The sequence below is a fragment of the Cibotium barometz genome, chromosome 20 (genome assembly GCF_041138505.1).
Source record: "Cibotium barometz isolate CiBa-2024 chromosome 20, ASM4113850v1, whole genome shotgun sequence".
In the NCBI taxonomy this organism is placed as follows: Eukaryota; Viridiplantae; Streptophyta; class Polypodiopsida; order Cyatheales; family Cibotiaceae; genus Cibotium; species Cibotium barometz.
Window position 1 is genome coordinate 14,126,361 of NC_141065.1, and position 60,948 is coordinate 14,187,308.

Below are 60,948 nucleotides of genomic sequence, written 5' to 3' on the forward strand. Positions count from 1 at the left end.
GTATGTATACAAGTTTGAATGTTGAATTTTAAAAACCCCTATGTGAATTTAAAGAAATTAACTATATCAAATGTGTATTTTTAAAACCCCCTCTTGCATGTAAGCATTATATATTAAAAAAATACACCTCCATTAACTTAGGTGCTATGTTACATGTTTATGACCCCCTCCCCCCCCTCCCCCCCGCCCCCCCATTAACTTAGGTGCTATGTTACATGTTTATGATTGATGACCCCCCTCCCCCCCGCCCCCCTTTGGCACAAGGTTTTTCCACATGTATTGTCTATTTAACTTGTTGCGAGGGTCCCCCTAGTTTTCAATATCATGCTTTAATTATTTCATATGTGTATTGTCGCAGAGGTTATCACCACCTTTATTCATCTTACACACCCTCCCTCCTGCATGTATATGCTTTTTAGACTAAGCTACAAAGATTGAAAAGACAACAAAATCAATAAAAATAGTAACGTCAAACAAAGAAGAGGAGAGGTTATCCAGCTCATGTATCTCTATTTGTTCTTTCCTCATCCGTATCGGACCCTTGCTCTCCTTAACCACCCACTTGCTAAGCATAAGATTGATTAAGACTCTCCTAAGTTGAGAATTTCCTTACATATCAAGACTTGGACTTTTGTGGATAAGAAGGTTACCTACTATGTCCCATGGGAAATATTCACACTCATTTGGTTCATGCTCACTCGAAGGTGGGCTTGAACCTGCCACCAACGTGTGCAGTAGTGGTGCCTCTTAAGGGGAGGAAATGAAGTCGATGCCAATCACCTTAGAGAAAATGTTGTGAATCTAACTATGATGACCCATGGAAGGCTGACTTCCCACTGCATCTAGCAATGCGGCACAACTCTTTCACTACATCTAGCAATGCGGCGTGGCCTAGGCGAATTGGTTATAGAGGAAAAGACTCCATAACTGACTCTTTTTATGGCATCTTAAGGTAACACAAAAAGGACCTAGCTAAATCCTTCTATGGTTACAAGTATGGGATTGTTAGACTCAAAAAAGAGGAGTATGCCAAGATGCAGTTTTTAGTTTCAATATGGCATTCCTAACCTCTTGAATATTTTATCTAGCCAATGTTCTAGAAGAAACAATTTGAGAGATTCTTTTTTTTTTTCATTTCTAGAAGGCATATTATGCTCCACTGGGACTATTGATGCATGTGTCAAGGTACATTCTTTCATTATTGTGAACATGGTTTTATAGTGGATTCATGGGGTTTCAGGACTCTACTAAGCCTCGCATAGCCATCCTCATTCAGGGGGCCCGAGGTGACAGATTTCCCCTTTCCCACTCGGTTCTTGGCAGGGCTATCCATTGGCACCTTACCTCTTTCTTTTTGTCGCTGAGGCTATGAGCAATTTTATCTCTGCCCAGGAGACCGGGCTCCAGGGATTGTGTCTTCCCCTCCATATGCAGCAGGAGTTGCTTAATTCAGAGTTTGCAGAGATGACACAACAGCCTTCATTTTACGAGATATTGGGAATCTCCAAAGATTCGCGGAGGCGATTGAAATTTTCTGTCACGCATCAGGAGCATAGATCAACTGGCACAAGTTGTGTGGTTTTTGGGTAGGTTTAGCACCCGCCCCAACTTGGCAACCAGTTGAGGCTTTCTAGTGGATCCTGAGGGGCACTCCAGTTTGCTATCTCGGTTGCCAGGTTAGCATTGATATCTCTCCCGAGCAGCAGCTCACTCTGCTTCTTTTGAGTATTTGAAAGAAGCTTTTATGTTGGAGCTCGACGAGGCTCTCCCTAGTAGTCTGAGTGGTGGTAGAGAACCAGGTACTTCTAGCCACCATGTGGTACATCACTTCATGCTAGGCCTTTTCTCGAGCATGCATGGGCCAGGTACAACGACGATTGATCCGGAACGTCTTATGGGCCGAAAGTGATGGGAGGCCAGCCAGGGCCATGGTGGCATGGTGAGAGTGATCATTTAGCCACATAGCAAAGGGGGGCTTGGCCTCATTGATCCTACTATTCAGAGCTGTTTTCCCTATTGGGCAAGTTGATTGTCAGAGGACTCCTTCTCGTCGCTGGTGAGCCCTGGAAGGATTTCTTATTGGCCCAGATTTTAGCCTGCACTCCACCATCCCTTCCTCTTTCGTTATGAAATTGTCTACTTTTGGGAATGAAGGTTTTCCCTTATGTTTTTAATTCTTGCTTACTTTGACCTTAAGAAAAGCTTTACTCATTCCCGGAATATCAAATACACACTAAACAAAATGTGAATATACTCATGCTATTTTGTTCATGATAGAATAGAGAAGTAAAAGCACGAGATGACAGAGTCCCATACAAAGCAACATGTTGAGCCTTCTAGAAGACTTCTGCCTCGGATGAGCTTGAAAGACCACATAAAAAAGGACAAAAACAATAGACCATACCACAGGTGCATGGACAACGGCAAATGCACGATCGTGCCAAAAGGTACTGAAAGTAGAAAGGCACGAGCAATCGACAAAAGCGCCATGTGAACGCACATCACAGGGCACCTTCGAGAAGAGGGACGACGACCAACACCGCATAGTGTAAAAACCACGAGCGCTACATAACAACACCATGCGAACAAACATCGCGAGGCATCTATGAGAAGAGCAACAAATGACTAGCATTGCAGAGTGCCAAAACAAGGAGCACTACGCAAAACCAAGCAAAAGTATCGCCACAGACAACCGCGAGAACACCGGCCACATCATGACAATGAAAACGAACATCAGCATGCACCTTCGAGAAGAGCGACAACGAGCACCGACCAAGGCACACGACAATAGGGGCCTGAAAACGAACATAACCATGCACCTTTGAGAAGAGCGACAAAGAGCTCTAGGACACGACAACAAGGCCATGAAAATGAACATCACCGTGCACCTCCAAGAAAAGAGAGGATGGCCGAGGAAAAAAAAAAACATGCATTTGCTACGTCCATATGATTCACATGTGAACGAACCTGAATGTCCAAAAATTGTAATTTTAACTTTTCTTTCAATGATTTCAGAGTAAAAGACACGTCGCCTGGATGTAGAGTGGTTGGAGTCTTGGATGTGAGATGATGGGCACCAAGCGTGGAGCAGCAGAGATGGAGGGTGAGGAAGAGGAAGAAGAAGAAGAAGAGGAGGGGGAGGGAGAGGAGGAGGTGGGAGAGGAGGGCGAAGGCAGAGAGCGGCGGCAGCAGCGTGAGCAGGAGCAGGAGGAGGGAGAGGAGGACTTAGAGGAGGAGGATGAGGACATAGAGGAGGAGGGAGATCAGCAGCAGCAAGGGCAAGGGCTTGAGCTCTCTGCTAACACACCCAAGGTGGCCAAGGCCAAACAGGGGTCTTCCAGGAAGAAGGGGATCGGCAGTGACGATGAAGACGACAAAGCTGCACCCATTGCAGGAGGACGAGCTGGGAAAGCCAAGGAAGAAGAAGATGACGAGGAAGAGAATCTCGAAATCGAGCTCGGAAAGTCCCAAACAGTCGACCCAGAGAGAATGCAGTAAGTACTCTTCGCCTTTTTATCTCATAGATAGCCCTCCCAACTGTCAACAACATGCCCATCATCAAAAGGGGTTGGCAGCTTGGAATTGGCTATTGACCATCAATTCTCAGTACTTTGGACTCATAACCCATTTCTCATGGGCGGGCAGGGCAATTTTGGCTCAGTTTACCACCGAGCAAATGAGTCGTTATGAGTGCTATCGAAGATCAGGCTTCCAAAAAGCAAATATGAGACGGGTGTGTGAGGCCTTCCTTATGGTGGTTCATGTGTGGATACATAATGTGTTGCATTCTTTCTTTGTAAATATGTGTGAAGGAACAATTTCTTATACACTAATTATATTGCTTGCTCTATCAAAATAACGCATACATGATAATCAGTATTGCATTGCATCAACCTTTTGGTTTTGGAAACAAGGACCCTCATTCTTTTCCATGTGGAAAACCGGCTGTTATTTTGAAGTCCTTGAGGGTTTGGTGCATGGATCTTTAGATAGCACCCCGTGTAGTGAGGTGTCGGTCACTTATAAGTGAGTGTAGACCTGCACCCATAATTATTAGTATGTGAAATCATAAAGCTGTAAATTGGGTTTTTAGGGACGCTTATCACCTGCAAAACACATGTAGACCACCTGTTAGTCCCAAATAGGTGTGCACATATATGTCCACAGGGTGCCCAAGGGCCCGGGGCCCCGGCCCCATGGACAACAAAGGCAGTAATCTCAAGCATTGTCCAGGCAAACAAGACAAGTCATCCAAATATAAAAACAAAGTCATGCATATGAGTATAGCTAGACTGTAAGAAACACCCATCTACATAGTTGTATCAGATAAAGTGTAGACCTGCACCCATAATTATTAGTATGTGAAATCATAAAGCTATAAATTGGGTTTTTAGGGATGCTTATCACCTGCAAAACACATGTAGACCACATGTCAGTCCCAAATAGGTGTGCACATATATGTCCACCACAGGGTGCCCAAGAGTCCCGGGCCCCGTCCCCATGGACAACACAGGCAGTAATCTCAGGCAGTGTCCAGGCAAACAAGACATGTCATCCAAATATAAAATCAAAGTCATGCACACACGAGTACAGCTAGATTGGAAGAAACACCCATCTGCGTAGTTGTATCAGATAAAGTGTTCAGGGCTTCATGATTCCTTTGAAATCTTTTGAGAACATAAATACAGAAGATCACTAGGATAGCTAGTCTCCAGAAATCAAATAATGTCAGGCTCCATGAGCTTTACATGTACACCGTGTCAGGCTCTACAAGCCATACATGTATTATCATGTTAGGCTCCATGAGCCATACATGTACTATCATGTCAGGCTCCATATGCCATACAAACACACCGTGTCAGGCTCCACAAGCCATACATGTATGTCATGTCAAGCTCCATATGCCACACATGAACAGTAGAAAACAGAAGCAATGATGAATTTTGTGACACTCGTTGGCTTCTAAGCAGTTGACCACAAGTTGCAACTGAAAAGCTTCCAGATAGGCCTTCAGAAGTTTCGGATAATCTCGAAAATAATCCTTGTCCATCCATTTTGCATCCATAGCCTAATAGTTTTTAAATTTTACAAGATACCTATTGCGACCTGCATGCTTACGCTCCTTATGAAAAACTATATGCTCAGGTCGCAATACCTCCTCAAGCTCATCCACCTCAGGTGGATCTTCCAAAATTGGTTCCATAGGAGGTCCCACATAAGGCCTCCGCAAGCTGACATGAAATGTATTATGTATTTTTCAGTGATCGGGCAATACCAATCTATAAGTGACTTTATTTATCTTCTGCAAGATCTGGAATGGTCCATAATACATGTTCAAAAGCTTAGGATACCGGCTTTCTTTACCTGGCCGCTTCCAGAGACGTGCTTTCTTGAACTTAAGTAACATCCAATTACCTTCCTTGAAAATAACCTCTTGCTTGTGTTTGTCAGGTGTCTTTTTATGCTTGTGCAAAAGGATTATTGCTTTATAAAGGTTTTAAGCAAAGTTCGTTGCTTTGTGCAAGTTTGCCAACTCATCAATTTGCTTGTGCAAAAGGATTATTGCTTTAAAAAGGTCTTAAGTAAAGTTCGTTGCTTTTTGAATCGAAGTAGATATATCTTTGAGATTTTTGCTTTTGGAATGTTTAAGATTGTAAGTAATAAGTTCACAAAAATGGGACTTAAAAGCCCATTTTTTGTTTAGATTATTTTAGCTCTTAGTTGTTATTTATCATTGCTTCTAGTCTTACTTAATCATTGCTTTAATAGGGAAGTGATTTATTTTTGTTGGTCTAGTTGTAATTGCTAGCCTTCATCATGGCTAAGTCTACAGTTCACCTCTGGAGAAGTGATAGAAACTCAGCTCGTTGGTCTCTGTATAAAAATTGTGTCCTCTTGGATGGGACAAATTTTTTTATATGTAAACCTGCATCTGCTCTGGGGCGTTGATGACGTGAGTAGGGATGTCGTAGCACCTAGTCCATGCTATGCATGATGAAGTTGATGATCTTATACTTCATGATTGGACAATCTTTGAGCTAAAGTTCGCACTTTTTATATTCTTGTCTTTACTTGTTTTGTTTTAGTGAATCAGTCATTTAAAGTTTGTTTTTGCTAATTAGTTATTAAAAATTTATTTAGCTTGTTTGTTAGAAATTCTTTGTTGTGATTCAATAAAGAATTTGTTTGTCTGTATGTGGGCGTGTTATGTATTTGTCTATTTTTGCAAGTTATTATTACTATATTATTATTTTTTCTCGGGTGTCTCTATTAAGCTTTTTTTAATTTATTTTTTTAAAATCTTGTTTGTTTTTGGTGATTCTCTTCTTTCTTTTAAAATTATTTTTAAGTTCAGATTCATTTGGCCTTATGACGGTATATGCCTTTTTATGCTTAGCTTGAGATCTTTCTATGGCCGTCCGAATCGGTGCAAAAGCAGTATCCAAATCTTGGACATACTCATCTGCTGCAAAGATTTCATCTTTTGTTCGTAAGATAGGTGGTCGGTAGCACCACCTTACCATAAACTATCTCAAACGAAGCCTTTTTAGTTGAAGAATGCACAATATTATTTTATACCAAGGGCAAATACTCTTCCCAATCTGTCTTCTGCCCAGATACATAACACTTGAGCAAATCAAGTACGGTTGAATTTGCAATCTCACTCTGACCATCTGTTTGAGAATGATAAGCTGATGAAAAATTCAGCTTTGATATTATCAAACAATAAACTAGTGGTCCGAGGATCTCTATTCCCCACAATAGATTTGGGCATGTCATGATGTTTGAAAATCTGAGCCAAGAACAACTTTGCTATGTATTCTGGCTTGAATGTTTTCCTCATAGGAATAAAGTATACCTGTTTGCTATAGCGATCAATTTTGTCTGTCACCATTTGGTCTCTTTACGCGTCTTGACCAGTGTTTCACACACTGAGCGGAACCAAGATGTGAACGGGGATTTTCCACGGAAGAAAGCTGGAGCATTAACTAGCAAAGTTTGGCCTCGTGAAAGATGGCTATGAAGCATGAGCACCGTGGGATTTTTATCAATAAAGTGACTTATAATATTTATAAGTCGGTGTGTTCACACATCATTAATGAAGGCCTGGACATATTATTATTTTGGGCATGTATATGTGGACAGAAAGAGTGGCCTAGAGCAAACTTGGGCTACAAGCTTGGGAAAAGCACAAAAGTTGCTATTTTGGGGCTGAAAACTTGGGCATCAAGCCAAGAAAAGCATAAAGTTGATATTTTTGGCAAGTTTTCCTATTTCGGGCAAAAAGAGAAAAGTGCTGTAAATATAGCTACTCGACTCTATTAAAGCAAGGTAGAGGGCTGTTTTCAGCAGGTCGACTTCCTCCATAGCTCCTACAGGGCTGGTCGACTTCCTCCATAGCTCCTACATGGCTGGTCGATTTCTTCCCGAGTAGCCACATGGCTGGTCGCTTTCTCCCCGAGCCTGACAAGACTGGTCGACTCTCTTCTGGGTCTGTTTTGGATAAATTTGGGACAGTTTTGAGAGCTCTACTGGGGCTGATTTGAGGCTCAGTTTTGGGGCTGTTTTGGCGTGGAGTTCGGGGTTGTTTTTGGCTATGTCTGGCTGATTTATGGATTGTTTGTGAACTGATTCATGGGACTGTTTTGAGACAGTTTTTGGATGGCTTTTGGTGCCGTGTTTCTATCTTGGCACCAAATAGATATCTGGGCAAGAGATTTGCTGATGCTTTGTGGAAAATCCGGTGTTGTAAAAGCTTCTCTCTCAATAAAGTTGTTTCTAGGGGAGAGCCGCCGTTTCGGCTCAGTGCGGTGTTTTTATATTGTTTATGGATCTTCTTGTTGTGATTTGATGCTCTGTGTTTGGTATTTGAAGTATTGTAGTTCTTGGTGTCTCCCATCGATGACATTGGTATTAGAGCATCATTACTATGTACCGATCTCGGCAAATGCATAATGAAATCCATGGCAATGCTTTCCCATGGTTCTTGTGGAATGGATAAGTGTTGAAGCAAACGGGGTATCTTGTGCCTATCAAACTTGACTTTCTGACACACTAGGCACTTACGAACATAAGTTTCAATATCCCTGTGTAAAGCTGGCTAAAAGAAATATCTTTCCAAAGCCTGTGAAGTAGCCAGAATACCACGATGACCTGCATATGGAGAAGCATGATACTCTTTCATAACCTTTTGGTGCAATTCTTGGACCACACAAATGTGGTTTTGCATCATCAAGAAAACCATCTCTTATTGAATAAGATGGGACAACAGTATCACCATTCAAATCACCCCAAATAAGCTGAAAATCTATGTCCAAAGAATACATATCCCGTATCCCTGATAAGTCCTGATGATAGGCGGTAGTCACTGCGTGCGCTTAAGACCTCCGTGACAAAGCTTTCGCTACCAAATTCTTCTTGCCTAGAGTATGCAAAATCTAAAAATGAAACATGGACAAGAAATTTACCCACCTTGGATGCCTTTCTGAGAGTTTAGTTTGTGCAAGAAAATGCCGTAAACTCTGATGATGTGTTTTAACCATAAATAGAGCCCCCAAAAGATAATGTTTCCATGTTTATAGGAAATGAATAACGGCTAGTAACTTTTTGAGTCATACACAAGGACTTGTAACATTCGAGTTAGGATTATTAGTGTGTGCTTGTGTTTGATTGTCTTTTGCTGCACATCAGTAGTTCAAAAGTTGGTATTAGAGCCTAGCCATGCTTCAGCTAGAATCGAGTAGAAGTGGTTCCAGAATGCAAGCAGGGTATACCATAAACGACGTGCTCACGGCCAAGCTTAACCGGTGGGATACATGGATGTTCTACAGTTGGAAACCATTGCTAGTTTGGTTTTAGAGGCTAAGATACGTACAAAAATCTGCTTTTCCAGCATCCCTTGTTTGGTGCTTGCCTTTTTAGGGTTTGGGATCATATGTTTTGGGTATCTTTGCTTGATCAAGAGAACATTAGGGTTTGGGAAAGTTAGTTTTGGGTATCTTGAATCTTCATTGATCCACAATTCTAAGCTGTGTTCATTAGGGACACAAAAATGTTGATGGTTGCTTTTGATTACCTACTAGATGAGCGGATGGAGCTCATGGAAACCCACATGGACATGTTTTGGTAGGAATTCATGATGACTCAACAAGGGCGACCTCTTGGAGCTCTAGATTCTATTTCCATGGCTGTTCATGACATTTGCAGCAGGTGGATGATGACATTGAGCAAGAGGTGGAGCAGCCATCTATCTCCAAGTAGCAATTGGGGCGCCTTTTCATCCATGAGAAGGCTTTGACCATGAGGTGAGCTGTCACGAGAGCTGCCATTTGGTTGAGTAGCACTGGTCCTTTGCGGGAGCCCCCTTCCTTATCCTTGGTTCGGGTGTAGTACAAGGATCCCATTGTCCTCTCACTTGGCTTGCGAAGAGCATAATCAACTTTTGAAGATGCTTAAACCTCCAAGTTTAGTGGGAAGCTAGATGGCCATGTGGTTACCTCTTGGACATGAGGGATGTCTGCCACTTTGGCTGTAGTAGGAGGATTCGATGCCTTCCAACTTCATCTTGTTTGCGCGGCTTTGCGGGGTGCCACTCTTTTTTGGTGGGAAGATTACCTCAAGTGCCATTTTGTGAACACTCGGGATGAATGCCCTTGGACAATTTTGAAGGATTTTACAATCATCGATTACCAAAGGGAGTTTCAAGCAAAGCAGTGGCTAGTCATTGTTATTAGTGTGACTTCACGGACTACATTGCAAAAGATTGTTTGGGAAACACAAAGGAGTAGTCCAAGGAGGAGGCTTCTATAGACATCTATGTCATGGGTAGTTGTAAGCCCAGCAGGGCACGTAGTGACAGACTCAACCATGTGTCCAAGAGATAAAGATATATAGAGAGAGAGGGGAGAGAATCAGTGATAGAAGGGAATAGGGATCTTGCACGGTACTCCACATTGAGTGGGGAACAGGCCTGACCCCCTTTCAAGAATTTATTCAAGAACAATCCATGGGCATGCTGGCCAGGATCAATACAATCAATGAATACAAAACAAACAAATTTGCCAATGTAGGATATCCAGGTCGATGTCGATGTCAAGGCACGAGATCTCTGATGTCGAGTACACCACAGGGATGACCCACAAGTACCTCTCACCGGGCTAGTACCAAATCTAATATCCAAATCCAAATCCAATGAATCCAAATCCAAGTCCATGTCCAGATCCAAGTCTGAGTCCGGATCCAAGTCCAAGTGCAAGTCCAAGTCCAGATCCAAGTCCAAGTCCAAGTCCAAGTCTAGATCGTCCAAATCCAAGTCCAAGTCCAAGTCCAAGTCCAAATCCAAGTCCAACGTCTAAGTTCCACGTGTTCATGTTTCATGCCCAAGCTTCATGTCCAAGCTATATATCCAAGTTCCATGCTTCATGTCCAAGCTTTATGCCCAAGCTATATACCCAAGTTCCATGTTCATGTCCAAGCTTCATGCCCAAGTTCAAGCTTCCAAAGCTGGGCGGCGGCTGGGCGGAGCTGGGTAGAGATGGGCAGCGACGGTGGCTCTGGAGTGGTTGAGCTAGGTGGCGGCGGCTTTGAGGTGGCTGAGCTTGGCGGCGGCCAGGTTGAGCTGAGCGGCGGCGGTGGTGGCGGGTGGATGAAGATGAGGGTCTCCTTGCTTTCCACAAGCTCGATGCCCAAAACAAGAGGGCTCTAGCTTCTTTTATACTTGGGGAGGGCCTTGCTTTTTGCCAAAAAGCCATCATGCTTTTGCTTTGCCCTTTTATGCTTTGCTTTTCTCTTTTTCCCTTTGCTTTTGCTCTTTTACTTTTATTAGTAAAATATTACTCAACTTTTGATGCTTTGCTTTTCTAACTTTAAGGCCTTGCCTTCTGGCCTTAGAAATGCTTTTTGAGAAAGCGCCTTTTAGCTTTTTGGTCCGGCTCAGTCTCCTCTTTCCAAAGGTGCCCTTGGCTCGCGGTCAACCTTGTTTGACTTTTTGCTTTTTCTTGCTTTTTGACAAGGAATGGTGCTTTTTCTTAATGAAACCTTAGGGATCCTGTCCCATGTCTTCTTTCACCTGTCTGGTGTTCGGGCATGGGTTTCATCATGTGAAATAGAGCTAGGAGGGCCAAACAGTTACATTCCCTCTCTCTTATATCGTAGTTGTCCTCAACTGCGGACTGCAAGTGTTCCAAGCACATCCATATGTTCCTATTACATCCATATGTTTCAAGGTACATCAAGTATATCCATATGTTTCAAGGTACATCAAGTACATCCATATGTTTCAAGGTACTAGTCCCATTTGGTGAGCTTGTGCATCTGGTCTTTCCCCATATCCGTGGTGTCATCTGCTCATCTAGCAACATCTCAATGTCTTTTCTTTGACCGCTGTCCTTGTTCTTGATGGTACATCTTTATGGCTTGTCATATGTGTTAGATATAATAAATGCATACTTATCTCCTGTAAAAACTAGACACAAGCTAGTCAACAAACAAGTATGCATCATTCGCGTCTACTGGGTATGGCCAGGTAGTTTGGAGCCCAGTGGACTATCACATGCCATAAATCCGAGCAATGTCCATACATCAAAAACAGTACACAAAATCAAAGAAACTCAAACATACATCAGTATGCAATGCACAAGTAATGATCCTGCTGTTCATGGATTGTCCTGTCAGGTTTCATCGAAACCGTGCTGAGCCATGTGGCCACTAGGACCGCTTAGACTATCCTCAAGGCCATTTGGTCACTAGGACCACTCGAGAGTTCATCAATAGTCATCTGGGTCATCTTGGCCGTCTGGTCACATTGACTGCCTGATTATGAAATCCAATATAGTCATTTGGGCCATCTGGTTGCAATGATCACCCGACTGCGAAATCCAATATAGTAATCTTGGCCATCTGGTCGCAATGATCGTCCGATTGCGAAGTCCAAAATATCTGGCATCGTTGCCGTCCAATGGGTCATCTGGCATCGTTGCCTCCCATATACAAATCTTGCTCCTTGGGCTACCCGGCATCATTGCCACCCACTAGAGCATGTCTAAGTAACCATTATAAGCAGAATAATGGTCATTTTTAATCCTATATATATATAACCCACTAGAGCATGTCTAAGTAACCATTATAAGCAGAATAATGGTCATTTCTAATCCTACACACACACACACACACACACACACACACACACAATAAAGAGAGCTAGAGGTACAATCCCTCCCTCTTGAATTTGTCTTGACTGCAAGACGTCCATATCTATACTTCAAATTCTATATGTCAAATATATCTGGACCAACCATTTCTTCATAAGCTCAAAGTATATCTGGATAGTCCTAGAAGTACTTCTTTGGTATCCATTTCGCATTCAATAACGAATAATTCTTGAATTCCAAGAGGAACTTTCTGACCATTGTCTTTCCTCTTTTTCTCATAGAATGAAACACAATCTCTTTTGGCTCTTCCACCCTTGGTGGATCCTCCAAAACAGGCTCCTCTGAGGGTAACCTATACATGGTTTCAATAAACGGTCATGGAAGGCATTATGTGTCCCCCAATGATCTAAAAGGTCCAACCAATTAAATAAAAACATGGTTGATCTTCTTGGTATCCTGAGAAAGCTCCATATACCATTATTCCCTAACTTTGGCAATCCAAAGATAAAATCCATAGCAATCTTCTCCCATAGAACATTCAATGGGTGCAATAATCCTGCTGGTGTTTGTCGATCAAACTTGACCTTCTGACAAACCAAATATTCTCGAATCATAAAGTTCAATGTCCTTCCTCATAGTAGGCCAATAGAAATAGTTCTCCAAAGCTTTAACTGTAGTCAAGGTGTCTCTTGTCAAAGTTGGTGCAGCGGAATACACACACACGTAGAGAGAAGTTGACGCAGAGAGAGAGAGAGAGGTTGGCGAACAGCTTTGATATGTATTAGCAATGAATAGGTTGGATTTTACAATGGTTGGGCATGGGTATATATACCCTCTAAATGGAAATGGCCGACTCACTTAGATACGACTGAATCCACATGAGATACTATATTTTAACACCCTCTCTGTAGCTCATAGTGGACATAGAAAAGAAACCAAGTCGATGTAGATGCAACCATGGACACCTCAGTACTGGCCGGATACTGAATACACCTCGGAAAATGCACCAAACAACCTGTCTCCTCAAGGAATGCCATCTTGAGCTTCAGCTGTCACATAGAATAATGAATTGCAGACAACTCCACATTCATAATCCCCCATTCGTTGAACTGCGAACACATCACGTTCAAAAAATCCTCTGAACCTTGAACTGTCGTCACATGACGCCCAAAATTCTCTGACAATGAACTAGGAACTCATCCCATCCATAGTCTACTACCAATGAACTACGAACTCATCACGTCCATAGATTTGTCAAGCTGTTCCATGCCTGCATGTGCCTTGAACTCCGACACACGGGTCCAAATCACCAAAAAACGGGAGCAGAGACTGCCCCTCTCTGCCACTCACATGCCTCTCTCTGGCTGAAGCACGTGATAGCATCCATCCACCAAGCTAGAATGCTGGAGCATGTGCCAGTGAAGTCCTCGCCACACCGGCAGACGCCGTAGCATCCCTCTTAGAATCACTGTCACTGTCATCCTCGTCAGCTTTGCCTTTGCCTTTGTCATTCGTCGAGCCTTGAGCTTTAGCTTTGGATTTGCAATCCCGAGCCAAATGCCCTCGCTTTCCGCACTTATAACAACGGCTCCTAGACTTCTTATTGGAATCCGATGCAGCATGTGCCGATTCTACATCCTTCGGAACTCGAATCTTGCCTTGGGAGATGAGCACTGCTTCCTCCTCAATGAGAAAAGAGCTGAGATCATCAAATTCCAGCTTTTCCTTCGTGACCTGTAAGCGTAATGCCCTCGAGACCATCTCATACTCCTCAGGCAACTTCGTAAGAACCAAGGCAGCTAACTGGGTACTAGTTAATGCACTATTCATAGCCGATAACTGATCATGGATAACCTTTGCCTTCATTAGAAGTGACTGCATAGAGGTCCCGGTTTCAAACTTGATGGAAAACAACTGGCCGAGAAGGGTTACTGCTCGCATTGTTGAGTCTCGATCAAACATTCCTGCAAGCTTTGACCACATTTCCTTGGCAGTCTTTAAAGTCTGAATGGCAGGGGAAATTTCCTTGGTGAGAGATTCTGCAATCGCCGACATCGCCTTCGCATTGTGAGCTTCCCAATCCACAAGAGATTTGAGAAACTCCTCCTCCTGAAGACGTGTGAACCGATTGCTATCCCTTCGGGGACGTTCCTCCGAGCCATCAACAATGTCCCATAAGCCTTTTCTGCTAAACCATAGCCTCATGATCAAATTCCAATGCGCATAGTTGTCGCCATTCAGTTTGTCGTCCTTGCTTGAACACGGGAGACCCATCTCATAAACTCCGTCCAAGATCTTCTTAGTCGAACCAAACCTCCTCTCCGTAGCCGACGCACTTCTCGTTCCTCCTCTTGTAACAGTCAACACAGTTGAAATCTCGTCCCGAGTCCTCGAGCACTTTGACCTGCAAGTCTTGGCCGCGTTCTGGATTCCACTCCCGAGGCTCCACCCTTGCGTCACCGGTGCCCTCCTAGCCTGCTATGATGCTGTCCAAAGCAAAAACAGCCTCCAAAGTGCTCTAAAAAATTGGCCGACCAGCAACAGGGCAGGAAAACGCAAGCCCACAGCCAACCAGGAGAAAACGCAGCACTGAAGCTCTTGCTCGCTGCAGCCGCTTGTGGTGTGCAACCTTGCGCCACCAAGCGCTACTGGAACAAAAAACGCAAGGCGCCGCCCCAGTCCCTCCTCACCTTGTCTGCAGCAACGCCGAAGTACAACACAGCCCCTCGCCTGATAGCGAAGCCGAAGTACAGCAGCACTACACCACCTTTCACGATCGCCGCCAATACAGCACGCAAGCCAAAAAAAAACGCAACTCTTGTTCTCAACTGCTCCTACCTGCGCTTGAGGATCATTGAGCCAGAAGCTCTGATACCATGTCAAAGTTGGTGCAGCGGAATACACACACACGTAGAGAGAAGTTGACGCAGAGAGAGAGAGAGAGGTTGGCGAACAGCTTTGATATGTATTAGCAATGAATAGGTTGGATTTTACAATGGTTGGGCATGGGTATATATACCCTCTAAATGGAAATGGCCGACTCACTTAGATACGACTGAATCCACATGAGATACTATATTTTAACATCTCTATGCCCCATGTAAGAAGGAGCATGGCACTCTTCCATTACCTTGGTATCAATTCCTTGTGTCACACATAAGTTGTGTTTGCATCATAAGAAAACCCTACTTGATGACATAAAAAGTCACCAAATCTCGATTCTGCAATCTGTTCCAAAACATCTTTGAAATCCTCTTTGGTACCATAAGGATCCTTCATCAAAGTGAAATCCATATGGTAACCCATAGAAACCTCATGGCTCAAGGGTCTTCGAGATAGAGCATCTGCTACTTTGTTGTCTTTGTTAGAATTGTGCATCTCAGTGTTCTGGGGCTTTTACTATTTATCTGGCATTTTATTGTATTTCTCCTATTTATTTGTCCTGTGAGCAGTCGGCTAGCCCTAGAGGTAGTCGGCCAGCTCACTCATGCACTACATAAGGAGTTCCCCATTATTCATTCCTTCATCCAATTCCCTTGCACATAGTTCAACATCCAGTTGCTGGCCATTGCCATTGTAAAGCTTTATTGCTGTTATAAAAGGTGATCTTGTCCAACTCCCTCATTCTACTTTGCTCTCATATGTTTACTGTTTATGCTTCCGCCTGCTAGTCCTTCATGTTAGAATTGTGCATCTCAATGTTCTGGGGCTTTTACCATTTATTTGGCATTTTATTGTATTTCTCCTATTTATTTGTCCTGTGAGCAGTCGGCCAGCCCTAGAGGTAGTTGGCTAGCTTACTCATGCACTGTATAAGGAGTTCCCCATTATTCACTCCTTCATCCAATTCCCTTGCACATAGTTCAACATCCGGTTCTTGGCCATTTCCATTGTAAAGCTTTACTGCTGTTATAAAAGGTGATCTTGTTCAACTCTCTCATTTTACTTTGCACTCTCTCATATGTTTACTGTTTATGCTTCCGCTTGTGCTATCTCCTTCAGTCTTTACCATAGGTATGCATAATCTAAAAATGAAATTGGGCCAAATAACTAGCCCATCTTATATGCTTTTTTGATATCTTAGGTTGAGACATAAAATACCTAAGACTTTGATGATCCGTCTTGATAACAAACACAACACCCATAAGATAGTGCTTCCAAATCTTTAAAGCATGAATGATAGCCATCAATTCTTTCTCGTAAGTGGGTGCGGTCTTTTCAGACCCTTGAAGTCTTCAACTCTCATAGGCCACGGCATGGCCTTCTTGGTTCAAGATTGCTCCAATGCAATCTCCTAAGGCATCACACTCTACCATAAATGGTTTTGATAAATCTGGAATAATCAATACTGGTCCTTTGCTAGCATAAAACTTTAGTGCTTCAAAGGATTCTTTTTCAGCTTGGGCCACCGAAATCCCATGGCTTTCTTTGTCAAATCATATAGTGGACTTGCTACCATGGCAAATCACTTGATGAACTTCCTGTAATAAGAGCATAAGCCAAGGAAACTTCGAACTGTATGCACACTAGTCAACTCTGGCCATTTCATAATAGCCTTGACCTTGTCTGGATCCATCCTATCCCCTTCCTTGGACACATTGTGGCCCAAGTAGTGAATTTCTGCCAAAAATAACTCACTCTTCTTGCCGTTCACATTCAACTTGTGCTTCTGTAATTCTTGAAATACCATGTCCAAGTGCTTTTGTTGCTCTTCTTCATTCTTTGAATGCACAATAATGTCATCAAAGAAAGTAGATCCAAACTTTCTATGTGCTCGAAATATTCTTTCCATCATTTGGTTGAAAGTAGCTGGGGCATTGGTAAGACCAAAAGGGCATCACCAAATACTCATAGAGTCCAAAGGTAGTCTTGAATGCGGTATTGTAAATGTCCTTTGGAACAATCTTGACTTGATGGTAATCACTCTTCAAGCCGATCTTGCTAAAGATAGTGGCTCCATCCAATCTATCTATGATATCATCAATCCTAGAAATAGGAAACATGTTCTTCACAGTGATCCTCTTAAGAGCCTTGTAATCAATACCCATACGCCAAGAACCATCCTTTTTTTGAACCAGCAAGACTGGGAAGCAAAAAAGATAATGAGCTAGGTCTAATCAAACCCTTTTCCAATAGCTTGGTCATTTGGTTCATAATCTTCTCTTGTTGAGTTTCTTGGCATGATGTCAATCTGATGATCTTCTAATCTCTTTGGGTTCTTACTTTGGCTTGTCGGGACAATTTGCAGATGTCCCTTCTTTCCCTTACCTATGCCGAAGAAGCCGCATCTGAGATAGCAAACCTATGAGTAGCCCCTTTGTCTCCTCCATGAGAAATAGACCAAGTAGCTCTAGATCCTTCTAAGATAAGCTTTAGCAGCTTCAACTCATTCAGCTTCGGTGGCTCGATCGTTGATGAAATCTTCAAACATTTGAGCCCTTCTTTGGTCCCGTTCCCTCGGTTCTCCAAGCAAGGAATTCTTTGTCTTTGAGAAATTGTCTGAACTGTTGAAAGTCATGGTACTCTTCTAATGACATGGCTGCGGTTTCATGATTAACGACCTTGGTTCTTATCCTGAAGTCGTGGTCGGCGTGAGTTATTCCCTTCATTAGACCCTTGGTTCCCCTCTTCTCTTGACATGGCTCTGTCACCCCAGGAAAGTTTCTTTAAGAGAAATCCTCCTCTGATACCACTGTAAGCCCAGTGGGGCGTGCAGTGACAGACTCAACCATGTGTCCAAGAGATAAAGATATAGAGAGGGAAGAGATAGAAGGGAATAGGGATCTTGCACAGTACACCACATTGAGTGGAGAACAGGCCCCGCCCGCTTTCATGAATTTATTTAGGAACAATCCACGGGTATGTTGGCCAGGATCAATACAATCTCTGATGCCGAGCACACCACGGGGATGATCCACAAGTATCTCTTATCGGGCTAGTACCAAATCTAATATCCAAATCCAAATCCAATGAATCCAAATCCAAATCCAAGTCTAAGTCCAAGAAGTCCAAGTCCAAGTCCAAATATAAGTCCAAGTCTAAGTCCAGATCCAAGTCCAAGTCTAGATCCAAGTCCATCCAAGTCCAAGTCCAAGTCCAAGTCCAAGTCCAGATCCAAGTCCAAGTCCAAGTCCAAGTCCAAGTCCAAGTCCAACGTCTAAGTTCCATGTTTCATGCCCAAGCTATATATCCAAGTTCCATGTGTAAGTTCCATGCTTGATGTCCAAGCTCATACCCAAGTTCCATGTGTAAGTTCTATGCGTCATGTCCAAGCTTTATGCCCAAGTTCCATGCTTCATGCCCAAGCTATATACCCAAGTTCCATGTTCATGTCCAAGCTTCATTCCCAAGTTCAACCTTCCAAATCGACGGCCAGCGGCGGCGGCTTTGGAGTGGCTGAGCTAGGTGGCGGCGGCGGTGGCGGGAGGTGGATGAAGATGAGGGTCTCCTTGCTCTCCACAAGCTTGATGCCCAAAACAAGAGGGCTCTAGCTTCTTTTATTTTTAGGGAGGGCCTTGCTTTTTGCAAAAAGCCATCATGCTTTTGCTTTGCTTTTCATTTTTTGCCTTTGCTTTTGCTCTTTTACTTTTATTAGTAAAATATTACTTAACTTTTGGTGCTTTGCTTTTCTAGCCTTAAGGCCTTGCTTCTTAGAGTTGCTTTTTGAGAAAGCGCCTTTTAGGCTTTTGGTCTGACTTAGTCTCCTCTTTCCAATAGTGTCCTTGGCTTGCGGTCAACCTTGTTTGACTTTTTACTTTTTTCTTGCTTTTTGACAAAGAATAGTGCTTTTTCTTAATCAAACCTTATGGATTCTGTCCCCATGTCTTCTTCCACCTATCTGGTGTCCGGGCATGGGTTTCATCGTGTGAAATAGAGCTAGGAGGGCCAAACAGTTACAGTAGTGGTGTGTGAAACACTCTAGGACCAGTTTGTGCACTCTTTCTCTCAGTAGGAGGTTTTTTACCTCGTGCACAAGAACACCCTCTTATTTCACTTATGGTGTGTTCTTATATTTGCACTCGTTTTTGGATACACTCACTCCAAGCAAATCTAAATGAGCTGTTCGCCATCTCTCCCTCACGACTGCTTGACTCTGTGTGTGTGTGTGTGGTGTATTGGTGTTGCTAACCCTAATATAGGTCCAACGTTTGGTATTAGAGTAGGCTTCCTGAAACCGATCCCGTAAGTGGGGGTAGATTCCGTTGGACACCCACACGCGTAATAGCACAACTTAAATATCACAATATGCAATAACAACTGAAAAACTGAAATGAAATGATGATCAATGGACACGAGCAGGTGGCCGGGACACGTACAGCTGGCTGACTCACCCTTTGGATGGGGGCGGCCAGTTTGAAGGCTTCCAAGGGGGGAAGTGGGTTAGGTGACCATGCACCCACCACCACACACGGTTAAGGGAGGGCTTCTCTCCCCACCATGGTCCAAGTGTGGGTGCCCACCCTAGAAAAGGGCACCATGAGGTATTGGGGAGGCCGCCCACTAAAATAAACAAATGGAATACACTTACCACCTGTTCACACGCAACAAAACTCGTCAGAAGATAGAGCAAACTTCACGACTCACTGGAAGGCGTCCCTGCTCAGTAAGTGGCACGTCAAACAAGCAAACACAAGAATACAAGTCACGCGAAAACAGTTCCAGGCATGCAAAACATGAATGCATGTGCAAACAGTATCATGGACATATCTCCCGTTCATGGAACAAGTACTAGACATTCCTGTTGGGCACAATGATGGCATGACAGAAAGTATAAATCCCGGTCTTTCTATGGAGTGACAATCCCATAGGTAAGACACAGATCCAGGCACGAGCCTCCCTATGGAGTGACAGTCCCATAGGCAAGACAAGGCACAAATATTGGCTCTTCCATGGCGTGACAATCCCATGGATAGAACACAGTCCAAGTCATACACGGGTGGCACCAGTCTGGCTCCCGTCCATACGACACCATCCTGCTAACACACGGGTGGCACCAGTCTGGCTCCCGTCCATGTTATGCAAAATACTGGCCCCTTCACATGAGACACCGGCAAGTGAACAAGATACAAATATGGAGATGGACCAAATGGTCGGCCAATTGGTGACACTTCCACCATCCCATAGTCCTCTAGTGAACAAGATACAAATATGGAGACGGACCAAATGGTCAGCCAATTGGTGACACTTCCACCATCCCATAGTCCTCTAGTCTGTAGCATTCGTTAGAGCCTCTGTCCTTGCAATCATTCTCGAACTGGCTGCTTCTGTTTTGCTGTCGACCTAGTCTCTGTGTACTTTGAGTTCTCTTGCTTTTGTCTAGCTTCTTCCTCACACATCTTTGTGCTGCCTGGACCATCAGCACTGACCTGTCCAGCTCGCTGCCATCTTTGTCAGCCGTCTAGTCGCCTGTCGTTTTGTGCTTGCTGCAGTGTGTTGCATACCTTGGGCCGCCCACCAGCTGTTCATCGTAGCCGTTTGCTCCACCTGCTCAACAAAGCCCCACACAAATCAGCATGCCCAAGGCCCAATTAGAGATCCCCGAAATCATTTTTTTTATTTGGCCATCTCTGCCACGTTTTTGAACTGTTTTTACACCATTGCATTCCTCATCATCTTTCGAGTCTCCTCATGTCGCTTTTGCATAAAATCCCCATGATTTGACCCCTCAAAAGTCCTCTCCAAATTTTTAGGTGGTTGAAAAACAGATCTTAAACAACATCGGGGATGTATCCGGAGTCTTAGGGCTACTCATCCGTGGTATTGGCGTCCACGTTCGGCATCCGGACACCTCTCAATGCTGACTTCTTTGTTAGCAAGCCTCTATTGAGATAACTTTTCTATACATTTGCAAGTTGCTGGTAGTGATGTATTCAATTGGTTGGGAGCAGAGGACAAGTTGGATGGCTCCAACTACCCTCTCTGGTCATACATGATGTGTCATGTATTTGAAGAAGCATCTTGACTTGTCGAGTGTGGATGAGGGTGACTCAATGGATGGGTATTTGACGAAGGTGAAAGACCTTCGAGAGCAACTTGCCAACATTGGTGAGATCATTCCAGACAGCTCTCTAGTCACTACCATTCTTAATGCGTTACCTGACACGCATTAGGGTTTTGCCACTACACTCAAGTTATTGATGAAGGGAAATCGCAACACATTCTCATTTGATGAGTTGGTGTCTTTACTCTTGCAAGGGCAGCAATGCAGGGTGAATAGGTCTGGCATAAAGCATGGGGATCAAGCCTTTGTTGCCCAAGGAAAGGGCAAAGGCAAAGCATGTGTTACCAATGGCAAGAAGCCTAAGGGTGGTTCGGTTGCCTCTTCTAGTAAAGATGTTGACAAGGGTGATAGTGAGAAGCCCAAGAAGAAGGGAAAATGTTACTACTGTTGGAAGCAAGGTCACTACATTAATGAATGTAGGAAGAGGCTTGCAAAAGAGAAAGTGTCATGTGCATTTCGCACTTGGATGCCACATGGACACATTTGAACAACAGGTGCAGAATCTGGAGTGGAAACTAGTCCCCTGTGAGCCCCAATCCGGGGTGAGTCAAGGAGGGTTCCACTCGAAGCGTACAAGGTCAGGTGTACAAGTCCCGTACATGGTCTTGGTCAGGTGTGCATTGTCTTGCACATGAAGCAGTGCCAGTCCGTACCGAGTCTCCCTCTAGAATGATGTTAGGTGTCCTAAGTGTTTGGTTTGCAACCAAATGCCAGGCATCTGTTTAGAAGCATGTAGTTGCATGTAGAAGGGGGGCAGCCCTTAGGGCTACCCCAGAAAAGGTGTGGTATCCCTTGAACATGGGCACGGGGTAGGCCTTAGGCCACCCAAGGGGGCCAAGATGGCCCATGGCCTTTGCCCACTAGCCAGGAATGCTAGGGCATGTTGTTGGCCAGCCTTAGGAGGCTTGGGCATCATGGCAGCCAGGCAAGGAGGCTGTGTGTGGCCCAATTGGCTAGCCCAAAGAAGGGCTTTGGCAGGCTGTCTGCCAGCCCAGCCAGGCGGCCAGGGCATATGGGCTTCCCAGTAGCCAGCGCAAGTCTAGGCATGGCCTGGACACAGCAGAACAGAAGCTGCCAGCAGGATTGTGTGAAAGCGTTGGTTTAAAAGGACTTTTCCAAGTCGTGTAGAAAGAATAAACAAACCGACTCATGCATGAGCCAGCCGACCAGCATCATTAGGGCTATAAATAGCCAAGCATAGAATTCATTCAAGCATCTCATAATTCACAAAGGGTTGCTGTATTCCAAGGGCCAGGACAGCCAAGGGGAGTGCTATGGCCTAGGTGAAGAGTGTAGGTCAAGAATAGATCATCAGATCTATAGATTTGTGTTATGGTACATCATTCTAATAAAGCAAATACACCATTCGTGGTGGGGGCCTTACAGAGGGTATTCGGGACCCAATACTGTGTCCGACTCCCTCTCTCTCTCTCTCTCTCTCTCTCTCTCTATATATATATATATATATATATATTTCTGCACATCTCTCTCTATGTTGTGCATATTGTCGTTGCGAAAGATTGCTGAATTCTGAACATCGAAGTTAATGATTCTATCCACCAAGCTTCCACATGTTACAAAAAGAGAAGAAAGACTCGGCAGATGCATCACCACCTAGTGCTGAAAAGAAGGAATCTGCTAACTATGTTGAGGATGAATGGGCATTCTAGCTATGATCCTTCTCTTTACGATGCATGCATGTCGGTGGAAAATACACATCAATGGTATTTTGATAGTGGTGCGAGCAAGCATATTACGCCACAATGCCACTTGTTTACTTCATTAGGAGATGCAGCCAAGGGAAGTATTGTTACATGTGCCAACAACTCCTCTTATCCAGTCAAAGAAATTGGGAAGATTGTGCTCACTCGTGCCAATGGTGGGACAATCACGCTCTCCAATGCATTGTATGTGCTAGGAATTTAAAAAAATCTCCTGTCAGTTTCAGCCATTGTTGGGTCCGGCCTGGTTGTCCGCTTTGTTGACAATAGATGCATTGTACATGATTGTAGTGATGGAGATCTTATTGTTGCCTCGGTACTCCAAAACGCGCAAGGGGTTGATATCCATCATTGTGACAACGGAAACTAACGTCCATGTGTGCTTACATAAAAAGCATGCTCGATTTGGACATTTGAACTTTGGTAGTCTGCGTTGCCTTCAAAGGCATGATATGGTTTCTGCTTTGCCTCCACTTGCAACACTTGTCAAATATTTATGTGAGGGTTACATATCTAGTAAAATGCATCAGACACCATTCCCCAAAGATGGTTCAATGAGGGTGTGACACACCTACGAGTATGCAGGGCACAATCAGGCATAAGATAGCAATCAACAAGCAGAGTCAGACATCACAGAGGACATGTGGCACTACCACGCAGTGGCGAAGGTGTGGCAATTGGGTACAAGTGGCCGACATCAGTAATACTGGCCGACTAGGAGCATTGGTGCATATATATACCTGGGTAGCCAAATCATCATATTCATCTGCTTTCCTCAGCGTTGTACTCCATAGAGCGTTTCTTTGTAGGAGAAGTGCTAGCTGGGAGTGAACAGTCTCACAGGGCTCTGATTTGACGTCTTCATTCTCAGCCACATCTTGTACTTGAATTTTAGTTGTATTACTTCTTGTACATAATACAAAGCAACACTTTAGGACTCTTGTGTGTGTTGCATGTGTGATTCCATTGCTCTCTTCTTTCTATCCTTGGAAAACTGTAGCACATAGACGCAAGTGTTCTATAGTTGGTATTAGAGCCTAGGGAACCTGCAAATTCTTTTCTTTTCACCTGCAAGTTTCTTTTCTTTTCTAACACCCGTGTGCGTTCGAGGTTGGGAAAACTGAATATTTGTGTTCTCTTCATTGTACGTGGGTTATTTGGGGTGTATTGTGCTTCCCTACCCCACCAAACCCTTATCTCATTGCGTAGGGTTGAAATCCCTCACCTGGTCCTTGATCACCAGATATTTGTCATGGATTCACAACTCACTGATTTACTTCTTAGCATGGAGGCATCCATGGATGCGCATGCAGCTAAAATGAAGGCTATATCTGCCCATCTTGACAAGATGGAGTCGGCACCTCGAGCCCCTAGTATTCCGGATCTGGACTCTACAAGGGCCTGTGCTTCGGAGCAAGTGTTGGACGATTCTGATGTGACGAAGTGGCAAAACTTTCTGGAGGAGGATTTTTCGCTCCTTTGGATGCGGGCAAGGATGTACTGGATGAGCTTTGAGCCTTGTCCGGCAATCATCATTCTACACCTATGCATAGTCGGTAGGAGAGATGCCATTCACATCATCAACGGTCTCCTTTGCGGAGGCCCTCCCCATCGAATTCTTCAGACAGTTCCCGCTCACCTTCACTGGCTTGACGTCAGGGGACTACCAGTTTGTCGAGTTCTTCCTCCATGCCTCGTGAGGAATGAGCTCAATTAATGAAGCTTCTGAAGCCTCCCTTCAACGGGAAGATGGACGGAGAAGTTGTAACCAACTGGACCCCCGAGATGGCTGCCATGTTGGTAGCAACACATGATTCAGATACCAACCGGACTGGCGAGAGGGTTGCCATGTTGGCAGTAGCTGGTGGTTCATATATTTTTAAGCTCCATTTGGTGTGTGTAGCTTTGACGGGGTGCCGCTCTCTTGTGGCGGGAAGACCACCTTAGGTACCACTCGGTGACTGGTGACTTGCTGGGATGACCGTCTCGCAGGGCGGTCTTGAAGTAGTTTATTCCCGTTGATTACTAGCGTGAATTGAAGAAACAGTGGGAGCATTTTATATAGAAACATGGCGAATCGATAACCGACCATCTCACTAGTTGGAAGCTTTTGCTCATGCTTATTAGAAATGCGGAGCGCCGCCCGGGAGCACCACCAGTAGTGCGGAAGAGGACGGACGGAAGGCCTAGCCTAGCCGAATGGTCTCCCCAACCCCCAAATCTCGTTCATCCACGTATAAGTGGGGGATGAGGGAGACCATGGGGCGGAATGCCCCTTATAGAAGGGCTGTGAAGACCAGAACCCACCATGTGGGATATAGGCTGCCCATGTAGTAACGCAGGAGAGGAAGGCGATGAATTTCAAAGCCAACATCCCCCCCCCCCCCCCCCCCCCCCCAAGAATGAGACGCCCGAATGAAGCCGAGGAACAGTGCCCGAATGATGCCGAGCAGGAGCCCAACAGCCGAACAGGCTCTAATACCATATCAGAAATGCGGAGAGCTGCGCAGGAGCAGCAACAACAGCGTGGAAGACGACAGATGGAAGGCCTAGTCTGGCCGAATGGTCTTCCCACCCCCAAATCTCGTTTATCCACTATAAGTGGGGGTGAGGGAGACCACGGGGTTGAATGCCCCTTGTGGAAGGGTTGTGAAGACCAGAACCTACCATGTGGGAGCGTAGGAGAGGAAGGTGACGAATTCCAACGCCAACAATGCTTCCAAGAACCATCCAACGGTCGGAGCAGGTTGAGCGATTTGTGGATGGTTTGAAACCATCTTTACGTGTAGATGTTCGTGCACATTGGCCCCGTGATCTTTCAGATGCGTTTCGTCTTGCTACAACCATCTAGACACAGGAGAGTTCCAAGTCTGGGATTCAATAATAGGGTAGCAGAAAGGCAAAGACAAGGGTAGCCAGTCCAAGGCCAAGGATGATAAGGACAAGGCAAGTGCGGGAGCCTTGGTGACTCGCCTCACCCTTGAAGAGCGTCGCGCCCAGATGGCTGCTTGACAGTGATTTTTTTAATTATGACTCCACCAGGCATATTGGAAAGGATTGTCTGAAGAACACGAGGAAGCAGAATGGTAAGAGCAAGGAGAAGTCCAAGGAGAAAGGCCACTTTGTTTGTCGCCATGGCGGTATCTATGACACTGGCACCATCTAGCCCCCCCTTCCACTCCCACCAGTACCACAACTGCTCTTCACTGCACCCAGTCTGGGAGGATCTCAGAGGTCCTCGGTCGGCATGATACGGTGATGTGCTGAGGGATGCTTCATGGACATTCGGTGTCCATACTCTTTGATGGAGGAGCCTCGGAGGACATCATCGGAGGACGACAGTGGACACTAGTGGTGTAGTCCTAGCCATTGCCATGAGAGGCAAGTGGAAGAAATTGAACTAGTTTCGGGTTGTAGAGACCTTGGAGGACGCCCCTTTTGCTTTTGTGGAGTTTTCTGAGTGTCGTACGTTCAAGGTGGCACTTTGGATTAGGTGGATATTATTCTAGGCCACAATCGTTTTATGATCATGCGGGTGTGGTCTACCACAAGGAACACAGGTTGAATTTTTAGGATACTTTCGGACGCTCCTTAGAAGTGATTGGGGAGTCATTACCATCTCACCCAGGCCTTGTTGCAGTTATATCAGCCCTTGAGTTGAAACGGGTGGTACGCAAGGGCAGGCATACATGTATGGTATATGCTCGGGCTATTCAGCTTGACGACTTTGAGGATTTTGCGGCATATAGACAACACATTTTAGATGAGTATGGACACTTGTTCAGTGCCGATTTGTGCGAGGACCTTTTTTTTGGAAGAAGATCCTTTTATTAGTTAATGAAAAAACAGCCACAAAAGGCTAGATAGTTGCTCTGTGAGGAGAAGGCTATCTGGCTATCTCATAAAAGGGGGGGGGAACAACCACACAGGTGGTATGTAATGCCAAATGGGGTCACCCCCTCTATTTGTGAGGAAAGGGCCAGGCCTCCAAAGCCTCAAGAAAGCTTCCCCCCCCACTGACCGCGGAGGGTGTGAATGATATTGAGCCATATGCTCTTGATGGTCTCAGCCGGCAGAGTGTGGGTACCCTCGATGGCCTTGTTGCATCTAGCACACCAATGTGCCAGGCTGTTATGCTACTGCAAATCTCCCGTCTTTGGCATGAGCCTGGCTGCTAGTCGCCTGTAGGTGGGGCTGTGACTGGTGCTACTGCAATACGATGGTGAGAGACCTGAAGGCCTAGCCCTCCCCCATCCTCCTCATAAGCCCTGACCACTCCAACCTCTGTGGTCCAACCGACAATGCTCCATGTAATGATCCGGGTCGATGCCTTGTCCATAGTGAAGATGCTGGCAAATCAGCTGGGCCTTCTAGCAACCCCAAAGGCAATGTCTCTAAGACTTCTGAGGGTGGCCGCACCACGGGCAAGCTGCTGGCCGACCTCCAACAGCCAGCCAAGTACTGACCACCAAATTTGTGTGTGCCATCAACCAAAGAAAGAGGGTGATCTTTGTAGGCCGAAAGCTGTCCGAGAGCCTCTTCCAAAAATCTGATAGGAAGCGCTATGATAGGTCCTAAGATTGCCAATGTGCTACTGTTGTCGGTGTGCCATCTATCTCAACGATCGTAGCCGAGGCCCTCTTCCAGACGATAACTTTCATACATAGGCTATGGAGCCTCTCTAGGCACAGATACTCTAGACTCGCACTAGAGTCGTCCAGACAGCTTGCATATGGACCACCTTTCACCTTTATAGTTCAGCCTGGACTCCCCCTTCCTGGAGTTGAGCCTGAGTGAGCTCAACAAGAACAGCAGGCCATTCTTAGAACTGAATGCCCTTGTAGGAAGGCTTTCTTCTCTTCGTTTGTGGTGGAATCTTTAGTACATGTGGTCACTGCAAATTGCTCCATTCTTTCTTCTCATTCTCTCAAAGAGCTTTTTTCTAAAGGCACTAAATTTAGACTTTCTTCTTTAGTCGACTCTTGTCTTCTTAAGGCAATAGAAACGGGCATATCTAGTTTTGTAGTCAAGCTAGAATAATCTTTACGTGTTCAAGGCATTTTTTCTCATTGGAAAGCTACTATTTTGAGAAAGGCCTCTGAGGAACTCACGAAATTCTGTTCAAAGAGTACTCCCTTTGTTAGCAATTCTTTATCTTCTAGCAATTTAGCTGTTCTCAAGAAATTTCTTTGAGATTTTGTTATTTCCTACGTAAAAAAAGGTTCTAACAATTTTGTTTTTACTTGTAAAAAGTTTTACTTAGAATGTTTGTTAAGTGAAGTGAATTCTTCCTCTCAGACGACTTATTCTAGCTGTTTACTTTCTTCTCAAGACGTTATTGTGAAACACCAAGATGTTTATAAATCGTTTGGTTTCAACTGCAACCCTACTTTGCCTTTTTTGTATACAGTTAGGAAGTTTCATAAGAATCCTATAAAGCCCAGGTTCATAGCCGCTTCTCGCAATACATCTCTGACAGATGTTTCTAAATGGCTTAGTCATTGCTTTAAAGCCATTTTACCTAGTGTCCATGACCTTCGGAAAAATCTTCTTAAAGATGCTGACGTGCCTACAGACATGAGTTGGGTCTTAAAAGACTATGTAGGAGTAGTTCCCGTCTTGAAATTCTTAAACTCTTCTCGGAGCCTGGCTGAAAAGTCGCCTCCTTTATGCCTACAAACCTTCAACTTCACGACCTTACACACCAAACTAGACTTAGAAGACTTACATGTAAGGATTAGATCCCTTATGACGAAAGTTTTTGCCTATAGATTAGAAAAGGATAGATGCAGGGCTTTATTAGTAGAAAAGTCAATTTTGCATTTTGATTTTTCTTGGTTAAAAAGTAAAAATCAAGATGTAGATAAGAGAAAGAAAAGATTCACCAAAATTGTAGACAAAGATGACATTTGTACTTGGTTAGATTTTCTCCTAGATAACCTTTATATATCCTTAGGTGACTCTTTATTTAAGCAAGCAATTGGTATTCCCATGGGTACCAATTGTGCCGTCTTTCTTGCTAATTTTTATCTTTCTACTTATGAGTTTGATTTTATGGAACACCTTATTTCTGCTAATAGTTGTCCAGTCTTTCTTCACAAACTTTGTAGATGACCTCTTCGTTCCCGACATTCCTTCCTTTCAAGAGTTTTTGTATATCAGTCCAAATTCTTGGGTGAAGGGATCTATCCCAAGGAATTTTGCGAAATTAACTGCACCTCGAATAGCGATAGTTGTGCTTTTTTAGACCTTAAGATCATTGAATCATCTTTAGGCTTCATAGTAGATATTTATGACAAACGCTTACAACCGCAATATGCTAACTTGAAGATCATTCGGATGCCACACTTTTCTTCTAATATTTTTGATACAGCTAAGTATGGTGTTATCTGCTCTCAACTTTTTAGATTCTCTCATCTTTGCTCTACTAAATTTGCCTTTATCTCTCAATCATGCCATCTTATTTTGCTGCTTATTGAAAAAGGTTATAGTTTCAATAAGATTTTGAAAAAGGTTCGTTCTTTCATGAATCGTTGTAAGTTTATTTTTGGTATTTCAGCTTTTGGAATGTTTAAAATGATAAGGAGTAAGTTTTATAGAAGTGGGGAGCTGAAAAGCCCACTTAATTCATAATTCAATACTCTTTTTTGTAAAAGTGGCTTGTTCTAGCTTAGAGTAGGGTTTGTTGTTTTAACTTAGAGTAGGCCTTGTTTAGTCTTTTCTTTCTTGCTCTAGCTGAATATAGATGTAGTTTGGTTCTTTCCTATGTTTTGTGATTCTTTGTTGTTATACCTTAGAGCAGACTTTGAGTGCTAGTCTCTATCATGGCTGAGTATACCCATCATCTCCAAAGAGTGATAGAAACTCAGTTTGTTGGTTTTATAAAGCATGTTCTTTTGGACTAAACTTATACAAACCTGCACCTACTCTTGGGCACTGACGATGTGAGTAGGGATGTCATAGCTTATTATCCACGCTATGCATGATAGAGTTGATGAACCTACACTTCATGTTCGGACAGACATTGGAGTTAATGGTTGCACTTTTGAGTCAAAGTCTTTTAAAGTTTAGCTTAATGTTTGGTTCTGGCTCTTAAAGTGCTTTAGGTCTAGAGTTTATAGTTCTCTGTTTTGCTATTTTATGTTGTTGTTTAGTATCTCAGCTCAAAAGATTTAAGTTCTTATTAAGAAGAAGTGTGTGTATGCTTTTGTGTATGTGTGTGTGTGTTTTTTTTTTAAAATTTTTTAATTTATTTTATTTTATAAAATAAAGTTTCTTTCATTCATGTAATTGTCTTGTTTTGTTTTCTTGTTTCTTGTTTTTGTTTTTGTTTTTTGTTTTTTTTGTTTTTGTTAATGTCTTAATTAAAAATCTTCGTTTGATATTATCTTTTGATTTCCTCTCCTTAGTAGCTATGTTTGTTAGTTTATTTATTTTTTATCTTTCAAATGCTTTGTTTTTGTCTTTGTCCTTTTTCACTATTATTTCTTTCTCAAATCTCTCAATTCGTAAGTTCAGATTTTTCTGACCTTATGAAGGTATATATATACACATAGCACGCACATGGATCACACCGGCCGAGCCACTAGGGACGAAGATGGCTTTCTACCGAGAGCATCTTCTCCACTTATCCCTTGATGGTTTTGTTGTCTGCCCGAGATACATGGACATTCATCTCTCTCATGGATTCAGATGTGCTATTGGCCAGATCCGCACGTCTTCACATCAACTGAGGATAGAGACCGATCGATATGGAGCCGTCTCCCTTGCCCTTGAGGATCGGATTTGCCAGCTCTGTCAGTTGGAGCCAGAGACTGAGGAGCACTACATATGTCGGTGCCCAGTGTACTATAATTTGGGGCGCTTTCATTGCCTCTTCCGAGATGGATTTGGGCCATTGTCCAGAGTGATGGACTACTCAGACTAGCATTGCCTTGGGCTTTTTCTCCTCGAGCTACGCAGACACCGAGACCACATCCTACGCTCTAGACAGGGGGGACATGTCCAAGACATAGGCTAGCGCACCCTTACCGACTTCTTCATAGCAGCAGCGACCCCGAGCACCGTTGACCACGAGTCGACTAGGTGCACACAACCACCTCGAGGAGTCACCTTGGACAAAGATGGAGAGCTCTGTAGAGCACGGCGTCCACGACCTGTTGGGCCGCGGCCCCATCCGAGACATTATCAGAGGATACAGGCGATATTGGCACGACCTCGACGCTTCAGCTTGTGCGAGACATTATGGGATGAGTCTTATCTGAGCTGCTTCCCATAGCCTACCATTTTTCCAGTTGCACACTTTTATCAAATATGCCTTTTTCTGGCAGTTGTATCAGGCCACTAGCTCCTCTTTGGCCACATGTTATAGCTAGTTGTTTTTCAGTTTATGCTTTTCATTTTCTACTTGGGACATTTAGTTTCCTTGAGTTTTGGATGTATTGGTACTTTTGTCTCATAGGCTACTTTGGCCTCTTGTAGACGTTAATATATCTTTATTTCTTTTTCTTTCTTTCTCAGGCATTTGGATCATGCGGCCTAGTTGCGTTGTATATGCAAAAAAGGGGGCATCGAGAGTCTCCTCCCGATCCGCGTGATCATGCTAAGTCCACTCTCCCAGGTCCCACTGAAGGCATGTGAGAGGTCGGCACTCCCGTACCCATAGCCACCATAATCTCTCCATGGCCACCTTGGCCGGTGCCGGGTCTATGTGCCATTCCCGTGCTCGAAAACCATTCACCCTCACCCTCTGCAAGGTGCAGCAATTGAAATCCTCCAAGGGTCGTGGCATCCAATAGAAAAAGTGTGCAAGCACTATCCTCATCTGCTCCGTGCCTAGCCACACTGGGGGGGTCGATCTGGGATAGGAGTCAACCACTCCTGAGGGGTAGCTAAGTCAATGGCGATGCTGAGCCTATCTCTACTCTGGATCCCTGTCAGGCCTCTCTCTTGCACCTTTGGGGCTAACTTCTTGTGTACGATCCAATCTCCAAGAGACCTTGCTAGTTCCATGCTCAAGGTGCCCCAAGATACATGCGGTTGGGCCCCTAACATGTGGCCACTGGGTAAACAGATTAGGGGGTTCCAGACCAAAGGTTGCCGAAGCTGCTTCTCTGAGGCAACTGGGGCAATCTGTTTGAGGGCTGGCTTGATATGATCCTAAGCACGAAGTAAACTGGTTGCAAATTTGTCCTCAAAAGTTCCTATTGCCTCACATTGATGACTTGTTGGATTAGCTCGCAAGGGCATAGCTAGTTGGATCTGATATCTAGATACCATTAGGTTCGCATACATCCGGATGATATTCAAAAGATAGCTGGTTTTATAAAGCATGTTCTTTTGGACTAACCTTATACAAACCTGCACCTACTCTTGGGCACTGATGACGTGAGTAGGGATGTCATAGCTTATTGTCCACGCTATGCATGATAGAGTTGATGAACCTACACTTCATGTTCGGACAGACATTGGAGTTAATGGTTGCACTTTTGAGTTGAAGTCTTTTTTAAAGTTTAGCTTAATGTTTGGTTCTAGTTCTTAGTGCTTTAGGTCTAGAGTTTATAGTTCTCTGTTTTGCTATTTGTTTTTTGTTTTTTGTTTTTTTTTTTTGGTTTGTTTGTTTTTGTTTTTTGTTTTTTGGTTAATGTCTTAATTAAAAGTCTTCGTTTGATATTATCTTTTGATTTCCTCTCCTAAGTAGCTAGGTTTGTTAGTTTATTTATTTTTGATCTTTCAAATGCTTTGTTTTTGTCTTTGTCCTTCTTCACTATTATTTCTTTCTCAAATCTCTCAATTCGTAAGTTCAGATTTTTTTGACCTTATGAAGGTATATATATGATATTCAAAAGACAGCTTTCCAGACTTTGTTAGTACTATGGACCGTTTCAGGTGACGAAAAAGATGAATACAGTCTCTTTTTCGTTTTCGGTTGTCCGATTATTGGAGGATCCATAATGCACTTCATGTCAGTCTCTTGAAGAATTACATGGGACTTGAACTAGTGGAATGAGTCATGGAGGATCTACCAGAGGTGGATGAGATTGAAAAGCTTTCGCAACCAGAGCAGATTGTATTTCAAAAAGAGAGGAGCTATGTAGGTCATTCTCCAAAGGCATAGAGAGTCTGCATGTGTTAGTCCTCTTACCCACTGGGAGAATTCATCAGATAGGGCATGTAGAAGTCAAAACCTTAGCAGTAGATTTGCAATAGTTGCATGGTAGAGAGGCCTATGGGCTAGCCAAAGGCCAGTCCACAAGGGCATCATCAAAGGCCATTTGAGGCAAAGGCAGCCATGCGGCAGTCTACACCTGCCCCATACATGCAGTCGGCTAACAGTAGATGCCAAAGGGCATCAGTCGGTCATCATCAAAACCACTAGCATCACGTTGGCCAGCATGCTGTCAATCGGCCAGGCCACTCGGTCAGCAAATGAACTTTGCGCAGCATTTAATGCTGCAGAACCAGCATTTTGTCCAATGTCTACTGGCCGACAGCCCTTGTTTGGACCGACAGCATCCATACACCATATATAATTAGTGCTTTACATTCAGCAATAATCACCCATCAAACAAATCAGTTTACAGCAGTTCCCAACAGTTCAAGTGTGTCTACAGCCACCGGCTCCCTTGTGCATACTCTCAGCAGCATCCCCAAGACTTCAGCGAAGAGTATCTTCAGCATTCAACCAGCATATGTGCATCCCTCAGTTTTGGGATTGCATTGTGGTCATTGAAGAGCAATTCAAAGGAGCTTGGACATCATTTGGATCAGCCTGTGTTCGGTCTACTTCGTCCTTGCATTTGGCAGTCCTGACTCCTCAGTTGTCATTCATATTCATTGTAAAAGTTCTCGAAAGAAATATAAGCAAATACTCTTACTTGCAGAGGGAGGGGGGGGGGGGGGGGGGGCTTTCAATGGGTAACTTTGGACCCAATACTGCGTCTACTCTCTCTCTCTCTCTCTCTCTCTCTCTCTCTCTCTCTCTCTCTCTCTCTCTCTATACTCAGTGATTGGATGCTAAAGATCTCACCAAAGTAAAGGTTTAAAGAAGGCTTGTTGTGCATTGCCACGATCAACCTCATTGCATGCTACATTGGTATCAGAGCTGCAGGTTGTAACACAACTTGGCTACCCTAAAGTGTGAGAGTTACAACGAAGATATTTGTAACATGCCTGTTCCAATTGATATCTGGCTGGAACTTGTGAAACTGCTGAATTCCCAAAATTATGTTTGCTTCTACAAGAGCGGCAAAACCATAAAATCGCGCACAAACTCCATGCCCTGAATGACTAACTTAGCACTCTGAGCTTCAAACTTGATGTTCGTTGTCATGCAAGTGCTAAAACCCTAAACTCTCTTGTCCTCTGAAGTCGGGACGAAATGGGCTCGCCGAGCGGCCTGTTCTGTGGCCACATCCTCCTTGCTGTTGCTGTCAAACAAGACGACGACTCTCTGGCCATCTATGTAGCCAAAGGTCTTGAGCGATTCATTGCGCTCATACTCCTAGTCTTGGGTGCCCTTCTGCTTATCTTCGAGCTCCCAGCTAACGATTACACCAACCGAAGCATTGGGATCCGAGGAACTAGGGTTAACCACTGGGGTCTGTGTGGGAGCGGGGCTCACCATAGAAGCCATGGGGGTTGGGATGGTTGTCTGTGGAGTGGTAGTCTTCTTGGGGCATTCCCTAGAAGTGTCCATTTGTATGACAAAAGAAACACCTACCCTCCTTGTACTAAGCTATCTCCTTAGCACTCAATTTGCCACTGGTCTTGCCTACTTGAGCTTTCTGGTCTAGAGTAAGCTTGGGCGCATTGGTCGAGTTCTTGGAGCCAGAGGCTCCCGTGCTCTGTCTTGGGGAAGGCCTCGTTTGGTTCTAGTCTTTTTCCCCCGTGAGGCAGTTGCCTTGGAAGTGGCAGGCTGGGAAGTCTTGGGTTTTCTGCTGTTGTGCTTCATTTCAGCACTTTGCGCAAGCGAGAGTGCGTCTTTGAAAGTGGCTGGCCTAAACATACGCACCTTCCACTGGATATGCGTGTCAAGGCCATAAAGAAATTTTTCTTTCTTGTCCTTGTTAGATAAGCCGAATTGCAAACATAAGTTTGAAATTTTTATTGGCAAACTGAAGGATTGGTTTGCGCGTTCATCTTCAAGTCGCTCAAGGTGATGGCATGGTAGAATCCGCTACTTAAGGTCAAGGACAAACTCGTCCCAAACATAAGCCGCCATACCTAATCGCGTGTGGGCATGAGCCCAGTGGACCCACCAAAGAACGGCCTCACCTTCCTAGTACCAACTAGCCAACATCACTCTGTGAGTATCACTTTTTCTAATTGCGGCAAAATAAGCTTCAATCTGATGCAATCAGAAATAAAGAGTTGTGGGGTCGAGTTTACCATTATACTTACTGAAGTTCATTGTCTCGAAAAAAATGACTCAAGTAAGCCACTAGTGTCATTCTTGCGTCCAAAGCCGCAAGGTGTCTTTCGTGTTCCACGCATCGCCTGGCATCTGCTTGTGCAACAGCATGGGATGCTGCCGCACGGTCTTCCATCTGTCGAATCTCCATCGCTCGTATCTACAACTCGAGTATTGAACTCGGCTGCGGACGTAACCCTTCAGAAGGGTCATTTTGTAGAGGATTTGGGATCTGGGAAACGGAAGGAGAGGGAGGAGGAGGAGATGGAGAGAGAGGGATGGAAAGCGGGTGCGCTCCTCTAGGGCCAAGGTTGTGGTTCTCTCTCTTCGTCATGTCTCACCATAGCAAGAAAATGCATCTCCTTTCCAGAGGGCAATCTGACCATCCACTATGCGTGTGGGAGACTTCCGGAGGCTGAAAACCAACCGTCCTTCTAGGGACAAGATGCACATAGAAAGGGGTGGTCCACCCGAGTCTAGAAACCAACCACACAAGCGAGAAAAAAATTTCCTTTTTTTTTGCTGGTTTTTTCTGGCTGAATCTTCACACTTGAAGAAGGCTCTGATACCAATGTAACATGCAGAAGCTCCGTGGTTGAATCAGTAACATCAATTCTCAGATTTCAGCAATCATTCACAAACGAAAATAACGCACAACGCTGAAGTAGATGTACAGAAAATAGAGAGAGAGAGAGAGAGAGAGAGAGAGAGAGAGAGAGAGAGAGAGAGAGAGAGAGAGGGAGGGAGGGAGGGAGAAGAGGACATAGTATTGGGTCCCAAATACCTTTTGTAGGGCCCCCACCATGAATGGTGTATTTGCTTTATTAGAATGATGCAAATCAGAAAATAAAGACTGAATCTTGACCGAGATGCCGAAACTGAATTATGGCTGGGCTTTATATACCCCCTCAGGCTCCTAGTCGGCCAGCTTACAGAAGTCGGGCTGTTGTGAAAACCTCACGACTAGGTACAAATAGCATTAAATGCTATTAAATCCATCGTTTTCACACCTTAAAGAAGGCTGGCTGTTATGCGCTTTTGTCTGGGCTGCTGGGCAGCCAGCGCATGAAGTATGGGATTGCCCCGCACTCAGCCGACTGGCTGGGCAGGGCCGTGGGCCCTGTCGGCTGCCTGGCCAGGGCCCCTAGGGTTGGCCGACAGCCCTCCCAGCCCAAGCCAAGGTTGGTGGGCATGACATGGGGTCCTCCTGGCCCCTTGGGGTTGGGTCTACACCTCCCCCATGCTCACAGCAAGAGCCTTAGGCTCTGCTCTGGGGTAAGTGGGCCAGACAGCCGCTCATCTGGAGCCCAGCGGTTCGCACAGAGCAGGGTCATATGTTGGGTTCTCGGCCTCGTCTAGCTTGGGGACCATTGGCGGCAGGCCCAGCACGTAGTTTTGGAGACTGGTAGGCCTTCTGTAGTCTCCGAGAGGAGATCCAGGTGGAGAGACTGAGTCACTTCAGAGGGGGGCTGATTATGAGGGATGACATTCAGGAGGCACTCACAGAGGAGTGGTTCACGCCTCTCGAGCCAGTGGCCCACGGTGGATGGGAGCCTTTACACAGTTGGAGATCCTGATTGCTGTCAGAGCTTGCACTGAGGATGGTAGATGCCTCTACTATGAGATCCAGGATGAGGGCAGACTTCAGAGAGTGGAGGTGGAGTCGCCTTTGGTTGCCGAGTGCATCTTTCAGAGGATACGGGTAGTGGCCCGCCACTTCTCGGAAGTGGCATATTGACCCAGACCCTGCAGATGTGGACTCTGATTGGCGCATATGGACATATGCAGCGCGCCCCTTGGCCCGGCTCCAGTGGGACCCTGGCGAGTACGAGTGGCATGATGCTTATGCATCCCCCGAGGCCACAGAGATCACCTTTTTCCAGAACATTGTTCGGTTGGGGAGACATATTTTGACGGCGAGGAGGATGGTCTCTCCAGCTGCATCGGAGCATTGGCGGCTACAGGGACTCTCACAGGAGTTCCTGGAGGATTTTTGGACCAGGCTCTGGGCTAGTCGATAGGCACGCAGAATCTCGACTTTCTAGTGGCTAGTCGCCCACAGGGGCTCTGCAGTTGGCACCTGGCTTGTCTGCAGCGGTCTTCCGGCGGCCTGCGTCCGATGCGACCACCCTTTGGAGAGACAGAGACATTGCCTATGGGACTGATCTCAGGCACAACAGATTTGGCTGCGGCGGATGCTGCGCATTCTGGCCCCCCTCTCTCCAGAGGGCATGTATACGTGGGGTGCCGCTGCTTGGTCGACTTCGTCAGGGCCTACTATGGGCTATGAGACGGAGCAGGACAGCCAGGCCATCAGATTCATTAGGGCCAGCCTCGCCTTGTTCCTTCACCGGATTTCTTGTCCGCCGGCTGGACATAGGAGAGGGATCTACGTTGGGAGCTCCTCAGCAGCCTCACCTTCTGGTTCACCTGGAGAGCCCGGTGTTTCAGGGCCTTTGAGGGGAGACTGGAGCCACCAGCAGAGACTGTTCGTGGGATTTGGCAGGAGTTGATCCACACCCTACGAGGACAGTATGACCGCATCCGGGGCGACTCGGATGAGGCGATCTTGCAGCGCCAGGCCTTTCACACCACTTGGCGCAGCGGCCCCTTCTATACGCTACACGCGGGTTCCCCCCGCTGGCACTACAGGCCACCTGTTTGGCTTTTCCCCCCTCCTATTGTATGATATAGCCCCTCAGTTCTTTGTACTGATATTTGTACTTTTCTGCACCTAGGGAGAGTCTCCCTAGCTGCCTTGCTTGGATCTATGCTCGGTTTTCTTATGAGCAGGAGAGGATCTTTTGTAGCCCTACAGGCGTTTTTATATAACTAATGAAAGGATCTTTTCTCGGGAAAAAAAAAATTCTGTAGTCGCGGTGTTTCTATGCTGCCAGAGGTGTGTAAGATGCCCCTTGATTGGTGGGAGACACATGGATACCATCAACCTCAACTAAAAGCCCTTGCACTTTGGCTATTATCCCAGGTAATAATACAAAATACATATTGATTATTGTCAATTAATAAATTATTCGGCTTTGGAGTCACGAGTGTAGGGTGCATGACCCAAGCTTTAAGATTTATTATAACTAAGACTCGAATCTTCGTGGATTTAAGGATTGTTCCTCTGGAGCCTGTGAGAGGAACTGGAGTTTCTACTCTCTTATTCACACGAAGATCCGAAACTGCTTGAGCACAGCACAACTAGAGAGGTTGGTGTTTTGCAAAGCCAACCTTTGACTAATTCGGAATCTTCGAAAAAATGGATAGACCAAAACAGGTAAAAACATTTATGACATACTGATGCACTTCAAAGTTCATAGTAAGCTTAAAGTGATTAGTCACTAATAACTAGCTTAAAAGTAGTTATTTTTGGCAGCTATGGCCACTTTTGGTAAAAGGGGAAAAGCAAGGGCTAAAAAGACCTGGCCGACTCCAACAAAAGGGAGGATGGGCTGAATTCGTAGAAGGAAGAAGGGGCAGCAATCGGGAACACTCTCTCTCTTACGTTGGCCGTACAGCAGATTCGGGGCTGTTTTAGCTGTCCCACTTGCTTCATATCCTGTTGGGCTAATCTGAGAGCCCGCGAGCTCCTATGGGGCTGATTTATGGCTCTATTATGGGGCTGATTTGGGCTCCGTACTGGGCTGTTTTATGGACAGTTTATGGGCTGATTATGGGACTGTTTTGAGACAGTCTATCGGATGGCTTTTTGGAGCTATGTTTGTATCTTGGCTCTAGACTAAGATCTGGGTAAGAGATGTGCTGATGCTTTGTGGAAAATCCGGTGTTGTATGCACCCGCACTTTGGTGTATTGTAAAATCTTCTATCTCAATAAAGAAGTTCTTAGGGGGGGCGGCCGATCCAGCTCAGTGTGGTATATTTATATTGTATTGTTTATGATTATTTCGCTGTCTATATTCCATCATTCCCAAATCTTGGCTTCGGAAATCCAAAGATAAAACTTAACCTTGTGACAAACCAAACATTCTCGAACATATTGCTCAATGTCCTTTCTCATGCTAGGCCAATAAAAATAACACTCCAAAGCCTGAGTTGTCATCAAGATGCCTCTATGACCCATGTAAGTTGAGGCATGGCATTCTTCCATTACTTTTGGTCTCAAGTCTTTAGTCATGCATTATTGGTTTTGCATTATAAGAAACCCTTCCTTGATGACATAAGAGGTCACCAAGTCTCCATTCTGCAATCTGTTCCCAGTATCCTTGAAATCCTCATCTGTAGCATAAAGATCTTTCATCGTAGTGAAGTCCATATGATATCCCATAGTAGTTGCATTAGTCATGGGTTTCCGAGATAAAGCATTTTCTACTTTGTTGTCCTTACCATGGGTATGCATAATCTGGAAATGAAATTGGGCCGAATAACTAGCCTAGCTTATGTGCTTTTCAGATATCTTAGGTTGAGACATGAAATACCTAAGACTTTGATGATCCGTCTTGATAATAAACTCAACACCCATAAGATTGTGCTTCCAAATCTTCAAGGCATGAATGATAGCCTTCAATTCTTTCTCATTTGTAGGTGCGGTCTTTTCGGCTCCTTGAAGTCTTCGACTCTCATAGGCCACAACATGGCCCTCTTGGTTAAGACTGCTCCAATGCAATCTCCTAAGGCATCACATTCTATCATAAAAGGTTTTGATAAGTCTGGAAAAGCAACACTGGTCCTTTGCTAGCATAGAATTTTAATGCTTCAAAGGATTCTTTTTCAGCTTTGGCCCACCGAAATCCCACGGCTTTCTTTGTCAAATCATGTAGTGGACTAGCTACCACGGAAAACCACTTGATGAACTTTTTTGTAGTAGGAGCAATGAAACTTCCAATCTATCTAGGATGTCATCAATCCTAGGAATAGGAAACCTGTTCTTCACAGTAGTGATTTGATTAAGAGCCTTGCAATACACATACGCCAAGAACCATCCTTTTTTTGAACCAATAAAACTGGAGAGCAAAAGGGTGATAAACTATGTCTAATCAAACCCTTTTTCAATAGCTCATTTACTTGCTTCATAATATCCTTCTATTGTGCTTGACTCTTACGATAAGAAGGTCGGTTAGGAGGGCATGATGTCAATCTAATGATCTTTCGATCTTTCTGGAGGTAGCTCTCCTGGAAGAGTATCTGCAAAACAATCTCCTGGAAGAGAAGCATTACCATAAGTAGCATAAGCATAAGGACCATCATCTTCATCAGCACTATTATCAGCATCATTAGTAGAACCATTAGTATCAGCATCAGAAGCATCCATCATCATTATCAACATTGGCAGCATCGGCAGCCTCATTATCTTCCTCATAAACCTCAAGGAGGGTAGGGATGCTAGTCAACAGCCAGCACAGTAGTCGGCTGCCTATGGAGCATTCCACCAGCCAGTCGGCTAGGCCCCATGAGGTCGGGTGGCAGTTTGGACAAGGTCTCAAGACAGTGCAGCATTTGACGAAGAGAAAAGGCATTTATTCCTTGTCTTTTGCTGGCCGACAGCAGCACAGCTGGCCGACCAACACTCCACACTCATATATAAGCATAATGCATAAATTAGAATTCAACAAGTCATTAGTTGAGCATTCATACATCTAGTTTCATCAAGAAGCATGTAGAAGGGAAGGGGCCTAGGTCACCCCTATCGGGCTGACCATAGGGCTAGCTTTTTGTACCATAGTAATACAAGAAAACTTGACACTTGATTTCTCTCTTCTTCTCTCTCCTCTGTCTTAATCATGTGTTAATTAGCATCAATGTTCTTAATCATGCTTAGGATTGTGGATTAGTACAGCAAAGCTTCCGCGCATGCAACATGAGTGGAATAGAATTTCCCTCAACTCCTACATCAAAAGTTACATTCGTGCCTTTAAAAGGAAACCTAATCTTTTTTCCAGCCCAATCAATGGTCGGATCTTCATATCTGCATGAGAAGCATTACCATAAGTAGCATAAGCATAAGGACCATCATCTTCATCAGCATCATTAGTATCAGCATCAGAAACATCCATCATCATTATCAACATTGGCAGCATCGGCAGCCTCATTATCTTCCTCATAAACCTCATGGGAGGGTAGGGATGCCTAGTCAGCAGCCAGCACAGAAGTCGGCTGCCTATGGAGCATTCCACCAGCCAGTCGGCTAGGCCCCAGGAGGTCGGGTGGTAGTTTGGACAAGGTCTCAAGACAGTGCAGCATTTGACGAAGAGAAAAGGCATTTATTCCTTGTCTTTTGCTGGCCGACAGCAGCACAGCTGGCCGACCAGCACTCCACACTCATATATAAGCATAATGCATAAATTAGAATTCAACAAGTCATTACTTGAGCATTCATACATCTAGTTTCATCAAGAAGCATGTAGAAGGGAAGGGGCCTAGGTCACCCCTATTGGGCTGACCATAGGACTAGCTTTTTGTACCATAGTAATACAAGAAAACCTGACACCTGATTTCTGTCTTCTTCTCTCCTCTGTCTTAATCATGTGTTAATTAGCATCAATGTTCTTAATCATGCTTAGGGTTGTGGATTAGTACAGCAAAGCTTCCGCGCATGCAACATGAGTGGAATAGAATTTCCCTCAACTCCTACATCAAAAGTTACATTCGTGCCTTTAAAAGGAAACCTAACTTTTTTCTAGCCCAATCAATGGTCGGATCTATCTTCTTATGCTATAGGTCATACCCAAAATTACATCACAATGTCCAACTTTACCAACAATGAAGTTTTCATGTTCCACATAGTCTCCAATTTGTAAATGAAGCTTTCCCAAAATAGGGATCACTTCTACTGACATTGCCTCGAAGGCGGAACCTATAGACATAGAAGCGCCGAACCTATCCGGAGGGAGGTTCATAGCTTCAACCACTCAGGGATGGATATAGTGGTGGGTAGCATCACTGTCGAAATGGATAAGCACGGGTTGGTTAGCCACTTTTTCCCAAGCCTTGAAAAGTTTCCTTCTCTCTGGCAGTGTAATATCTTGGTGTTGGAATTCCTTTGGCAATGCATTGGTTTGGGGCGGCTTGGTTTCTTGGTTTGACTTGTTAGGACATTTTACAGCCATATGTCCCTTCTTCCGGCATTGGAAACACTTTCCTTCCTTGACATACTCTTTAAATTGCTTGTGGAATAGCTTCTTTCGGAAGAGTGGAGGTTTATCCCAACTCCTATCTTTCTTCTCTTGAAGCTCATTCTTTGCTTGAGATCTTGCTTTGAATTTCTTCTTTTGGGATGGATCACGATTGTCGTTCTTTGTTTTGCCCACCATCCAAGGTATGTGCAAGGCCTCGCTTTGTCTTGTGCTTCCTCCAAGGTTTTTGGTCCCGCCATGTAAAATGCTTGAATAGCTTAGGTTGCAATCCATTTACAAACTTGCGCATTTCCATCAATGATGGAATGGAAGTACAAGAAGTAAACTTAAAAGAGACGGCTGAAAAGTTATTAAGGTAAGTTGCCACATTCTCACTGACTTTTTGCTTTGCCTCATCCCATTCTTTCTGCACATCCGCTTAAAAGTTTGTGGGTAGGAACTTCTTCTTGAACATGGTTTTGAAATCGGTCCACGACTTTGGCTCGGTCTTGTCTTGTACCAGCTTTAGTCACCAATTCAAGGCGGCATCCTTTAATTGCATACGAACCATACGAAGCTTGGACCTTTCGGAGAAGTCCTCACCTCTAAAAGCGGCATCAAACTGCCTGATGAAGAATAAGGCTTTTTGGGTGTTGTGCTTTCCATAAAAGGCATCGAACTTGACGCTGTTCTCTCTCGGCTTGAAGTCAACTTTGCCGGTTGTAGAAGGCTCCTTTGCCTTCTTTTCCCTTACTTGGTCTGATGAAGCTGCATCTAAGAGAGCGGGACTAGGGATAGCCTCCCTATTTCCTCCACGAGTAACGGATCGTGTAGCTGTAGATTCCTCTGCAATAGTTACTTCTTTGGACCGAAGATAAGCTTTGGTAGCTTCTACTCCTTTTGCTTCGATGGCTTGATCCTTGATGAAATCTTCAAACATCCGTGCCCTTCTATGGGCCTGTTCCTTCTCGGCTTTCCAAGCTAGAAATTCTTCATCTTGGAGAAACTGTCTAAACTGTTGAAAATCTTGGTACTTTGCCGAGGTCATGGCCACGGTTTCATGAGAAATAGATTGTCGGCTTGGGTTTCCATCTTGAAGTCCTATATTGGCCTCAAAGTTGTTCCCTTCATTAGTTCCTTGGTCTCCCTCTACTCTGGACATGGTTTTGTCACCCCAAGAAAGATTTCCTCAAGAGAAATCCTTGCTCTGATACCACTGTAAGCTCAGTGGGGCGTGCCGTGACAGATTCAACCACTGGTCCAAGAGATAAAAATAGAGAGAGAGAGAGAGGGGAGAGAGACAAGGGTATAGGGAACTTGCACAACAGACCACATTGAGTGGGGAACATGCCCCGTCTCCTTTCAAGAATTCGTTCAGGAACACTCCACAGGCTTTTCCAAGCCAGGACTAATACAATCAATGAATACAATATCAAACAAATATGTCGATGAAGAAATCTGGGTCGAAGTCAATGTCGAGGCACAAGATCTCTGATGCCGAGCACACCACAAGGATGACCCACAAGAGTCTCTCCTCGGGCTAGTTCCAATGTCTAGGACTAATACAATCAATGAATACAATATCAAACAAATATGTCGATGAAGAAATCTGGGTCGAAGTCAAGTCGAGGCACAAGATCTCTGATGCCGAGCACACCACAAGGATGACCCACAAGAGTCTCTCCTCGGGCTAGTTCCAATGTCTAGAATTTGATATCAAATCCCAAATTTCAATGATGTCCAAGAAAACTCAATACCCAATCTGTAGAAAATCTTCAAGAAAGCAAACACCAAGTTGGCGATGAAACCCTTAATCTTGATGGCAGATTTATGAATCTGGAATCAAATCTCTTGCCAAAAAGTTGAAGTGTACAAGCTGTGGCTAAGGGTGGCACTGGCGGTGATGGCAGCGCTGTTGGGCAAAGGCTGAGTAGCGCAAAGATGATATACGGCAGCGGCATAGGGTGGCGCAACGTGTGCGTAGGCGGCGGCAATTTGGGGAGCGCCCCGCTTTTTGCTAGAAAAGCTCTAGCCAAGCTTTTGCTTTGCTTTTGTCTTTTTGCTTTTATATTTTAATAATAATAAAATATTACTCATCTTTTGCCAAAGTTCTTGAATTGTTGCTTTTCTAGGTCAAGGCCTTACTTTTGGCCTTGGAGCTGCTTTTTGGAAAAGCGGCTTTTAGCTTTTTGATCCGGCTCAGTCTGCTCTTTCCAATGGTGCCCTTAGCTTGTAGTCAACTTAGTTTGACTTTTTGCGTTTTTCTTGCTTTTTGTCCAAAATTGATGCTTTGTCTTGAGCCAACTTCATGATCCCTGTTTCCATGCTTTCATCAACCTGATAAGAACCAAGAAAGTCTTCTCCTTCTTTCATATGGCTCTCTTAGCTTGGGTGTGATTCAAGAGAGAAACTAATGTGTCCGGGCATGTGTTCCATTATCTGAGAAGAGCTAGGAGGGCCAAATAGTTTTAGTACGACTCTCGGATCTAGTGTTAGATGAGCTTGTGATGGTACAAGCATTGTGAATGGAGATTTCTACACAAGTGTCTTGCATTAGCACAAGAGTGTGTGGCATTGGATTTATGCCTCAGTATGTGTATGTTGTGTGACTGTCTGTTTAACTTGTGTGCCATCTTGAGTAGCCGGGGACGCTTACTGGAACCACGTAACCCCAGGACGTGTGGTCTATTTGTTAACATTTTTACGTGTTGACTTGAACAAGGAAAAATCCATTAGGCATGTTGTAAATGTTGAAAAACTGACTTTATGAGTGCTTTGGACAAACACTTTACTTTAAAAGGCTACCCATGCCACTTTTATAAAAGTGTGGGTCCCCTTGTATTTTATCTTTAAGGACTTGTATCATTGTATGTGGGGTTAAAGCTATTTTAATAAAAGAACAGCAAGTTAGCTTTTACCTGCTACCAAAAGCACACTTTGTATATTTATATGGTTCTAACCAAGCCCTCTTATATCATCATCAAAGTATTAGAGGCGCTAGCTTTTCTTCGTCGCCATATTGGTTTACTTGGTACTAGGGTGATGGAGAGAGAGAGAGAGAGAGAGAGAGAGAGAGAGAGAAGAGAGAGAGAGAGAGATTGCACGACTCAATGATGATTTGATTGGTGTGAGCTAGATTTCACGACTCCATGGTTGTTTATCGTTACCGGTATGAACCTATTCGTACTGTATGGTTCATACGGTACGGTTCTTTAGGATATTGTACAATATGAGTTCCCTCCCCTCCCCACCTTGAGAAAAAAATTACAAATGATGAACAAAAATAGAAATCCTGCTCAACGAAGATCCAAATGCCCGCAATACTTCACAACTTTTGTGTCCACTCAGCATTCCATACGGGGTTGCTAAGAGATCCAAAAAATCTGGCAAGGTAGACTAGTAGTGTACACTTGATTGGTAGGATGAGGTGAGAATCTTGCTACATCACTTGGAGATCCCTGGTATAGGTAGGCTAGACAGTCAGATCCTGAAGTTATGTACGAGAGAGAAGGTTTGGACAGGGCCATTTTGATCTATAGAGGAGTCCCTAAACCTATCACCCTAGATGCACTGCTCGTATCTATGCAAGGACGGTCCCTTAGTCGTAAACACTACACTGGTAGACCTTTGGTATCACATTACCCATGTAGGCTCTTTTTTGGAGACAATTGGGAGATTCAACTCAGAGAGACACATCTCCATGTTCTGCTTCCTCAAGCACTGCGGACTCCTCCCTCCCCAATCTTCCCTCACATTCAAGCTTGAAGCTCCATTGTTTGTAAGTGTAAAAAAAAACCATATTTTATCGTACGGTATCCCAAAATTTCATATCATACCGAAAATTCCCGTACGGTATTGTATTTTTGTACCGTAACAATTATGCACGACTCAATGATGATTTGATTGATGTGAACCTTCACCAAGTACATGCATTTGTATGCTTGAATCCTTTTCTTTTGACCCGTAGAAATCACACACAGGCACACTAAATTGATGACACATGGCACACATCCTCTCCAAACACATTGGGGGTTTTGTCACCAATTGGCCAACCATTTGTCCATCTCTAGTTTTGTGTCTCATTCACTTGAGGCCAGGTCTGTGTCTCATGTGAAGAGGCCAGTATTTTTGCTTGACATGGACGGGAGCCAGACTGGTGCCACCCGTGTGTTAGCAGGAAGGTGTCGCTTGGACGGGAGCGAGACTGGTGTCACCCGTGTATGACCTGGACTGTGTTCTATCCATGGGATTGTCACGCCATGGAAGAGCCAGTATTCGTGCCGTGTCTTGTCTATGGGGCTGTCACTCCATAGGGAGACTCGTGCCTGGAACTGTGTTTTACCTATGGGACTGTCACTCCATAGGAAGACCAAGATTTATGTTTTATGTCGTGCCATTTTTGCCCGACAGATATTTTGTACTTGTTCCATGAACGGGAGATATGTCCATGATACTATTTGCACATGCACTCATGTTTTGCATGTTTTAAACTGTTTTCGCATGACTTGTATTTTGTGTTTGCCTGCTTGACGTGTTACTTACTGAGTGGGGACGTCTGCCAGTGAGTCGTGAAGTTTGCTCTGTCTTCTGACGAGTTTTGTTGCGTGTGAACAGGTGGTAAGTGTATTGCACATGTTGGTTTAATAGTTTATTTTTCTGACCTTCTATTTTATAAGGTTGTATGTTCACATTCACTTAAAAGTGGGCACCCACTTATGGGCCAAGGTGGGGAGCCACACTTAACCACTTGTGTGTGTGGGGGTGGGTGCATGGCTACCTACCCACACCACACCATGGAACTGGCCGCCCCCATGCAACCTTGGCCAGTTGTAGTCGTGCAACTCCCCCTCTAACACCTACAAAGAGGCGACCACCCTTCTCTCTTGAAAAAACGTTTTTGTGTGCGCCACCTTCACCTCTTCGTCAAAACAGGCTGCGCTTTACCACCTCAGCAGTTGCGACTCCCTCTGTCCAGCAGGCTGCGTTTGAATCTCCAGCAGGCTGCCTTCTCTTCGCCTGGCAACCTTGCATGCGGCTGTGTGCTTTCCCATACAGGCGGCACAGGCTGCTGTTCTTTCAGCAGGCGGCTGCTATCTTCATATTATAGGCTTTTCATAAGGCATTTTGCTATGATAGCCACCCTCTACATGATCTCACAAAAAAGAAAACCACTTTCAAATGGACTTCAAACAACAGGATGCTTTCTTGCAGCTCAAGCATGCTATTATATGTGGTCCCCGTATTGATTGTTCTTGACTTGCACAAGTCATTCGTAGTTGAATGTGATGCTTGTGGTGATTGTATAGGAGCTGTCCTAAATCAAGAAGGGCATGCAGTTGCATACGAGAGTCGTCGTTTGCATGATGCTGAGCTTCATATGGATATCTATGAGAAAGAGCTCTTGGCTGTAATTCATGCCTTAAAATGGGAAACATTATCTTCTTGGGGCTGAATTTGTAGTCAAGAAGATACTTTCTATCTCAAACAAAGCTTTCAGAGAAGCAGATGAGAATGGCAAACTTTCTTTCCATGTTTCATTTGCAGATTATGCATACTCCAGGAAAGAAAAATGTGGTGGACGATGCATTATCCAAGAGGCCTTATGTAGCTGTAGTCTCAGTGGCCTCTCATGGGGACTTATCTGCTATGCGAGATTTGTATCATTTGGATGCTGATTTTTGCCGTATAATGTGTGGTGAAGGATTTGCGTCCAAAGGTTATGGAGGAATGTCACGCTCCTCCTTATGCTGGTCATAGAGGTATCATGCCTACTACACGCATGATTGAGAGAGATTTCTTTGGCCAAGCATGCGTAAAGACATTGAGGCTTATGTGCGTGCATGTATTACTTGCCAAAAGGTGAAATTTGACAGGCAAAAACCTCCAGGTTTGCTTCAGCCATTGCCTATTCCCTCGCAACCTTGGGAAAGTATTACTATGGATTTTATTATGGATTTGCCTAGATCCGAGCATGGGAATGATGCTATTTGGACCATTGTGGACAGGTTTAGCAAGCAAGCTCATTTCTTGCCCGTCAAGAAAACCATTAAAGTTGATCATATGGTAAAGCTTTTTCTTGCTAATATTTTCAAGCATCATGGTGTGCCTAAATCCATTGTTGGGGATAGAGATCTCAGGACTACCAGCCTCTTTTGGAGGGCTTTATTTGATAACATGGGTACTAAACTTCAATTTTCATCAGCTTATCATCCCCAAACGGATGGCCAAAGTGAAGCTGCAAATTCAGCCGTGTTGGATTTGTTGAAGTGTTATGTGGCAGATCAAAAGACTGCATGGGAGAAGTATCTTTCACTTGTTGAGTTTGCCTACAACAATACGATCCATGCCTCCACGGGAAAGGCTTCGTTTGAGATTATTTATGGCATGGTGGTATTGCCACCCATCCTTCGTACAAAGGATGAGATTTTTGCAGCTGATGAATATGTTCGTGACTTGGATGTAGCCTTTGGTCAAGTGCGGACAGCCATTGTACGGTCACAAGATAAGCATAAAATGGCTGCTGACAAGCATAGAAGGGACATGCAAGTCAAAGAAGGTGATTGGGTTTTGTTGAAATTTGAGAAGGCTAGGCTTCGGAAGAGGCCAGGACGAGAAGGATCATGTCCTAAGCTTTCTCCTCGTTATTATGGACCCTTCAAGGTGATTCAAAAGATCAATGAAGTGTCATACAGGCTTGCTTTACCTAGTCATTGGCAGATTCACAACGCATTTCATGTGAGTCTTTTTCGGAAATATGTGGGGCCAGATCCTGACGAGCCTGTCACAGAAGATCCACCAGAGATTGATGAGCTTTAGAAGATCCTCCTTCCAGAACAGATTGTTTTTCACAAGGAGAGAAAGCTACCTGCAAGAAAGCTTTCCAGGAGATACCTTGTGAAGTTTAAAAATTATTTGCCTATTGATGCAAAGTGGGTAAATGAGGATTATTTTTTTGACTACCCACAGTTGTTGTAGGCATATCTTGAGGCGTCAGTTGAGGACAACTCTTTAGAAGCCCGGGGGATGCCACCAATTGGCCGACCATTTGGTCCATCTCCAGTTTTGTGTCTCGTTCACTTGAGGCCAGGCCGGTGTCTCATGTGAAGAGGCCAATATTTTTGCTTGACATGGACGGGAGCTAGACTGGTGCCACCCGTGTGTTAGCAAGAAGGTGTCGTATGAACGGGAGCCAGACTGGTGCCACCCGTGTATGAACTGGACTGTGTTCTATCCATGGGATTGTCACGCCATGGAAGAGCCAGTATTCGTGCCGTGTCTTGCCTATGGGGCTATCACTCCATAGGGAGACTCGTGCCTGGAACTGTGTTTTATCTATGGGACTGTCACTCCATAGGAAGACCAAGATTTATGTTTTATGTCGTGCCATTTTTGTGCCGGACAGATATTTTGTACTTGTTCCATGAACGGGAGATATGTCCATGATACTATTTGCACATGCACTCATGTTTTGCATGTTTTAAACTGTTTTCGCATGACTTGTATTTTTGTGTTTGCCTGCTTGACGTGTCACTTACTGAGCGGGACGCTTACCAGTGAGTCGTGAAGTTTGCTCTGTCTTCTGACGAGTTTTGTTGCGTGTGAACAGGTGGTAAGTGTATTGCACATGTTGGTTTAATAGTTTATTTTTCTAACCTTTTATTTTATAAGGTTGTATGTTCACATTCACTTAAAAGTGGGCACCCACTTATGGGCCAAGGTGGGGAGCCACACTTAACCATTTGTGTGTGTGGGGGTGGGTGCATGGCCACCTACCCCCACCACACCATGGAACTGGCCGCCCCCATGCAACCTTGGGGAGCCGGCCAGTTGTAGTCGTGCAACTCCCCTCCAACACCTACAAAGAGGCGACCACCCTTCTCTCTTGAAAAAACGTTTTTGTGTGCGCCACCTTCACCTCTTCGTCAGAACAGGCTGCGCTTCACCACCTCAGCAGTCGGCGACTCCCTCTGTCCAGCAGGCTGCGTTGAATCTCCAGCAGGCTGCCTTCTCTTCGCATGGCAACCTTGCAGGCGGCTGTGTGCTTTCCCATACAGGCGGCACAGGCTGCTGTTCTTTCAGCAAGCGGCTGCTATCTTCAACAGGCTGCGCTGAGCAGGCGGCTGCCACCTCCAGAAGGCTGCACTGCTGTCTCCACAGGCGGCTGTGTACCATCACCAGCAGACTGCGCTGCCTCTTGCAGGCGCTTGTGTGCTCTCCTATCCATCAGGCGGGTACACCACAGGCTGACGGCTGCTTCTCCTACTCTGCAGGTAGCGGCTGTGCTTTGCATACTGGCAGTGGCTGTGCCCTACATACAGGCGGCTCCTGCTCCATCTCTTTCAGGCGACTTCACCACTCACCCACTTGCAGCTACAGGCGCTGCGCCTGTCTACAGTTGGCGACTACGCATGCTTCTCCTCCCATACAGGCTTCTGTGTTCTTCACCAGGCGGCTGCAGCGAGATAGCTACGCCTCCTCCTCCACAGAAGGTGGCTGTGTCTTGCACAGCGGGTGGTTGTTCTCCTTTGTAGGCGGTTGTGCCTCCTTTACATAGGCGGCATCTCCTTTCTTCAGGAGACTATACTTTTCCCCAGGCAGCTACTCCTCTCGACATGCTGCTGCACCTTGGTGTCCCTCTCAAGTAGCTGCACACAGACACCATCTGCAATCTACAAGTAAGTGAATTTCAGATTTAAGTAAAGAACTTCGTGTTGTAAATCTGATAAAGGATTCTCTCTCTACGGCTAACACCCGTTCGGTGCCGGGTAGTCCAAGCTTTTGGAGAACCACGGTCCAAAGGTGCCGAGATGGGGAGAGCCAGGCGTTAGTACGGGAGCGCCTGTTTGTGCGTGGTCCTGGAACACCAGTGGGGCGCTCTCCGCGGATTCCAGTGAAGGCATAGGACCGTAGAGATTGGACCACTTAAGTGGTCACTCTACTCGAACATCTACTTCGAGCCTTTTGTTTGGTACTGTATTCATTTGTACATGGACATCATCTGGTTCTTTGAACCCATGGAGCATTGTATTTGTTAAATACTCCCAATAATATATCATATATTGGGGGGGGGGGGGGGGGGGGGGGGGGGGGGGCGGCCCGTTCCGGCCCCAGTGCTGGTGTCCATCTATTTTATTTCATTTCATTTCAAACTTCAGTTGTTATTAAGTTGTCCATTTCAAATTGTGATATTAAGTTGTGCTTTTATGCGTGTGGGTGTCCAACGGAGTCTATTCCCACTTGACGGGATCGGTTTCAGGTTTTCACCCCTAAGAGGGTTGAGCCCCAAATCCCAACAATCCCCCAGGAGGTGGTGTTTGAGAAACCTTCAGTAGTCATGTTTATTTGGACACTAGACTATACCATGTGCACAAAAGAGACACAATGACACCAACACGTGAACTCTCATGTCAGGCCGGATACAAGAGCTTGACCACTGATGACAGCCTAAATCAGTTTACCCACCCACACGGCGCCCCCCCCCCCCCCCCCCCTCCTCTACACACACACACACACACACATATTGAACCGATGACACATGGCCCACTTATCCTATCCAGACATAGGGGTGTTTACACCTAAGAGGGTGCTCACATCTACTGAGCCCTGAATCCCAACACGCCATAATCATCAAGAAGATGCCCCTGCTCTGCTGCTGCCGTACACTGTACGGACATGCACCCTGCTGACATCATCGCTGCCGTACACTGTGGGTGGTACGAGTTGTACCTTTCTCTTCTGTCTGTACATTTGTGCCACGTGGACCTTCTGCTGTACCTCACCAGCATGCTGTGGAATACCTGTTTTGCTGCTACTCATGATGTTACCATAAAAAAAAAGGAGATCAAATACCAGCACTAATGTCACATGGGTTGCTACGGGCATGCGCCCTGCTGACATCATCGCTGCCGTACACTATGGGTGGTACGAGTTGTACCTTTCTCTTCTGTCTGTACATTTGTGCTGCCCAGACCTTCTGCTGTACCTCACTGGCATGCTGTGGAATACCTGTTTTGCTGCTGTCCATCAGGAACTACAGCCATGTTCCGACTTGCCCAACAGCTACGCATGCTTTTACCTCTGTGTAGGCTGTCTGTACTACTGTACCACCTCCTGCATTGTCTGAACCAGCCCCAAGAACTGCTGTACAGCCTGCCTTGTCGACTAGAGGCCGTATTGAGGCCGTTCTCCATCTGTCCGAGCTGTTAGTGGCTCTCGTGAGCGTGTGCCTACTGCTGGAGGTTGTTATATTTTGCTTTTGGATGCATACCTTCACTGTTCCTGAGGATGTGGACTCCGAGGGATTCCAAGCTCAAGAGCAAAGCTTCTGAAGACTACTATTCCTTAATGGGAAGATTTGTGGAGCGTGGATTGTGGAGTGTGTTGGAGCTTTGGAGAACCTGGAGATTGGAGACCCACAGCAGCCCGTTGGTTCCTGGTATTTATAACATGTTTGGGGGCTCTCTTGTTAGAAGTCATCTCCTGTCTTAATCAGACACCAGGGCCTTTGTTGTGGGTGTGCCCGCCGTGTATAGGTGTTTTATCATTTTTCCTCACTCCCCGTATTTTTTCCCCATTTTTCCATGGTGTGGATGGATGCCACATGTTGGCAGAAGCCCATGGTGCTGGCCGACTGCACCTCATGTGCTCCTGGTGGCTGGCCGACTGCCTATGCTGCAGTGGTGGAGGTGCTGGTGGCTGGCCGACCTATTTTACACAGTCATGGAGATGTTCTCTGCTGGCCGACTGCTTGATGCAGTCGTGGAGAGCGCTCATGCACTGGCCGACTGCATCCATGGGGCATATAAATAGGCCCCATGCTCCTCACCACTTTATCATTCAGTTTTGTACGGGATCTTGTGTATAGAGAAGAGTTTACACGCCTATGTCTCAGTGTCTCTTGTGCTGTCTATTTTCTGCATTCTACTTGCTCTTGTGGACCCAAGTTTGGTTATCATTTCTGCTGCATATTTTGACATGGTATCAGAGCCCTAGGCTCTTGATAGATGTTGAAGATCCCGACTCTCCCCACGTTCCCAGTTGACCGTCAGTTGGACGGGAACAATTACGGCATCTGGAAGGTTATGATGGAGTCTGTGCTGAAGTCATATGACTGTTGATTTCATCGTCACCGGGGTTCCACGGCCGGAAGCAAAGGAAGGGGAGTTACTGTTGATATGAAGAAGGACCGAGAGGCACAGGCACACATGTGGGATCGTGTCAACGCCAGGATCCGGTCATTTATTTTCCTCAACTGCACACCACAAGTGATCAATCATGTAAAGCACATGACACTGGCCAGAGGCATATGGCAGCACTTGGCTTCTCTTTATAACAGGGTATCACCCATAAAAAGGATCTCCTTGGAAGTGCAGATGCGGGTTATGAACCCTGCAAAGTCCTCGACGATGCGGGAACACATTAACAAGCTGCAGGTCCTTCAGCAGGAAGTCCTCGAGGCTGGGAAGGAGATATCATCTGAAGACATGGCCATCATTTTGCTGTCCCACTTGCCTGCTCACTATTCTGCTTTCTACTCCTCGTTGATTACGAGTGGCAGGCTCAGCACCATTACCTGGGAGGAGCTTGTGTCAATGGTCTTGGACCAGGAGGAACGTTTCACGAATCCTCCTCACAGCGGCGGTTCAGAGGCCTTAACTGGCCAACGGTTGAAAGGCCGGAATAACAACAAGGGCAAAGGGAAGGCTTCACCAGAGAAGTCTTCTGACAAGAATCCTGACTCAGAACGAGAGAAGGTGAAGGCCGAAAGATCTTGCAATGATTGTGGCGAGAAAGGCCACACTATTGGAGGAAGTGTCCTAAGCGGACAGGGAAGAGTGCTGATTCCTCAGCCTCAGCTGCAAAGACTCCTGCATTTGTGCACTTAGAGATGATGGACTCCGACACTTCATCGTCTTCCTTCACCGCAAAGGATACGTAGGAATGAATTCTTCACAGTGGTGCTTCCAAGCACATGACTCTGTCCCGTGACTTTTGGATCTGAAGCGGCAGTCAGGTTGCATCTTTATTGGTGACAACTCCACTATTCCGATACATAGTGAGGGCCGAATGGAGATTATTCCCGACGGCAAGGGGGGCAAGCATGCTTCCCGTGTTCTTTATGTCCCTGCTTTGGGTTTTCATCCTCTGTCAGTGCATGAAGTATGCAAGATTGGCTTTCGGGTGGAATTTGAGGAGCATTCAGTTGTTCTACGGGACCGTGAGACTGGCCAGGTTGTTTGGGAAGGCGGTGTGGAGAATGGTATCTACAAGCTCTTTGCACTCTCCTCGTTGACAGGTCCTCAGGTCGGAGATTTGTGGCACTTTCGTTTTGGCCACTTAAATGTGGATGCACTTCGGCGAGCTTTCCGAGACCAGATGGTGGTTGGCTTGCCAGATGTTGGCAGTAGGCAAGGGCGTTGCAGCTCTTGCATACGTGGTAAGCAGCACAGGGAATCCTTTCCGAAGCAGGCTTCCAGGCGGGCTTCGAAACCATTGGAGTTGATTCACACTGACTTGTGTGGACCTCAGCAGACACCATCTTTGGGAGGATCTCTCTACTTTATGCTGCTTGTTGATGATTGTACCAGCTTCACGTGGGTCTACTTTCTTTCCCAGAAGGACCAAGCTTTTGCACGGTTCAAGGATTGGCACGTGATGGTGGAGAAAGAGTCTGGTTTTCAGGTAAAGACTCTCAGGGCTGACAAAGGAGGTGAATTCTCCTCGACTGTATTTCTCAGATTTTGTGCAGATCATGGCATCAAAAGGGAACTGGCCAAAACAGGATCGCCTTCGGAGAATGGAGTTGTAGAACGCAAGAACAAGACTGTGGTGGAGATGGCGAGGACCATGCTGGAGCATCGTGATCTTCCTCGTCCACTTTGGGGAGAGGCTGTGGCAACGGCTGTCCATACCCTCAACCGATCTCCGACGACTTCAGTACCCCATATGACTCCGTTTGAGGCATACTTTGGTAGGAAACCTGATGTCTCGCACTTCCGTGTTTTTGGGAGTAATGCGTATGTACATATTCCGAAGAAGTAGAGGGGGAAGCTTGACTCCAAGTCCCGCAAGCTTGTATTTGTGGGGTATAATTCTCTTTCCAAAGGATACAGATTGTATGATCCAGACAGGAACGAGATTGTTGTCAGCCAGAATGTGGTCTTTGGCGAGCATGTTCCAGTATCCACTGTCAAGGAGCCGCCACTTCTTGGAGATCCAGAGAAGTCTGATGATGATTCCCAGACCATTATTCCAGTTGATCAACCTCAGTTAGTACAGGAGGTTGAGCCCGCAGCTGGAGTAGAGCCCCCGCGATCACAGGAGGCTCCACGATCTGTTCGAGTACCTAGGTGGTTGTTAGACACCCTTCGGGAGTCAGGTGTCACGGAGTTGCCCTCCGAGTGGACCACAGAGGACGGCCCTCGAAGAGCACACAGAGTCCGAGATAAAAGCAATACAGCGGAGCTTCTTCAGGTCAACTATGCTCTGATGTCTCGTATTATGCGGGACAAGGAGCCCACTTCCGTCAAGGAAGTCCTTTCACAGGATATTTGGAGGAAAGCCATGCAGGTGGAACTTGAGGCCATCGAGAAGAACAACACGTGGGAGTTGGTATCGAGGCCGTTGAAACGGTCAGCCATTGGTGTCAAATGGGTCTTTAAGACCAAATATGCGTCTGATGGGTCGGTGGACAAACACAAAGCCAAACTTGTGGCTAAAGGTTATGCGCAGCGGCCAGGCATCGACTACGAGGATACCTTTGCACTGACAGCACGGATGTCCACGATTCGGACCGTTCTTGCCCTTGCTTCTTCTCAGAGGTGGCCCGTGTATCAAATGGATGTAAAATCTGTGTTCCTTAATGGTGACCTGTAGGAGGAGGTGTATGTTGAGCAACCTCCAAGCTTTATTGTTCCAGGATCAGAAGGGATGGTTTACAGGTTACGTAAGGCCTTTTATGGTCTTAAGCAGGCTCCCAGGGCTTGGAATCAGAAGATTGATTCCTTCTTTGTTCGGACTGGATTTCAAAGATTGGTTGCAGATCCTAACCTGTATCTCTTTCGGGAACGCGGCATGGTCACGATTATCATCCTTTATGTGGATGATCTCATTCTCACCGGCGGTCATGTGGAGCACATTGGCGTGACGAAGGCTGCCTTGTCAAAAGAGTTTTAGATGACTGACTTAGGCTTACTCCACTTCTTTTTGGGATTGGAGATCTGGCAAACCCAGAGGGGGTTTTTTGTCTCTCAGTAGCGGTATGTTCATGAGTTGCTTGAGGCCTTTGGGATGGAGAACTGCAAGCCTATTACTTAGCCGATGGACCCGAACACAAAGTTAACCGTTACTGATCCTTGTGAGCTAGTTGATGCCTCACAATACCGGAAGTTGGTTGGTTCATTGATCTGGTTGCTGAACACCAGATTGGACTTGAGCTTCTCCGTGGGACTGTTGAGCTCTTTTATGCAGACGCCATTGAAGTCTCATTGGGACGCAGGATTGCGGATCTTGCAGTATCTGCAGAGTACGAAGGATCTAGGACTCTTTTACACAGGAGGGGATGGAGTCAGACTCCAAGGATGGAGTGACTCAGATTGGGGAGGAGATCCAGACACGAGGAGATCTACTTCAGGGTACAGTTTTACCCTCGGCTCAGGAGCAGTTTCTTGGAGCAGCAAGAGGCAGCCAACTATTGCCCTCTCTTCGACAGAGGCAGAGTACCGGGCTGCTTGTGGTGCTGCTTGCGAGGTTGTGTGGTTGCGGAGGTTGCTAGGCGAGATTGGGTTTCCACGAAAGGAGCCCACAGTCATCCAGTGCGATAACCAGAGTTGTATAGCTATTGCTCGGAACCCGGTCTTCCATGCCCGGACCAAGCACATAGAGATACAATATCACTTTGTACGTGAGAAGATCTTGGCTGGTGACATCTTGCTACTTTATTGTTCGACGGAGGACAATGCGGCGGACCTCTTCACGAAGTCTCTACCTCAGGCTACGCTCAGGCGGCACTCCAGCTCCCTTGGGTTGATTGCACAGCCAGGAGCTGAGAGGGGGTGTTAGAAGTCATCTCCTGTCTTAATCAGACACCAGGGCCTCTGTTGTGGGTGTGCCCGCCCTGTATAGGTGTTTTATCATTTTTCCTCACTCGTATTTTTTCCCCATTTTTCCATGGTGTGGATGGATGCCACATGTTGGCAGGAGCCCATGGTGCTGGCCAACTGCACCTCATGTGCTCGTGGTGGCTGGCCGACTGCCTATGCTGCAGTCGTGGAGGTGCTGGTGGCTGGCCGACCTGTTTTACACAGTCGTGGAGATATTCTCTGCTGGCCGACTGCGTGATGCAGTCGTGGAGAGCCCTCATGCGCTGGCCGACTGCATCCATGGGGCATATAAATAGGCCCCATGCTCCTCACCACTTTATCATTCAGTTTTGTACGGGATCTTGTGTATAGAGAAGAGTTTACACGCCTATCTCTCAGTGTCTCTTGTGCTGTCTATTTTCTGCATTCTACTTGCTCTTGTGGACCCAAGTTTGGTTATCATTTCCGCTTCATATTTTGACATCTCTTTGCTTGGAAAGGTTGGTAAGTACACGTGGTGCATCAGTAAGGCCTCAGAGGCTGCGTATGGCACACAGGGTGGTGAACCGTGAAACCCACCATTGGCGTGAGAGCTGTGTCGCCTACTCCTTGGGAGATGAGAGTTGCGACTAGGAAAGCATTGTCTTTCTAGGGCCATGGTTTATTGTTTATGTGGAATTTGATCCTTCGGGATGCCCCAGTGCTTGTACTAGAAACTCCTGAGTAATATATCATTACCAAAAGGGGGGCTGGCCATTCTGGTCCAGTATGGTGTCCAGTATCTCATTATGTTATTTTCTTGTGTTGTAACATGGTTGAATGAATGGTTTATAATTTGTCGTATTGTCTTAATCACTTGTTCAATAGTTGAGTAAATTTCCTTAAACACCCTACTTGGGTTACATGCATGGGCCTAGTCAGGCCCCAAACCTGCACATTGTCTGCCATGCTGAAATCTGTCCAAATCTGCTGTGCAGCAACTTGCTTGATCTGTTAGTGGCCATTGCTCTTGGGCACCGAATTCTTCGACAGCTGACTTGTTGACAATGACATGACATGATGGTATAAATCCTCAGCATTGAACACCCATTCTCTTGCAGGCTTGCAGCCAGCGTGAATTCCTGTCGCCATCCTGATAGATGGGACTGTTGCTTTGTGAATGAATGATGCAACTTTACATGATAGCACCAGCTTTACTCTCTTATCAGATAAAAAACCTTGTCCTCACCAATTGTTCTTTGCAGAGTGGAGTGTCCTTAGTTAAGCTTAGACACGCAGCTTTACATGATAGCACCAGCTTTACTCTCTTATCAGATAAAAAACCTTGTCCTCACCAATTGTTCTTTGCAGAGTGGAGTGTCCTTAGTTAAGCTTAGACATGGTCTACAAAATCTTACCTACTTTATTATACTTCTCTTCTTTTACTGCATTACAAGGGCAATGTATGTGAAAAGTGGGGTTGTTTTTGAACGGTTTTGTGGAATGCAGCTTTTGCAGAGTGTTGCTGGCTGTCCTATCTCAATGCCAATGACCATTGTAATGTCAGGAATTGCAAAGATGTTTGTGGGAGAGCTTATCGAGACAGGTAACGTAGAATACATTTTTGAACTATTTTACATTTTGTATGCTATTTTGAAGAGCTTTAACATGCTCTCTGTCTTGTCGTTCAAATCTTGAAAAGGAAGGACGGTTATGACAGAAAGGAAAGAAACAGGTCCCACAAGGCCATGCCACATTCGAGAGGCTTATCGTCGGTTGAAACTTAAGGGCAAAGTTCCTCTTCGAACACGACCAAGGCTTTTCCATTGAAGTGGAGCAGCTACTCCTGGGGGCTCTGTGCATCATGTGATTGTCATTCCTATAGCAATGGCATGGGTGTGAAAATAAGGAATGGTATATTGGTAGACCCTAAATCAGGGTGCACCCAATCTTATGCGCCTTTCAAACTTGCACCAACTGAAACCCCCCCCCCCCCCCCCCTTTGCCCTTCAAAAAGCTCTCTGCAATGTTTTCATCAAGTTTTTGTCCGTAATTTGTAGCCTTATTTTCGATATGCCATGGAAATTGAGGACAGAAGATTTTTTGTTATGAAGCAGGTGGCCAAGTTCAATTGTGGCGATCTGAAGTGGGAACTTGTTGGTAGTAATAGGATGTGATAGAAGCTTTTACACAAGTACAAGGTGGACTGGAATGGGTTTTTTTAGTCCTCTAAATGTAGGAACACAAGCTATGAAGTGATCAAAATGATTGGATCCTTAGAATGTATCAATCGATAAAAGAGGAGGTGATTAATGACTCACAGCGATGCATGAATTTGATGCTTAAGATTCATTCTCATAGGCCTATAGCCTCTGATCACTAGTCAACTCATCATAGACATGCATTTAGACTACCTTGTGCTAACCTCATCCTTATTCGCTTAATGACCTAATCCCTTCTTAAATGAGGGCTCACAGTCCTATTGCCTCCGGGCACTAGTTCACTCCTCATAGACATGCATGTAGCCTACCTTGTGTAATCTCCATCCTCAGTCTCTAAATGATCCGGTCCCTTCTTAAATGAGGACTCCCAGTAGTCTCTCCTTACAACCACCCTGTGCATGGCCTTAGTAGTTATGACATGTGCGTTTGAGGCTTGATGCATGTGGCATTGGCTTCTGTGGTGCCTGTTTTCTTCAGCTTCTTGCTGAATCTGTACTTCTTTTTTGTGCTCTAATTGAAATTGGGCAGTCCAACAACTTGCTATGTGTAATGTAGGAAATTATGTGCTTGGTGTGGGCCTAAGCACATGATATGGGGCATAGGACTTGGGTTTATGGGCAGCCTATGTGTGAAAGGTCCTAGGAGTAAGTGACTGTGTAAGTCACTTATGGGATGGTTTGTACAATTTTTGGTATCTTTTGATATATGACGATATGGTTATCACTTTTCCTAGAGCAAGCTTCCATGGCCTTCTTGGCTATTGCTTGAGGATGGTGACCTACACCCATGTTACCTTGAGTGGCCGACCTTGCACTATGATTCTTCAATTTCAACCTTTTTTGCTCATTGTTGAAGTGCCAGTTTTGCAGCAGGGGCTGTCTATTCTGTTTCCTAGTTCATGCTCAGGGTTCGAATACCTTGTATGGAAGGTTGTTCTTACATTTTTCTTGGAGAGTTGCAGAGCAACACTTTAATGGCAACTTTTTACGTCTTTTTGATAGGAGTTGTAAGGCAACACAGTTAGATTGTAATCCTCTTGATTTAGTGCTCTTCGTTGTGTTTTTGTTGCAACTGCAAGGGATTTGAAAAAGAAAAGATTCCAAACATAGCGCAAATTACTATGAGCTAAAAAAAAGCGAGAGTACCCACGGGTAGATCTTACAGGTATTTTTGTGGTTTTGTTGGGGGGAATGTGTGGGAGGTTACATTGGTAGAGTAGAAGGATGTAAAATGATAGAGAACGTTTTCCCCGTTGGAGAGACTCTTCCTAGCATTGGTCTTGGCTTATTTGAGTGCTCCCTTTCACCTCT

The 60,948-nt window shown here is 45.2% G+C and overlaps 1 protein-coding gene across 2 annotated transcripts; it reads left to right on the top strand.

The window, feature by feature from the left end:
* The first annotated feature begins 3,039 nt into the window (after positions 1-3,039).
* On the top strand, positions 3,040-59,533 carry TAF11 (TBP-associated factor 11). 2 transcript variants are annotated; one of them, XM_086814469.1, is made up of 4 exons: positions 3,040-3,494; positions 3,646-3,733; positions 58,926-59,022; positions 59,123-59,533. In XM_086814469.1, the coding sequence occupies exons 1-4, from the start codon at positions 3,067-3,069 to the stop codon at positions 59,131-59,133; spliced, it is 624 nt and encodes a 207-aa protein (XP_086670595.1). In that variant the 5' UTR covers positions 3,040-3,066; the 3' UTR covers positions 59,134-59,533. The 2 variants fall into 2 exon arrangements, with proteins under 2 accessions (XP_086670595.1, XP_086670594.1); XM_086814468.1 differs by having other exon boundaries at positions 3,044-3,494; positions 59,119-59,533.
* Positions 59,534-60,948: the final 1,415 nt, after the last annotated feature.

Excerpts from the sequence above, each read along its gene's own strand:
- TAF11 (XM_086814468.1), top strand. The coding sequence starts at position 3,067 with ATGATGGGCACCAAGCGTGGAGCAGCAGAGATGGAGGGTGAGGAAGAG. Across the intron at positions 3,495-3,645 it reads GTCGACCCAGAGAGAATGCA|GGCAATTTTGGCTCAGTTTA; the intron begins GTAAGTACTCTT and ends ATGGGCGGGCAG. Across the intron at positions 3,734-58,925 it reads AAAAAGCAAATATGAGACGG|CTTTTGCAGAGTGTTGCTGG; the intron begins GTGTGTGAGGCC and ends TGTGGAATGCAG.